Raw genomic sequence first — 72,089 nt, 5'->3', positions numbered from 1 at the left:
GCCAAGGTGGGAGAATCACTTAAGCACAGGAGTTCAAGGCTACAATCAGCTATGTTTGCACCACTTGCACTGCAGTCTGGGAGACAGAGTGAGATCTTATCCTAAAAAAATAAAATTAAAATAAAACCCTTAATAATTGTAATCAGAATTGTAGAAAACTCTACACACATATCAAATCCTCTGAGTTTATTTTTCTAACTACCTCAAGCCATCTTTAACACCTCTCCTTAGTGTCCCTGTGATATTTGCGCTTACCCATCTTTATTTTGTCATATTGTATTCTATATTTCTGCATACTTATCTTCCTTATAATATTGAAAATTTTTATTTGACAGAAATAATGTCTTTCCACGTATTTATTTGTTGTTCCACTGAATTAATAAAGAAAAAGAGGAAAGGGAAATGTAAGGAAATATAATTATTTTCTGGTAAATTGTTTCAATATAACTTGAAGACAACTGGTTTGAAATTACTTTGAATCAGTATGAATTTATTATAGTCTACACTAATCCCAAACACTGTATTGTATTAACAATTTTCTGATTATCATATTAAGTTTTGAGACATACTCAGGAATCAGTCTCCAACCAAATTTAATTGTCATCATTTTATTCCTAGTTTAACTACATAATGGAGAAAATGAGGGAATGAAGGAGAGGAAAGTCACATATGCTTTTGAGGAGGAATAATATAATGGATTATGATGTCTCTGGCTAAATCTTACATCCTGTATGCATCTCTTCACAAAAATAATGTAAAACAACATGAATTGCTACTAACCACTATGTTAGTTGCATTGTTGACATTATCCCTTAAGGAAAATTTTGGGTAGGTAATCATATTTATGACACGAATAAGAAAATAAACTAAGAATTTTCAATTAGTTTGCTCAAAGCTATTCTACCATGAATTTATGGAGCTGGAATTAGAACCCCAGTATAAGTACAAAGTTTGTGATCTTTACGTTGAACCTTAGAAGATGCATACCCCACAGTGTTTGTAAATATAAAATGACATAATGCGCTGCAGAGTGCTTTCAGCTGCAGGAGACATTGCCCTAATATAATGGATTTCTAAAGAATATCGGGCTGATACATCTACACTTCCATTATTTTTGTCATCAGCCTTCATTTGATGCACTTAACTAAGTAGAAAAGCCCTTACTCAAACATATCCTAAATGAAAGTTACAGTCTGGTCCCAACTCATAACAAAGTAGAGATACCACTGCTTGTGATATAGATGCACCCTCTTCCAAGTCCACAAGCCCAAATGGTAGCAGCTGACTCAAGGAATCTTACACAAGCCTGTTTTTCAGAGTCTGTCTGCTCTGAATAGAGCCCTGAAACCTTCCATCGGCCTATTGCAGGTCTAGTTGATGACATCAAAGTGGAAATGAGCACCGCTTTACCTCACTAGTGGTCCCGTACATATCAGGATGAAAACCCACCCTGCCAGAAGGAGCTGCCAGTTGTTTTATGACTTACAGCTCTTCCAAATCAGCTCAGGTATAGAGAGTTTCCAGGTGTCTAAGGCCCCAAGATCTTGGGGTGGTGATGGCCTCCCCATGGTGTCAGAGAAAGAAGCTTTTGTGGGTAACTCTTTAGAGCTAATACCTTAATAAGAGGACAGTTAAGAAGGAGGAAGCACTGGTTCCTCAACTGTCTCTGGGGACTGTCTCTCAGCAGGATTGCTTGAATATCAGAATTGTTGGTTCTTAAAATGATCATATGTATATATTGAGAAAAGAAAGATGATGTCTCAGTTCTTTGTTTTAAATAATCCTTTTTATTTTTAATATAGAAAAATATTAAAACACTAGCATCAATTATGTTACATTAACATTAGGTTTAGTTTTATTTCATAATTTTCATATTTATATTAAGTATTTAAAACATATTAGACTTTAGGAGTTTATTGCATAATCCAAGCTTTTTGTTGTGACATATACTTGATTTCTGTCATGATTCTTTAGAATAAATGTTATAGAAATTAATTATATGAAATACATCAAAATATAATTTTCAGCTGAGGTTGAACAAGGAAGCAATGATTTCTAGTTTCAGCTTTTATGCTATTAACAAGTGTCCTTTTTTATTTAGTGCAACCTTTTTCTCATGTTTGGCTTCTTATTGATGATCCCAATGTTTAAATGGCCCTAAAGTATAATGCTGAAGTGCTATCAAGGTTTTCTAAGTGCAAGGAGGTCATCTTGTGCCTTATGGAGAAAATAACTTTGCTAGATAAGCTTCACCCCAAAATGAGTTATAGTGCTCTTGGTTGTGAGTTCAAAGCTGATGAACAACAATACAGTTTCCTTTAAAAAAGAAGGAAGTAGGCCGGGAGCAGTGGCTCACGCCTGTAATCCCAGCACTTTGGGAGGCCGAGGCGGGCTGATCACAAGGTCAGGAGATCGAGACCATCCTGGCTAACTCGGTGAAACCCCGTCTCTACTAAAAATACAAAAAATTAGCCGGGCGCGGTGGCAGGTGCCTGTAGTCCCAGCTACTCGGGAGGCTGAGGCAGGAGAATGGCGTGAATCTGGGAGGCGGAGCTTGCAGTGAGCTGAGATGATGCCACTGCACTCCTGCCTGGGCTACAGAGCAAGACTCCGTCTCAAAAAAAAAAAAAAAAAAGAAGGAAGTTTATCTAGCTATATATGATATCACTTTGGAAAATGCTTCAATAGCATTTATGGTGTGTGATAAAGGTGCGGAAAAATACGTTTTAAATAAAATTTACGAGAAGTCATTGTTTTGAAGTGAGCTCCTGCACTAAGTCTCAACAGACCAACCCAAAATGGAGTCACTTGTGCTAGGTACCATGTAATCAAATGGAAACTCTAAAGAATCACAGAAATTCCCAAACAGACCAGTTTTTCCTAAAAAATAAGATAGTCACAGGAAACAATCAGAGAAAGGTCAATCTGTGCTGGTATGATTAAGAAATACCCTCTGCTTTTACTCTTAGGAAGAAAGTAAAAGTAACTTAATATTGACCAATTTTCATTTTGTGTTATTCTGTTTCCTTGTTCCAGCTCAGCCCTCAACCTGGTTTGCAAAAAGAACGGTTATGTCCTATCCAATGGAGCTCCTTTTACTTCTTTTCTTTTCTTTTTTTGAGTTGGAGTCTTGCTCTGTTGCCCAGGCTGGAGTGCAGTGGTGTGATCTTGGTTCACTGCAAACTCCACCTTTGGGTTTCAAGCGAGTCTCTGCCTCAGCATCCTGACTAGCTGGGACTACAGGTGTGCTAATTTTTTATTTTTTGTAGAGATGGGTTTTTGCCATGTTGGCCAGGCTGGACTCGAGCTCCTGGCCTCAAGTGATTTACCCACCTCAGCTTCCCAAAGTGCAGGGATTATAGGAACGAGCCACTTTGCCAGCCATCTTCCTGTTTTTAAATGGGATGCTCTATGCTTCACAGCTCATTAATAAAAGCCATTTTGCTCTTTAAATTTGTTGAAGTTTAGGTTCTTTAATGAAGGAAAAAGAGGCTAAACTTGTGGATTAATGAGATGTCAACTAATAAAAAAATAAGTATAGGCAACAGCATTCTTGTGAGGCTGAAAGCCAAAGAAATTTGTATTAAAGTTATCAAGGGTAAGAAAAATGTCAAAGTCTTCTTGGCTAGTGTTGGCTGGTTTATACATTTGAAAAGACAATAAGGCATGAAAAAGTTTAACCTTGCAACTGAGGTAGGTTCTGCGTATCAGGAAGCTACAGAATTTTTTAAATGCCTGCAAAGGCTTATACAGGAAAATAATTACGTGAAAGAGCAGGTTGTCAATGCTAATGAGATTTGCTTACTATACAAGGACACTACCAAGTAAACCTTTATAATGCAAATGGCCTCCAAATTCCCTGGGTTTAAATTATTAAAAAGCTGTGTAATTACCTACTTTTAAGAACCATATATTAAATAATATGTTTTTAAACATAACTACCCACAAAACAAGATTATGTGTTGATTGGTTGACAAAAATATTGTGAGCAGAGGCTTGTAGAAACCTCACCTCAGGAGGAATAATGAATGGTTCTGTATTTGTTAATTCAGTGTTCATGGCAATGGTTATGAAATAGTCTTGTTTTCTGAGGTATTATCCAAAGTTCTTTGTCTCATGACTGTGAAAAATAAGGAGCATGGACACCAAGGGTGAGGTTGGAGCAGAAGTTTAATAAGTGAAAGAGGAAAGCCCTCTACAGTGGAGAGGGTGTCCAAGAGGGTTGCTGTTTCATAGTTGAATACAAAAGTTTTTATAAGAAACTTCCCTTATTTGTGCAGCTGCAGTCACATCTTCTCTAAAAAAGAGAGAAATATGCTCATCAGAGCTCACCATGTACATGTCTGTAAAAAAGGGAGGAATGAAGTTTTTCTTCCCTGGAGCCCAAGGTATTACACAAAGGGAAGAGATGTTTCTATGTTGGGCCTTGCGCCCTTATCTGTGCCTGTAGCTTTATTTTTTTCCAGGCTGCTCTCTTCGTGCCAGCTTTATTTTTTCCCAGGCTGCTCTTGTTTGAAAGAATTTCACTGAGTACCTGCCCTAAGTATCTGCCTTTTTTTTCTCCTCTCTCAGTTATACAACATAGCTACTGAAAATAATGAGAATTGACTCTCTCTCTCTCTCTCTCTGTCTCTCTCTCTCTCTCTCTCTGTGTGTGTGTGTGTGTGTGTGTGTGTGTGTGTGTGTATGTGTAGCCAGGCTCATTCTCTGTTACTTGCTTTTAATGGACAAATAAAAATGATATATCTTCATGGTATACAACATGATGTACAAAATATATACAAGTATGTTGTGCAATAGATACATCACGCTACACTTCCTCATATATTAATCATTTTGGGATCTGGGAATACCTAAACTATACTCGCTTAGCAATTTTCAAATATATATTATATCATCAGCTGTAGTCATAATGATGTACAACAGATCTCTTGCACTTATACTTCCCACCTAAGAGAGATTGTGTCCTTGATGAGATCTCTCCAGTTCCCCAACTCCTAGCCTCTTGTAACCATCATTTTTACTCACTTTATTCTCTGTTTCTATGAATCTGACGTATTTACATTCCACATACATACGAATGAGATCTTGTATCATTTGCCCTTATGTGAACGAACTGTTTTACTAAAAAATGTTCTTCACAGTTATCCATGTTGTTATGAATGACAAATTTCTTTTTTAAGCCTAAGTAGTATCCCATTGTATAAATATCTGCCTCATTTTCTTTGCACCCTCTTTCACCTATGAAGAAACTCTTGAGCTGAGGGGATCTCTCTTGGCACTGCACTGTGCCAGGTAGGGAGGAGGGTAACCCGGATAAGGGAAGCTTTTCCTTTTACTGTCTTCAATGTGCCTTTTCTCATTCTCTGCTCCACCACAGTACTGTAATTTCTCTCTTGCATTAAAGATCTCTCACAAAGATATTTTTGTCCATGGACAGTTATTAAATTTGTGATTTTGTGAGGGAGGAGGACCAGGACCTTCTATATTTCCATGTTACTGACCTAAACCTAAATAATCTGTCGTCATCTCCTTAAAAGCCAAAGCTCCCTAATAGCTCTCTCTTCCAGTTTCAAGGTTAACATTTTTCATGCCTTATTGTTTTTTCAAACATGTGAGTCAGGCGACACCAGCTAAGAAGAGTTTGACATTTTTCTTACCCTTGGTAACTGAAATGTAAATTTCTTTGGCTTTCAGCCTCGCAATAATGTTATCCCCTATACTTATTTTTTTATTAGTTGACATCTCATCAATCCATACGTTTAGCCTTTTTTTTCTGTTAAAATTTTTTTCAACTAATTTAGTATAAAGATCTAAGTGATGTTTACTAATGATTAATGATTCATGAATCATGAGTCAGGGCCAGATTGTAAACTAGAATCCTTAGAGACTTTGTGTCCTTAACAAAACTGGCTCTGGGGGATTTTCTATTGAAAACTCTTTTCAGGCAAGGAGCAGTGCCCTCATAAAGCCTTTGCATATTGAAACAACACAAGCAACACAGATTTTATCCTGGTGCTAAGCCTGGTGAGTCTTCCCTGTCTCCCAGCTCCCAGGTGCATTTTTAGGACACAGTGGTAGACTAAGAGAAAGAGGAGAATAGAAGGGAGGAAGAGAAGACGAAAGTTTGAGGAAAGAAGACTAAGGATGAAGCTTAAAGAATGAGAAGAATCAAGGCTCAGAAGGGTCATATAATACTAGAAGAAATTTTGGATTTCAGCCTGAATTGATCTGGGTTACGTTTTAGAAAAAATAAGTCTTTTCATATCTAAAGAAATAATAGCATAGTATCTTTTGAATGTGCTCCAAGTATCTTAAAATAAGTATCTATTTAAAACCGATTACATATTTAGGATGATTTATCTTTATTATCTCTATTTTATGGATGTAGGAAATGAGATATAGAAATGCTAAATTATGTCTGCAAAGTCACACAGCTAACAAGTAATGTTCATTTGCTTTGACTACAGAATGAATTAATTATGAAGCTGGGTTTCAACACTCTTATTCTGACTGCAGAATTCATACTTCTAAGCACTGAGAAATACTGTGTCATTATCAACTGAAGACACAATAATGGTTTGAACTAGTCCCAACAAGATGGAGCCAAATTTATTGTTTTTAAAGATACTAGAGATGTAGACTCAATAGTATTTTTAATACTACAGAGAGGATATGCCTTGGATTTTTTATCTAGCCAATCCACTGGATGATAATGACATAAAAAGATTACACAATTTCATTGCTTTGTGTGTCTTCTGACTATTTCTATGTGGCATTCATGTCACTGTCTGTCTACTTAACAAACTATTCAGACCCTGTCTTACTATAGAAATAATTATCTGAGTTGACAGATATAATTTCCCAATTATTTTATTTGCAAACACCGAATACAATGTCCTCTCTCTCTTTTACAAAAAATACACAAATATGTAGCTTATTTATTTCCTTTAATGATCAGCTTTGCACTTACTAGGTAAATTTTTTTTTTTATTTACTGAGATTCTATTACATATGAGAAGGTTGAAAAGGAAAAATACTGTTTTTGTAGTTTTCTTGCCTATATTTCTGTTTTTCAGAGATGTTATTCAGGAATACAGAAAGTTTAATTGAATTAAAAAAAACCCGCTGGCATATACAGTGATAAATCACACACACACACACACAAAATGCCTTTTTTTTTTTTTTTGAGATGGAGTCTCGCTCTGTTGCCCAGGCTGGAGCGCAGTGGCGCGATCTCGGTTCACTGCAAGCTCCGCCTCCCGGGTTCAGGCCATTCTCCTGCCTCAGCCTCCCGAGTAGCTGGGACTACAGGTGCCCGCCACCACGCCCGGCTAATTTTTTGTGTTTTTAGTAGAGATGGGGTTTCACCGTGTTAGCCAGGATGGTCTCAATCTTCTGACCTCGTGATCCGCCCGCCTCGGCCTCCCAAAGTGCTGGGATTACAGGCGTGAGTCACCGCACCCGGCCAAAAAAGTGCTTTTATAATTGAATCCTACTCTCACACCTTTTGTTGTCCATGTCACACCTTCTTAAAGTATTCGCTGTTAGATTACAAGGTCAAAACATTATACAAGAAAGACTCTGTTCTATGAATATTCCACATTGTGTCTCATGCAGATAACATCTTTTCTTAGCCTTTCCTCTTTTCAAATGTTTACCATTTCCTTCTAGGAGTCCCTGTCTCTCCATCCATATTACAGTGCTCCCTCCCATATGACAGTGCTGTTTATCATGGGCCCTCCTCTTCTTGGCTTTGCTTCTCTCATGTTAATGTTTATCCCACATCCTGATTATCTTCTGGAAACTATAGTCATAATTAGTATTGCTGCTCTGGAATCAACCAATGATAAAAATGATCAAAAAACTTTTTACTATATAATAATTACACTTAATGAATAATTGAATGCCTTGAAAATAGTCCCCTAACAAATGCCATAAGTAAGGTACGTGAAAATATGTAAAAACAATTTGGGTAGTTTTAGAAATGATATATATTTTTTACTTCTAATAATTCAATGCTCAGATTATATTTTTCTCTCTCTAGTCTTTTCTTCCACATGTTTTTCATCTATCTTAAACACTCAAAATCTAAGCGTCTCAGATTTAAAATAAAGATAATGATATCTCTTATTCAGATGCATGTGTGTTTAAAAGAGATTACCTGTGTTACTGTGTGTGTCATTAGCAATATGAGTCAAATAAGATGCAAATCATCTCTTCCTTATTTATAGTTTCTTTCCATTTTAATTCATTGCTTTCCTCTCTATTTCCTTTTTCTGGTTCTATAATTACAAGTATTTCATGCATATAGTTTGATGAGTCATTAAACTAGTTAAGGCTCAGACACTTTGTAAAATATGGCTAAATATGCTCTCCCACATGTTTACAGAGATTATATCTGCTATTTACACAGATTCTAACATAGAATTTCAAGCAGGAAACAGTATATTAATAAATGGTAGTTGATGTGGCTGTTTTACTACATTTACTTCATTATTTTGTAATAATGATGAATAAATAATAACAAATGGGCCAAGTTTAAATCTTTAAAAACATGGATAGAACTAGAGGACATTATGTAAACTGAAGCTAAACACAGAAAGACATATGTCTTCTGTTCTCATTAATATGTTGTATCTAAAACAAAATTGATCTCATGCAAATACTGAGTAGAATGATGGTTACCAGAGGCTAGGAAGTGTGTAAGGATGAGGAGGGATAAGGGGAGGTTGGTTAATGGGTAAAAAATATAGTTAGATAAAATAAATAAGTTCTAGTGTTTAATAGCACAGTAGGGCAATTATAGTTAACAAGAATTTGTAGTATATTACAAAACAGCCAGAAGAGAAGACTTGGAATGTTTCTAACACAAAGAAATGACAAATGTTGGAGATTATGGATATCCCAATTACCCTGATTTGATAATTACACATTTTACATATTACATGTGTGTATCAATATATCACATTTACCCCATAATTATGTGCAACTATTATGTATTAATAAAATTAACCTGCACTAAAATAAATTTTCAATATTTTAGATTACATCTTAATGAATCTGTGTTTTCGTTAACAATTTCTTACCATTTTTTATGTAACACCTGTGTGTTGCCATCTAACCAAGTGGAACAAATAGAAATCACTATGGGGCCTGACAGCTCTATGTATGTCTGAATTGAAAGTAAATTCTGTGTGATGGTAAGAGAAGTTAATAAATGGGTATTAAGATAAAATTGTAGCATAATATCAGTGATGAGATCATTGCAAATTGATGAGAAGAAAAGCATTAAAACAGAGGAATATGTTATGTCAAACTTTTTATTACAATCCACTGCTTAAATTCATCCAGACCCTTCTCACTGAGAATTCACATTTTTGATTGTTCTCTATGTAGTACGTTTCTAATTGTGTGAATTTTTTGGTTTTCAATTCTGCAGAATTTTACCTGTTTTCCTGCTGATTGGCACACATACAGTCATAAAGATCACGGACTTCTGCATTCACAAGCAGGATGTTTCTTCCCAATGACACCCAGCTTCACCCCTCCTCCTTCCTGTTGCTGGGGATCCCAGGACTAGAAACACTTCACATCTGGATTGGCTTTCCCTTTTGTGCTGTGTACATAATCGCACTCATAGGGAACTTCACTATTCTACTGGTGATCACGACTGAGAGCAGCCTACATCAGCCCATGTTCTACTTCCTGGCCATGTTGGCCACCATTGACTTGGGCCTTTCAACAGCTACCATCCCTAAGATGCTTGGGATCTTCTGGTTTAGCCTCAGGGGGATTATCTTTGATGCCTGTCTCACCCAGATGTTTTTCATCCACAACTTTACTGGCATGGAGTCAGCAGTCCTCGTGGCAATGGCTTATGACCGCTATGTGGCCATCTGCAACCCACTACGATATAGCACCATCCTCACCAACAAGGCTGTTTCTGTGATTGGTCTTGGTGTGTTAGTGAGGTCATTTATCTTTGTTATTCCATTTGTTTTTCTTATTTTGCGGTTGCCCTTCTGTGGGAATCATGTCATTCCCCACACCTACTGTGAGCACATGAGTCTTGCTCATCTGTCTTGTTCCAGTATCAAGATCAATATCATCTATGGTTTGGGTGCTATTTCAATCCTAGTGTTCGACATCATAGCCATTGCCCTTTCTTACGTGCAGATACTTCGTGCTGTTTTCCATCTTCCTTCCCAGAAAGCCCGACTCAAGTCCCTCAGCACATGTGGTTCACATGTGTGCGTAATCCTTGCCTTCTATACACCAGCCTTCTTTTCCTTTATGACTCATCGCTTTGGCCAAAATGTGGCCCGCTATATCCATATACTCCTAGCCAATCTCTATGTTGTGGTGCCACCAACGCTCAATCCTGTCATATATGGAGTCAGAACCAAGCAGATCTGTGACTGTGTGAAGAAAATATTACTACAAAAACAAGGAATTGAAAAGGAAGAGCATCTAATACATGTAAGAAGGACTTTTTGAACACAAAAATACCTTCCTATAGTAAATTTAAGCTTATTTGACAGTTCTTTCCTGTATGTTATTGAATTCAGAAAGCTAAAGTCTGAGCTTTGCTATTCAATTTATATGATAAAGAGAGCCAATCAGAGTTTTTGTATGTAATTTTTATCGATTATGGCAGTAAATTTAAAATAGGATTTTAGAAAGCCTGCCGTGTTTTGTGTACTATCCACCTATGTCATTCATGCGAGTGTTTTCATGTTTCTTATTCCTTTATCTCCAAGCCTATCTGTATCTGTTTCTCTCTTCTTGCCTTATATGCCATCCTATCTTTCCTTTTGTTTTTTACTTCTTTTTATATCTAGAAATATCAGTCATTTTTATTCCATAATAAAGACTATATTATGACATATTATTATTTTATCATGAAGATTATTAACATCCAAAATTGGTTCTATGGACTTGATACTGATTATGGCCATAAAAAGACAGTGAGAAAGCAAATGGAGCCACAAACAGATTCATTATAAATTTTTGTAAAATTTGTTATAAATATATTTAGCTTTTTATGGACTAAATTGTGATTTAAACATAATTAAGGAACCACTTATAGCCTAGAGAGATCGCTTGTTTTCCCTCCATAGTTATATTTGTTTTCTAATTTATTTTTAGATTAATCCTGCAGTCACTATCTTCTTTTTCTTGTCTTTACTCATATGATTTTAATATTAAAAAATTTGGGTTTATTCCTAGTTCTCTCTTCAATATATGTTTAAATATGTTTAATATATGTTCTGTCTTTAATGTATGCTTAATGTTCAATGTTCCTTAATTTTTTGTGTCATAAATATGGCCTATTTCATAGATTAAGCATGAAGGGCTTAATTATATACTGTTCCTAAAATAATTAGAATATTGCTCTGCATGCTATTTATAGTAAACACAAAATAGTTGTTAGCCATTACTAGAGTCATGTTATTACTTGCATTACAGTGTTTTTTAAATGCTGATGCTTGACAACATCATTACAATAAGAGATGTTTATATTCATAACATTTCATTTTATATCATGTAATATTCCTGAAGTTGGGACTCAACTAAAGGACAATTAGTGTTAAATATGTACATATATGTTTATATGTATTCATCATAGAAAAATACACATGCAACTAACGTGAAATTAATTTAAAATTTTTTGAAAATTTGATTTCCTTGAAGTTCTTATCAGAAGGAATTTGAAAAATGCTAACTTTTCCCAAGTCCATCATAAATTAAACTTGTATTTTTCATATATATATATATATATATATATATATATATATCTTAACCTCTTAGTCTTTATTTATTTATTTATTTATTTTTTAAAATTTATTTATTATTATTATACTTTAAGTTGTAGGGTACATGTGCATAACGTGCAGGTTTGTTACATATGTATACTTGTGCCTTGTTGGTGTGCTGCACCCATCAACTCGTCATTTACATCAGGTATAACTCCCAATGCAATCCCTCCCCCCTCCCCCATCCCCTCTCCCCATTATAGGCCCCGGTGTGTGATGTTCCCCTTCCTGAGTCCAAGTGATCTCATTGTTCAGTTCCCACCTATGAGTGAGAACATGCGGTGTTTGGTTTTCTCTTCTTGTGATAGTTTGCTAAGAATGATGGTTTCCAGCTGCATCCATGTCCCTACAAAGGACAGAAACTCATCCTTTTTGATGGCTGCATAGTATTCCATGGTGTATATATGCCACATTTTCTTAATCCAATCTGTCACTGATGGACATTTGGGTTGATTCCAAGTCTTTGCTATTGTGAATAGTGCCGCAATAAACATACGTGTGCTTGTGTCTTTTTTTTTTTTTAATTTATTTATTATTATTATACTTTAAGTTGTAGGGTACATGTGCATAACGTGCAGGATTGTTACATATGTATACTTGTGCCATGTTGGTGTGCTGCACCCATCAACTCGTCATTTACATCAGGTATAACTCCCAATGCAATCCCTCCCCCCTCCCCCATCCCCATGATAGGCGCCGGTGTGTGATGTTCCCCTTCCTGAGTCCAAGTGATCTCATTGTTCAGTTCCCACCTATGAGTGAGAACATGCGGTGTTTGGTTTTCTATTCTTGTGATAGTTTGCTAAGAATGATGGTTTCCAGCTGCATCCATGTCCCTACAAAGGACAGAAACTCATCCTTTTTGATGGCTGCATAGTATTCCATGGTGTATATGTGCCACATTTTCTTAATCCAATCTGTCACTGATGGACATTTGGGTTGATTCCAAGTCTTTGCTATTGTGAATAGTGCTGCAATAAACATACGTGTGCATGTGTCTTTATAGCAGCATAATTTATAATCCTTTGGGTATATACCCAGTAATGGGATGGCTGGGTCATATGGTACGTCTAGTTCTAGATCCTTGAGGAATCGCCATACTGTTTTCCATAATGGTTGAACTAGTTTACAATCCCACCAACAGTGTAAAAGTGTTCCTATTTCTCCACATCCTCTCCAGCACCTGTTGTTTCCTGACTTTTTAATGATCGCCATTCTAACTGGTGGGAGATGGTATCTCATTGTGCTTTTGATTTGCATTTCTCTGATGGCCAGTGATGATGAGCATTTTTTCATATGTCTGTTGGCTGTATGAATGTCTTCTTTTGAGAAATGTCTGTTCATATCCTTTGCCCACTTTTGGATGGGGTTGTTTGTTTTTTTCTTGTAAATTTGTTTGAGTTCTTTGTAGGTTCTGGATACTAGCCCTTTGTTAGATGAGTAGATTGCAAACATTTTCTCCCATTCTGTAGGTTGCCTGTTCACTCTGATGGTAGTTTCTTTTGCTGTGCAGAAGCTCTTTAGTTTAATGAGATCCCATTTGTCAATTTTGGCTTTTGCTGCTGTTGCCTTTGGTGTTTTAGACATGAAGTCTTTGCCCATGCCTATGTCCTGAATGGTACTACCTAGGTTTTCCTCTAGGATTTTTATGGTATTAGGTCTAACATTTAAGTCTCTAATCCATCTTGAATTAATTTTCGTATAAGGAGTAAGGAAAGGATGCAGTTTCAGCTTTCTACTTATGGCTAGCCAATTTTCCCAGCACCATTTATTTAAATAGGGAATCCATTCCCCATTTCTTGTTTCTCTCAGGTTTGTCAAAGATCAGATGGCTGTAGATGTGGGGTATTATTTCTGAGGACTCTGTTGTGTTCCATTGGTCTATATCTCTGTTTTGGTACCAGTACCATGCTGTTTTGGTTACCGTAGCCTTGTAGTATAGTTTGAAGTCAGGTAGCGTGATGCCTCCAGCTTTGTTCTTTTGAGTTAGGATTGTCTTGGAGATGTGGGCTCTTTTTTGGTTCCATATGAACTTTAAAGCAGTTTTTTCCAATTCTGTGAAGAAACTCATTGGTAGCTTGATGGGGATGGCATTGTATCTATAAATTACCTTGGGCAGTATGGCCATTTTCACGATATTGATTCTTCCTATCCATGAGCATGGTATGTTCTTCCATTTGTTTGTGTCCTCTTTTATTTCACTGAGCAGTGGTTTGTAGTTCTCCTTGAAGAGGTCCTTTACATCCCTTGGAAGTTGGATTCCTAGGTATTTGATTCTCTTTGAAGCAATTGTGAATGGAAGTTCATTCCTGATTTGGCTCTCTGTTTGTCTGTTACTGGTGTATAAGAATGCTTGTGATTTTTGCACATTAATTTTGTATCCTGAGACTTTGCTGAAGTTGCTTATCAACTTAAGGAGATTTTGGGCTGAGACAATGGGGTTTTCTAAATATACAATCATGTCATCTGCAAACAGGGACAATTTGACTTCTTCTTTTCCTAACTGAATACCCTTGATTTCTTTCTCTTGCCTAATTGCCCTAGCCAGAACTTCCAACACTGTGTTGAATAGGAGTGGTGAGAGAGGGCATCCCTGTCTTGTGCCGGTTTTCAAAGGGAATTTTTCCAGTTTTTGCCCATTCAGTATGATATTGGCTGTGGGTTTGTCATAAATAGCTCTTATGATTTTGAGGTACGTTCCATCAATACCAAATTTATTGAGCGTTTTTAGCATGAAGGGCTGTTGAATTTTGTCCAAAGCCTTTTCTGCATCTATTGAGATAATCATGTGGTTCTTGTCTTTGGTTCTGTTTATATGCTGGATTATGTTTATTGATTTGCGAATGTTGAACCAGCCTTGCATCCCAGGGATGAAGCCCACTTGATCATGGTGGATAAGCTTTTTGATGTGTTGCTGAATCCGGTTTGCCAGTATTTTATTGAGGATTTTTGCATCGATGTTCATCAGGGATATTGGTCTAAAATTCTCTTTTTCTGTTGTGTCTCTGCCAGGCTTTGGTATCAGGATGATGTTGGCCTCATAAAATGAGTTAGGGAGGATTCCCTCTTTTTCTATTGATTGGAATAGTTTCAGAAGGAATGGTACCAACTCCTCCTTGTACCTCTGGTAGAATTCAGCTGTGAATCCATCTGGTCCTGGACTTTTTTTGGTTGGTAGGCTATTAATTATTGCCTCAATTTCAGAGCCTGCTATTGGTCTATTCAGGGATTCAACTTCTTCCTGGTTTAGTCTTGGAAGAGTGTAAGTGTCCAGGAAATTATCCATTTCTTCTAGATTTTCTAGTTTATTTGCGTAGAGGTGTTTATAGTATTCTCTGATGGTAGTTTGTATTTCTGTGGGGTCGGTGGTGATATCCCCTTTATCATTTTTAATTGCGTTGATTTGATTCTTCTCTCTTTTCTTTGTTATTAGTCTTGCTAGCGGTCTGTCAATTTTGTTGATCTTTTCAAAAAACCAACTCCTGAATTCATTGATTTTTTGGAGAGTTTTTTGTGTCTCTATCTCATTCAGTTCTGCTCTGATCTTAGTTATTTCTTGCCTTCTGCTAGCTTTTGAATGTGTTTGCTCTTGCTTCTCTAGTTCTTTTAATTGCGATGTTAGAGTGTCAATTTTAGATCTTTCCTGCTTTCTCTTGTGGGCATTTAGTGCTATAAATTTCCCTCTACACACTGCTTTAAATGTGTCCCAGAGATTCTAGTATGTTGTATCTTTGTTCTCATTGGTTTCAAAGAACATCTTTATTTCTGCCTTCATTTCGTTATGTACCCAGTAGTCATTCAGGAGCAGGTTGTTCAGTTTCCATGTAGTTGAGCGGTTTTGATTGAGTTTCTTAGTCCTGAGTTCTAGTTTGATTGCACTGTGGTCTGAGAGACAGTTTGTTATAATTTCTGTTCTTGTACATTTGCTGAGGAGTGCTTTACTTCCAATTACGTGGTCAATTTTGGAGTAAGTACGATGTGGTGCTGAGAAGAATGTATATTCTGTTGATTTGTGGTGGAGAGTTCTATAGATGTCTATTAGGTCTGCTTGCTGCAGAGATGAGTTCAATTCCTGGATATCCTTGTTAACTTTCTGTCTCACTGATCTGTCTAATGTTGACAGTGGAGTGTTGAAGTCTCCCATTATTATTGTATGGGAGTCTAAGTCTCTTTGTAAGTCTCTAAGGACTTGCTTGATGAATCTGGGTGCTCCTGTATTGGGTGCATATATATTTAAGATAGTTAGCTCTTCCTGTTGAATTGATCCCTTTACCATTATGTCATGGCCTTCTTTGTCTCTTTTGATCTTTGATGGTTTAAAGTCTGTTTTATCAGAGACTAGCATTGCAACCCCCGCTTTTTTTTGTTCTCCATTTGCTTGGTAAATCTTCCTCCATCCCTTTATTTTGAGCCTATGTATGTCTCTGCGTGTGAGATGGGTCTCCTGAATACAGCAGACTGATGGGTCTTGACTCTTTATCCAGTTTGCCAGTCTGTGTCTTTTAATTGGAGCATTTAGTCCATTTACATTTAAGGTTAAGATTGTTATGTGTGAACTTGATCCTGCCATTATGATATTCACTGGTTATTTTGCTCGTTAGTTGATGCAGTTTCTTCCTAGCCTCGATGGTCTTTACATTTTGGCATGTTTTTGCAATGGCTGGTACCGGTTGTTCCTTTCCATGTTGAGTGCTTCCTTCAGGGTCTCTTGTAAGGCAGGCCTAGTGGTGACAAAATCTCTAAGCATTTGCTTATCTGTAAAGGATTTTATTTCTCCTTCACTTATGAAACTTAGTTTGGCTGGATATGAAATTCTGGGTTGAAAATTCTTTTCTTTAAGAATGTTGAATATTGGCCCCCACTCTCTTCTGGCTTGGAGAGTTTCTGCCGAGAGATCTGCTGTTAGTCTGATGGGCTTCCCTTTGTGGGTAACCCGACCTTTCTCTCTGGCTGCCCTTAAGATTTTTTCCTTCATTTCAACTTTGGTGAATCTGTCAATTATGTGTCTTGGAGTTGCTCTTCTCGAGGAGTATCTTTGTGGCATTCTCTGTATTTCCTGGATTTGAATGTTGGCCTGCCCTACTAGGTTGAGGAAGTTCTCCTGGATGATATCCTGAAGAGTGTTTTCCAACTTGGTTCCATTTTCCCCCTCACTTTCAGGCACCCCAATCAGACGTAGATTTGGTCTTTTTACATAATCCCATACTTCTTGCAGGCTTTGTTCATTTCTTTTTCTTCTTTTTTCTTTTGGTTTCTCTTCTCGCTTCATTTCATTCATTTGATCCTCAATTGCAGATACTCTTTCTTCCAGTTGATCGAGTTGGTTACTGAAGCTTGTGCATTTGTCACGTATTTCTCGTGTCATGGTTTTCATCTCTTTCATTTCATTTATGACCTTCTCTGCATTAATTACTCTAGCCATCAATTCTTCCCCTTTTTTTTTAAAGATTTTTAGTTTCTTTGCCCTGGGTACATAATTCCTCCTTTAGCTCTGAGAAATTTGATGGACTGAAGGCTTCTTCTCTCATCTCGTCAAAGTCATTCTCCGTCAAGCTTTGATCCGTTGCTGGCGATGAGCTGCGCTCCTTTGCCGGGGGAGATGCGCTCTTATTTTTTGAATTTCCAGCTTTTCTGCCCTGCTTTTTCCCCATCTTTGTGGTTTTATCTGCCTCTGGTCTTTGTTGATGGTGATGTACTGATGGGGTTTTGGTGTAGGTGTCCTTCCTGTTTGATAGTTTTCCTTCTAACAGTCAGGACCCTCAGCTGGAGGTCTGTTGGAGATTGCTTGACGTCCACTCCAGATCCTGTTTGCCTGGGTATCAGCAGCAGAGGCTGCAGAAGATAGAATATTTGTGAACAGCGAGTGTAGCTGTCTGATTCTTGCTTTGGAAGCTTCCTCTCAGGGGTGTACTCCACCCTGTGAGGTGTGGGGTGTCAGACTGCCCCTAGTGGGGGATGTCTCCCAATTAGGCTACTCAGGGGTCAGGGACCCACTTGAGCAGGGAGTCTGTCCCTTCTCAGATCTCAACCTCCGTGTTGGGAGATCCACTGCTCTCTTCAAAGCTGTCAGACAGAGTCGTTTGTGTCTGCAGAGGTTTCGGCTGCATTTGTTATTGCCCTGTCCCCAGAGGTGGAGTCTACAGAGACAGGCAGGCCTCCTTGAGCTGCTGTGAGCTCCACCCAGTTCGAGCTTCCCAGCAGCTTTGCTTACCTACTTAAGCCTCAGCAATGGCGGGTGCCCCTCCCCCAGCCTCGCTGCTGCCTTGCCGGTAGATCACAGACTGCTGTGCTAGCAATGAGGGAGGCTCCGTGGGTGTGGGACCCTCCCGGCCAGGTGTGGGATATGATCTCCTGGTGTGCCTGTTTGCTTAAAGCACAGTATTGGGGTGGGAGTTACCCGATTTTCCAGGTGTTGTGTGTCTCAGTTCCCCTGGCTGGAAAAGGGATTCCCTTCCCCCTTGCGCTTCCCAGGTGAGGCAATGCCTCGCCCTGCTTCAGCTCTCGCTGGTCGGGCTGCAGCAGCTGACCAGCACGATCTTCCGGCACTCCCCAGTGAGATGAACCCAGTACCTCAGTTGAAAATGCAGAAATCACCGGTCTTCTGTGTCGGGTCAGGTCTATTTTTAAGGGGCCACTGATAGAAAAAAATTGCATGTGTCTTTAAACCTACAGAATGGGAGAAAATTTTTGCAATCTACTCATGTGACAAATGGCTAATATCCAGAACCTACAAAGAACTCAAACAAATTTACAAGAAAAAAACAAACAACCCCATCCAAAAGTGGGCAAAGGATATGAACAGACATTTTTCAAAAGAAGACATTCATACAGCCAAAAGACACATGAAAAAATGCTCATCATCACTGGCCATCAGAGAAATGCAAATCAAAACCACAATGAGATACCATCTCACACCAGTTAGAATGGCGATCATTAAAAAGTCAGGAAAGAACAGGTGCTGGAGAGGATGTGGAGAAATAGGAACACTTTTACACTGTTTGTGGGACTGTAAACTAGTTCAACCATTATGGAAAACAGTTTGGCGATTCCTCAAGGATCTAGAACTAGATGTACCATATGACCCAGCCATCCCATTACTGGGTATATACTCAAAGGATTATAAATTAGTCTTTAAAAAGAAATATACATTAGGAAATAATTATTTATATTATTTATTCTTATCTTCCTCCTTCTGTAGGATGAGGAAAGCTGTTTTCACAATATTTTGTGATCTCAGTTCGGATTCTTTTTTGTTTGTTTGTTTGTTTTGGCTTTTGAGACAGAGTCTTGCTGAGTCACCCAGGCTGGAGTGCAATTGCACGATCTCGGCTCACTGCAACCTCCGCCTCCCAGGTTCAAGCGATTCTCCTGCCTCAGCTTCCCTAGTAGCTGGGATTACAGGTGCCCAACACCATGTCCGGCTAATTTTTGTAATTTTTAGTAGAGACAGGGTTTCACTATGTTGGTCAGGCTGGTCTTGAACTTGTGACCTCAGGCAATCAACCCACCTCGGCCTCCCAAAGTGCTGGGATCATAGGCATGAGCCACCGGGCCCAGCCTGCTCATATTCTTATAACCTCACTTCTGTGTTCTTCTTCTAAATCGTCTATTCCTCCTTTCTTGTTTTTAGGTGATGACTCTATTTTTAAAGTCCTTTATTCACCAGCCACTTTCAGTCATCTTTTCAGCCAATTTTATTCTCTTAGATATTTTCCTTTCTGTCTCTGCTGCTATTGTCTAAATAGTGTTAATAGTAACTGGCATACAATATTTTGAAATTGACTACATTCTCCATGCCAAATATCTCTCCCAACTTAACACCCTCCTTGATCCTTATTCTGTGGAGATATGCCAATTTTTTTTGATAAACTCTACAATACAAATATACATAAAGCTTAATATAACAACTTTCAATTGTTGGCCATCATCCCCTCTCTCCTGGATGGTAGGAAACTTGTAATTTATGTATTTGTTCAGTGACTCACAATGTAAATGTAACTCGCATATCTACTCAATAAATGTCAGCTGAACGAGTTGATCTAGTTTAAAATAAAAAATTCGTGTGTTCACAATTACTCATAGTGTACTACAAGAAAGTTGATATTAAATGTATCAATTGGTGTAAGTTACAATTGGAAAATGAAGTTTTATAAACAAACAGTCTATAAAGAAAATGCACTGAGAAGTAAAGGACTTAATTCTAAAAATAGTGATTGAGGGAGTGAAGGCACATATTCAATTAATTTATTCATGCAAAATGAAATGTAAATTTGTAGATTATCTTTGGCAAGTGTTTTTAATGCTGTAGAATAATTGTCTTAAAAATGCTTATAATCATTCTCCTGGTTAGTATGCTTTGTGTTGCAAATTTTTTTTAAAAATGTGTAAGCTTACTTTAACTGTAATGAAATATATTATTTCACGTAACAGTAAGCCCAGTGTAGGGCAGGATTCAATATTGGTTGTTTTAGCAGCCTACGATAAAATTAAGGATTTGCCTTCTCTCCAGCCTTTTAGAAGTTAAAACACTTCTATCAACAAAGATATAGACATCTTCTTTTTATGACTGATTGTCCAGAATTAGGTTGTATGACAATTTCTAAACTTGCCCCTGATAAGGAGGTTGAATTTACCATTACTGTTTTATACTAATCATCTTAGGTAGGATAGGTTTTTGGTAATCAACATAATATGCCATGCATCAAATGATTTAACTTCTCAGAATTTCTTCATGGTTAATACAATTTCTTCATTCAATATGTAATTATAAAGAGTATACTCAGTGAGAAATATCTTTTCTGAAGATACAAATGTTAAAAGATAAGTATGGAAACACTTACGAAAATAAAAAACTTTCAGAGATTTGGCCAGGTGTGGTGGCTCATGCCTGTAATCCCAGCACTTTGAGAGGCCAAGGCTGATGGATCACCTGAGGTCAGGACTTCCAGACCAGCCTGACCAACATGGAGAAAACCTGTCTCTACTAAAAATACAAAATTAGCCAGATGTAGGGGCACCTGCCTGTAATCCCACCTACTCAGGAGGCTGAGGCAGGAGAATCGCTTGAACACACAAGGAGGAGGTTGTTGTGAGCCGAGATCATGCCATTGCACACCAGCCTGGGCAACAAGAGCAAAACTACATCTCAAACAAAACAAAACACAACAAAAATAACAAACTTCCAGAGATTTACCTATAATTACATCTATGCAATCTTATGCATCATATACATATTACAACTTGCAATTTTAGAATGTTGAGAAAATGTACACTACTGTGGAGTAATTAAATGAGCATATATTACATATTAAGATGATACACTGATAAAATCTGAGAGAAGAAGTTTCACTATTTTATATTGAGTGAAAATAAGAGAAATTTTAAAAATTGACATTCTTTTAAAGGCATAAATGTGTACAAAGATAAAGGGAAAAATATTTTTAGTGTTAGTGGTTAGTGACTTTTATAAATATATTCGTGTGCATTTTATTTTTGTTATATATATTTATTTTTCAAATTGACTAAAATAATAGGTATTATTATATAATAAAATTATATAAATAAGAAAAAAATATAAGTATAAAAGTGAAGTTGGTTGCCTAAAGCAGGGGTCCCCAACACCTGTGCTGTAGACTTGTACCATTAATGGGCTGTTAGGAACCATCTGCACAACTGGAGATACTGTGGTATGCAGTAGTCTAAAATGTAACTAATCTTTGTCCTCCATAATAGCCCCCCTTTCTTTGAAGGGACTTAGTCAACTTGAGTCAATAATTCATCATTTTGTCAACAAATTTTTTACGAGGCAACATTGCACACATCACTATATTAGGTACCATGGTACTTATCTATGTTCTATGTAATGTTACACAATGATTGACGTAATGATTTCAGGATTTTGCTCTGTAGTAGATGAGATATTTCAGCATTACCCTGCATGATGTTCCAAATAAAAATAATGTGTGTCATAAATGTGTAAGAAAGAGGGGAAGAAGAAGAAAATGGTGTTGGGAGGCATGAATAAGGTGTTCAGGAAGGAATGGATAATCAAGCTTTATAGAAGAATAAGTTAATTTCTCTAGGCAAATAAGAGGTGAGTACATTCTAGGACAAGAACAAGAAAATATTAGAAACACATGTCTTTGATTTAGCTTACTTCAGTGCATTTACAATGTGCATTCATTCTAATGAGACTCATTACAGCATGGTAGAAGCAAAGCAAAATTTTTCTTCTGATAGTTCTGTTACCCCTTGTGCCATTCTGATTATTTTATATTTCCAACCCTCACCCATTTATTGAGTTGATATTCAATTCATCTCTCTCTATGGTTATGTTATGATTCAAATAGGTATAGTTTTGTTTTGTCTTCTTTGTCCTAAAAATTCCACATGAAATCAACCAAATAAAAAATCGAACAGTACAATATGGTAAAAAATCTTTTGTAGCGGGGTTGCTCAAACTTACATTTTTATTTTAGGCTTGATGATTGGACAAGTCATTTTATATGTACCAATTTTATATATTTTTAAAAAATCAGCTTTTATTTCTTTTTACACAAATACGGGATGGTTGTGAATCAGAAACAGTGCCTTGAGATTGAATGCCTATCTGAACTTTTATTTTTTGTAAACTTTTTCTGAGGAACTGCACACTTTTGATTACCAGAGTCAGGGAAGTAGGTTTAGGTTATAACCAGATTCTTTTAAAAACAGGCACCTCCCTTGGCCGGGCGCGGTGGCTCAAGCCTGTAATCCCAGCACTTTGGGAGGCCGAGACGGGCGGATCAGGAGGTCAGGAGATCGAGACCATCCTGGCTAACACGATGAAACCCCGTCTCTACTAAAAAATACAAAAAACTAGCCGGGCGAGGTGGCGGGTGCCTGTAGTTCCAGCTACTCGGGAGGCTGAGGCAGGAGAATGGCGTGAACCCGGGAGGCGGAGCTTGCAGTGAGCTGAGATCCGGCCACAGCACTCCAGCCTGGGCGACAGAGCAAGACTCCGTCTCAATAAAAATAAAAAAATAAAAATAAAAATAAAATAAAATAAAATAAAAACAGGCACCTCCCAAAGTAAGGGAAACACAAATTAATTCACCTTATTTCCTCTCTAAAGAAATTCCTTCAGTTTCCCTTTTATGATGAATATAAAGGTGAACAATAAAAAAAAAAAAAAACTTTATCAAATGACCCAAGCAAAGTGCTTCCTTGTTTCTTTTACTGTAAGTCCTAACTCTAACACTGAAGATTAAAAATCTTAAGAGCACAATTTGATATGTGTCTGCTTAATCTTTGCTAAACAATATTTCTGTTAAATGAGTCTGTTTTGTATGTAATGACAATTCAATTGCGTTTGTTCTATTTTGTTTATTTGTTGCTTGTTATTGTTAAATTATTTTGTTTCATCACTTCACAGATAGTATTTAATGAATGTATTTCTTTAAAGAATACACACTACTTAATTTATATATTTTACCGCTATCAGATATTTGACTTTTAAATTTTTCCTTATTATGATAAAATCAGTACCAACATTTTTATATATGTATTTGGGTGAACATAATTATGTATTTTTTTGAGTATTTATCTAGGAGTAATCGCTGGTTTATAGGTAATATAGTTTGAATGTGTCCCTGCCCAAAATCTCATCTTCAATTGTAATGCCCATAATCTGCACATGTCAAGGGCGGGACCAGGTGGAGGTAATTGAATCATGGAGACAGCCTCCCCTAGGCTGTTCTCATGATATTAAGTTCTCACTAGATCTGAGGGTTTTATAAGTAATGCCTGGCATTTCCCTGGCTTGTACTCACTCTATCCTGCTGCCTTGTAAAGAAGGTGCCTGTTTTTCCTTTACCTTCTGCCATGATTGTAAGTTTCCTGAGGCCTCCCCAGCAATGCAGAACTATGAGTCAATTAAAACTCTTTCCCTTATAAATTACCAGTGTCAGGAAGTTCTTTATAGCAGCATGAAAACTGGCTAATACAATAGGGAATATTTAGGCTTAATAGGCTCTTCCAGTTGTCAAACTGTTTAATAGTTATTCTGTATCTTTATGAACAGTCAGGATTAGAGGTCTTAATTTTAGCCATACTGAATGGGTTGTAGGGTTGTTACATTGTGGTTTGCATTAGCATTTTTCCTGATGAGTAGTGGTGTAAATTTTTTTCTTCTACTTATTAACTATGTTCTTCCTTTAAGGTTCCAGCTTAAGTTTTGGCAATATTTTATATTGAGTTGTCATTTTTAAATAAATGTATAATTATTCATTGTAATATTTTACCGGATTATAAGCACTATAACTGATATATAATATATATCCATTATTTATATATTGTATAATAAAAATATCGTATTGCAAGCAATGACTTCCCTATTCAATGTCTTAATGAAAACTTTGGTAAGCAGCATACTTATATTTAATATGAGTTATCATTGTTTTCATTTTCCATGATTTGTTTTATGACCAGTTAAAATATTTTTCTAATCAAAGGTAAGGTGTATTATACATTAAAGGACCTTCTGTGAATATTTTAAATAATCACAGAATTTTAATGAGTAAGAAGCAGAGTGAGATGGCATTTTAATTTTGTATCACTTTACTTTTCTCATTCTATTCAAGCATTCTGCATTTTGTACCTCATGAAAGGAATAAAAATAGAAGAAAGAGAACAAATATATAGAAGCTCTTGGTTTTTGAAACCCTAGCACAGGAAACCAGATTTAAGTATTTCTCCAATATTAGATACATTTTCTTTACAAATTTGATGCTACCCAATGATACCTAGGGATAGGTTGGCTAGGTGGGGAAGGATACTTGGAGGAGATGAAGAAAACAAAAATAGTAATGCAATCTGCTTGAGAAAAAAATGTATTTTATGTCCTGTCTTTTAGGGTAGGCCCAGTGATGGCAGGAAGTTTTGAGTCCTATTTTGTTTTAAGTTTTTAGGAAGAAAGGCGATCAGGTCTCTATTCCTATTAAGTTTAGGAAAAGGGCAAAATCCCCATGTTGGTATGGTGGCAACTGTGTGCACAGAGCATCAAAATAGCTTTACAGAATTATTTCTGGGACCTATCATTGAATAACCACAATAAAGTTTCCTCGGTAACACATTATCACAAGACAGCATGGAATCTGTGAATTTCTGAAACATTTTAACAACTGCTTATGTTTCTGCCTTGCCAGTGGATTGGAAACATAAAGTTTTACTTAGGAAACAAATTTTAAAAACTTACATTTGCTTCAATATTGCTTGTTCCAGGTGTGCCTATTGCTTAAACGTCTGAGAAAGCACATACATTTTTTCAAATTTAATAGTAACAGTGTCACATACATGTTAAGTTAAAATATCAGGGGTACAGTTAATGTCAACCTTCCTTAATCCCAACCAACCTAATCTTCAGTTCTACTCCCTGAATACATTCACTATGAAATCTTCTAGATATATATTCTGGTATTTAATTATACATTAATTTACGATGGGTTTATTTAAAAATCTGGTGATTCATTCTGTTCAAACAGGATTTATTAATTACCTGCTATATACATGATAATTTAGATTAATTATATTAATATTCACTCAGACTCCCCAACTCCCCTTTTTCCTTTCTCTCTCACTCTCACTCTCTCATATATATATATGTGTGTATATGTGTATATATATGTGTGTGTATATGTATATATACACACATATATACACATTTCATATATTTTCCTACAATTAAGCAATAAGTATTATTTTTATTGCTTTACTACTTTTGTTATTGTATTAACATAGTGTTACTTTGTACAATTAATATAGTGTTAATTTTTACTTATTATGTTAAAGAGATATTTCAACTTACACTGTAAATTATGAATACTGTCAATAATTTTTTTTTCCTTTGGCTTTTGTATATTTCACAACTCTAAATATAGTACTTCATGTTATTTTATTTTTACGTATTTTAAAATTCATTTTTTTTAACTTAAGGCCAGTAAGATGAGTCCTGCTAGAAAAGAGATAAGAGGCTTTATCTTATCTGATAACCATGATATCTTAATAAATTATTGGTGAGTGCTAAAGCATTGATGTGGGAAAGGGGAATACATCCATTGGTCATTGAGGACCTAAATCTGCAATATTATAACATCTCATAAATTCAGACATAACATTTACTCAAGAGATTCAGTTTGCTTCATGTGAATATGTTTTGGGAGCATTATTTTTGTGTCTCTGACTTCCTATTTACAATGTATGTGTCAGAAGAGAGGATGGGAAGGGATGTCTACTTCTGCTCTTGTCCCTGTATCCCTGGTGTAGAAAATGGGATCTTTCCAAGGAGACTCTGAGAAGTTATTCCTGGTTGATAGAAGAAATTTGAGTTGGCTGTAATTCTAGACATGACCCATAGGGCCCTAAATACTTACAGAGTAAAACTCTCTTCCCTTTAGTAGATATGCTAGAGCTCCCTGTTGGAGGTGAGTTTCTCATTAAATATGTCATAGATATGTACAGTGATCAGAGTCTCTTGTCTAACAGCTAAGGAACAGGCTACAGCTGAACATATTAAGCTGATATTCGATATCTCACTATTATAGAAAGATTTCCTGACAGAAAGAGGTCTTAATGGATCAGGCTGAAACACTTAAATTTTTAAAGTAACCATTTGCAAAGGGAACTTTAAGTTGTGGTATAAATGAAAATTTCCACTTCCAGGGATAATCGTGTATTAAGGCATAATTTTTAATAAAAGCAACCATAATGATAATAGTAAACAATGTTATCAGAGGACCAGAGATACATGCAGATTTATACATTTGATTGCAAAGAGGGTGGTAAAAAAAATAAGAATACAGGATATGAACTTTATATAATCTCACACAATTTACTGGCTAGGAAAACTATATTTTTAATGGTTTTTAAAAACTATATTTTTAAAATACTTTTCAAAATTTGGACTTTCCCTTGTTATTTTTCTCTGGACTCAAAAACTGTATTTTCAATAGTTTTCAAAAACTGTATTTTTAAAGTATTTTTCAAAATTCGAACTTTCCCCTCTTATTTTTCTCTGGACTCAATTAGATTCAAGACAGACCTTCCTCCCTTCCTTTTTTCTCTTTTTTTATTTCTTTCTTCTACTTTTCTTTTTAAAATAGTTTTCTTCTTTCTTGCCATTTCTTTCTATACCCCTCCATTTTTTCCTTCTTTTTGCAATAGTCCTATGTTATCTTTTCCTTCTGGAAGGAAGAAGGAAGGAAGGAAAGAAGGGAGGGAGGGAGGGAGAGAAAGGGAAGATCAGAGCTGCAGTGTGGGAAATCAGTAACATGGATCTTTTTAGCCTGGTGCCAACCACTGTCATTGCCTTTTTAAAATTTCTCTCAAGTTTCCTTATTTCAACAAACCCCTTTATTTCCCCACTCCCAACAGTATTAGATACAATTAATATTCCTGGGAATTTATCAGCGAGTAGAAAAGTTGGTCTTATTTATAAATTATGTTCTCACCAGAAGACTACTGGCAAAAACACACATTTCTCTTCTGGGGGTGATTTCCAGCTGCAGTGTTTTTCACCTTTGTGCAACTATTTTCACATCTAAAGTATGACATAATACAGTGTGTCTATGGGGTATAGGAATAAACATATAAAGAGCAAATTAATAAAGCATAAGTTTTTATTTTGGGTATGGTTTTCTAAATATGCACCATGGAAATTACTGATACCAAATAAGCCGGTTTAAGAGTTCTGCTAGATTTTCTGTCACTCTTCATGGCTAGTTACCCTTAGGTTTTTGTATATATTGTCATGTTTGGTGGGCAGGTATCAGTGTCTGTCTTTCTGTGATTTTGTACGTTGACCTGTATAATTAAGGTCTGTTTTGTCTTCAAAAAAGACTGACATCTCACTATAACATAACCTTCATTTTTGAAATTCATTCCAGGTTTTGTATGGGGTTTGAACAAATAAGTAAATTATTGTCCAGAACCTCAGAGGAAGACTCAGGTCTCCCTCCGAGTCATAAAGCTAATTTGTCTTCCAGTCGAAGAATGCTCAGTCCGTGTCTAGATCTGACTTTGTACTCCAGCTTTGGCATTAGCTTTCTAATAATAAAACTAGACATAAAATTAAGCTTATTGGAGAGGTTTTGAGCTAAACATTTATAAATTTAAATTTTCCTTCTACGGGTGGTCAGCTACTGCTTTTGTCATTAATGGCAAGATGTTCCACACCAACACCACCATTTTCTACCCAGATACCTTTTTTCTGACAGGCATCCCAGGACTTGAGGCTTTCCATGGCTGGATTTCCCTGCCCTTTTGCTCTGTTTACTTAATGGCTCTGCTGGGCAATGCTACAAATCTACTGACAATCTGGTCTGAGCATACTCTTTGGGACCCTATGTTCTACTTTCTAGCCATCTTATCAGCCATAGACCTAGCTCTCTCAACATCCTCAGTGCCTCGTATGTTAGGTATCTTCTGGTTTGATGCACATAAAATTGGCTTTGGAGCCTGTGTAGTCCAGATGTTTCTGATACATACCTTCACAGGAATGGAGTCCACTGTGCTACTGGCAACGGTCTTTGACGGCTATGTAGCCATCTGTACACCACTCCACTATACCTCTATTCTGACACCCCGAGTGTTGGCAGGCATTGGTGTGGGCATTATATTGCACCCAGTCCTGCTCATGTTGCCCACTGTCTACCTAAACCATCATCTGCCCTTCTGTGAGGCTCGGATTATTGCCCACACCTGCTGTGAGCACACGGGCATTGCAAGTTGGCCTGTGCTAGCATTCACCTCAATGTGATTTATGGGCTTTTTGTGGCTTCTTTTCTTATTTTGGATGTGACACTTGTTGGAATCTCCTATACCTGCATTCTCCAAGCTGTTTTCCACCTCCCATCTCAAGAAGCTTGTCATAAAGCACTGAGCACGTGTGGCTCACATGTTGGGGTGATGTGTGTTTTCTATACACCCTCTCTCTTCTCCTTCTTCACCCATCGATTTGGCAAAAAAATTCCCCATTATGTCCACATTACTGTTGCCAACCTCTATGTGGTCATTCCACCTGCCCTCAATCCTATTATCTATGGTGTGAGAACCAAGCAGATTCATGAGCATGTGGTCCATACTTTCACCTCAAGGTAAGGTCTCTTATTTCTTTACTTCTTGAGGGTGTGGATATGGCTGACAAAAGTCAATTTTGAGATTTCACTAGATAATTGTTTTGTAAATGAATTTCATATCAAGAGATTCTGCAAATCGTAAAGGAATAAAATTTGCACTTATCCTGTGTAAACTAAAATAATTCAAAGATTCTTAAAGTACAACTCTGCATGACAAGAATTACTAGGTATATTATTAGGAACAGTGAATGATGGGTTGGATTGCCTGTAAATCAACCTTTGTGAGTGAACATTTTGATAGCTCCCTCTCGGATCTGTTTGGTCTTCACTCCATAGACAATAGGGTTAAGCAGGGGTGGAACAAGCAGGTAAAAGTTGGACAGAAGAATGTGTACATAAGGAGCAACACTGAAGCCAAACCTGTGTATAAAAGATATTAAAAATGTGAGAATATAGAACTGGAGAAAGACAAAGATGTGAGTTGTGCACGTGTTGAATGCCTTGAATCATGCCTCCTTCTGTGGCAATTTGAAGACAGCCTGGAAGATAAAGGCATAGGACAAGAAAATGAAGATCACATCAAATCCAAGGACTGAGAAACCCACAAGCCGTCCATAAGCTTTATCGGCTCTGACATTTTCTGCAGCCAGCTTTACCACAGCCACGTGCTCACAGTAGGAATGAGAGATGGCTGCGGCATGGAAATGCTTCAGGCACAACTTAATTAGAAGTGGACACATGATGATGATAACAGATGCTGGAATGGTCACCACCATAATGATGCTGATGAGCACCTTCATAGTGAGGATAGCAGAGTGTCTCAGGGGTACACAGATAGCCACATATCAGTCAAAAGCCATGGCCAGGAGAATGCCAGACTCCATGCACTGGAAAGTGTGAGTAAAATACATTTGAATTAGACAGGGGTCAAAGTAAATCTCCCTTGATTGCAGCCAAAAGATCATGAGCATTTTCGGAGTAATGCATAAGGTCAGGCGTAGGTCAGTAGCTGCCAACACAGCTAAAAAGATATACATGGGCTCATGGATACCACACTCAGTGTGGATGATAGTGATGAGTAGGACATTTCCAACAGCAGACAAGATAAAAGACATGAAGAATGGAATTCCAGTCCAGGCTGCACTGATTCAAGGCCCGGAATTCCAATCAGTATGAAAATAGATGACTTGAAGAAGGTGCCATTGGTTAGTGAACATTACCACACACCTATTAAGTAACCAAACAATGTTAATAATTTCGAAGAAATGTTTTTAAATATTTTTAAACACTTTCATACGTAACCAATTATAATATTTGTAAAAATTACTCATGATACATATTTTTAGTTGCTGTGTTTATAAAAATGAAGGGAGCATTATTTATTTACCCAATCCAACATGCCTGAACCATACTGTTACCTCTCTTTATACACTCAGAGGGATACAGCACAGGGAAGACTCCAAATCAAAGTAAAACATTTATTGTGAACATTTTTTCTCTCTTGGGCTCCCACTTTTTCATTATCCTAGTAAAGAATAGATATAAATCTTCAGGTGGTTTTCCCTTTCATCTAGATTAGAATCATTCTGAGATAAACATCTACTTTTTTTCTTCTTATCCAGCATCCAAAGGATAGTCCACTTCTAATCTTATTTTATTTGTTTCATTATTTTTAATTAGACTTGAAGATTGGAGGGATTTGCTACTCAGGAGGTTGAGGCAGGAGAATCGCTTGAATCTGGGAGGCAGAAGTTGCAGTGAGCTGAGATGGCGCCTCTGTACTCCAGCCTGGGCAACAACAGCTAGACTCTGTTTCAAAAATATTAAATCAATTAATCAATCAATCAATAAAAAATAATGGCAACCCAAAATGCCCATGATACTCACATAATATTCATAATATTCATTACATAGCAGGTGTCACCAGAATGGAATAATCAAGTGGCTTTTAAAAGATACCTGGTAATCTCAACACTTGCCCACTGGTTCAAGCCAGAATGAAACTGTACCTCTATAGCATTATATTTAAAATATCAACAATGACAACAGCTGGTATTACTACGTCAATAGTAGTATTAAGGGCTTTGAATGAATTACATGCATTTCTCATGCAATTATAAAGAGCAACTGAACTGAAAGTGTTGTTATCACCGTAACATTTTCTCTCTGTTAAATTAAATAGCTTGGTCATGGATCTAGAAATTTAAAACAAGTTATGTCTGACACTGTTGTCTATGCAGTTAAGAGATACTATATATTTTCTGCTCACTACTGGCTTCAATTCAACAGATTTCAGTTAGGTGAGGAGGAACAAAAACTAGGACAGATATCCCTCATTGCATCAGCAGTTATTTATATGCTCTTTCCTCATCACGTTCCTTACTATTACACAGTATTACTCGTATATTTCATGTCTTTCATAAAAATCCTTCCTCTTTTTCATTATCTCCTCTGTCAGAGTAAGGAACAGACCACTGTCTCTCTAATCATAGCATGTTGAATATCTGAGTGCCTCTTCTACTTAATGCGAAAACAACAATGTTAATCTTAGTTTCAGAAAAGAAAAGTATAAGTATTTGTGTTGGGATATCCTGCAAGTGTAGTTCAGGTCGGCAAGTACCTTGATTGCAATAGGGTTTATAATAGTCAAGACACTTCCCTTAGGAGTCTGGCAGTACCCTAGAGACAGAATATTTCTGTCTTTCCAAAGTTATACATCTCATACGAGACCTCAATTTTCTCTTTACTTACTGAGCTGCTAATAAAACCAAAATCAAAACAAAGCAATAACACCGACAAAATTTAGGAAATGAGAAAATGGGCAAAGGAGAAGCAATTAAAAAAAATTAAAAATTGAAATAATAAATAGCTTATCCTCAGTATTAATAACAGAAGAAGGTCTACCCCACATCCATGAGGAATTTTTCCATGAATCTACAAAAGGGCACAGCATAAATATTTTACACATATTCAAACTTGAAATTACCTTACTTAAATATCTTAATGACCGTAGGCGCCTTCCAATGCAGTAGAAATCTTAAGCCTGGTGTTAATTAAACTCCATTAATAATTAATTCATTTATTCACTATATAATTATTTGACAATAGATGAGTGCCAGGCACTCCTCTAGGCATGGTTTAAATGCCAGTGAAGCAGAAAGCTAAGACCTCTGCCTCTATGCCACTCAAATTCTCAAATATATCTCTAGTATTAATTCCAAGTTATATTTTAATGCTCAATGAAGCAATATTTTGCTTTTATTCATTATATTTTTAATCATAAACACCCTCCCTTAATTCATTGTATTATTTAATTCCAATTAATAATTGAACATCTTTCAAAACTCATTCCAAACCTTCTTCCGCAAAGCATATCATGTCTCTTTATAACCTTTTTTTATTTTATTTTATTTTATTTTATTTTATTTTATTTTATTATTTTATTTATTTATTTTTTTAAGTGATACTCTTCCTTGTCCACGTACTCAAATTTTAATGTAGGGAATTTTCTTAGATATGCATTCGTTTATGGTCCACTTTGCTCACCATAGCCCTCCCTTTCCCTTCACCCAAGATAAGTGTCATGAGTATAGGAAATTTGCTTCATCCCTTGCTGTATTCTTTTTTTTTTATTATTGTTTTTAATATAATTTGTTTTTAGTTTGACCCAAGTCTTTTTTTTAGTTTTGTATTTGAAATGCTTTTTCCTATTTCTTTTATTATTATTATTATTATTATACTTTAAGTTCTAGGGTACATGTGCATAACGTGCAGGTTTGTTACATATGTATACTAGTGCCATGTTGGTGTGCTGCACCCATCAACTCGTCAGCACCCATCGACTCGTCATTTACATCAGGTATAACTCCCAATGTAATCCCTCCCCCCTAGCCCTCCCCATGATAGGCCCCGGTGTGTGATGTTCCCCTTCCCGAATCCAGGAGATCTCATTGTTCAGTCCTCACCTATGAGTGAGAACATGCAGTGTTTGGTTTTCTGTTCCTGTGATAGTTTGCTAAGAATGATGGTTTCCAGCTGCATCCATGTCCCTACAAAGGACACAAACTCATCCTTTTTGATGGCTGCATAGTATTCCATGGTGTACATGTGCCACATTTTCTTAATCCAGTCTGTCACTGATGGACATTTGGGTTGATTCCAAGTCTTTGCTATTGTGAGTAGTGCTGCAATAAACATACGTGTGCATGTGTCTTTATAGCAGCATGATTTATAATCCTTTGGGTATATACCCAGTAATGGGATGGCTGGGTCATATGGTACATCTAGTTCTAGATCCTTGAAGAATCGCCATACTGTTTTCCATAATGGTTGAACTAGTTTGCAGTCCCACCAATAGTGTAAAAGTGTTCCTATTTCTCCACATCCTCTCCAACACCTGTTGTTTCCTGACTTTTTAATGATTGCCATTCTAACTGGTGTGAGATGGTATCTCATTGTGGTTTTGATTTGCATTTCTCTGATGGACAGTGATGATGAGCATTTTTTCATATGTCTGTTGGCTGTATGAATGTCTTCTTTCGAGAAATGTCTGTTCATATCCTTTGCCCACTTTTGGATGGGGTTGTTTGTTTTTTTCTTGTAAATTTGTTTGAGTTCTTTGTAGGCTCTGGATATTAGCCCTTTGTCAGATGAGTAGATTGCAAAAATTTTCTCCCATTCTGTAGGTTGCCTGTTCGCTCTGATGGTAGTTTCTTTTGCTGTGCAGAAGCTCTTTAGTTTAATGAGATCCCATTTGTCAATTTTGGCTTTTGTTGCTGTTGCTTTTGGTGTTTTAGACATGAAGTCTTTACTCATGCCTATGTCCTGAATGGTACTACCTAGGTTTTCTTCTAGGGTTTTTATGGTATTAGGTCTAACATTGAATTAATCCATCTTGAATTAATCCATCTTGAATTAATTTTTGTATAAGGAGTAAGGAAAGGATCCAGTTTCAGCTTTCTTCTTATGGCTAGCCAATTTTCCCAGCACCATTTATTAAATAGGGAATCCTTTCCCCATTTCTTGTTTTTCTCAGATTTGTCAAAGATCAGTTGGCTGTAGATGTGTGGTATTATTTCTGAGGACTCTGTTGTGTTCCATTGGTCTATATCTCTGTTTTGGTACCAGTACCATGCTGTTTTGGTTACTGTAGCCTTGTAGTATAGTTTGAAGTCAGGTAGCGTGATGCCTCCAGCTTTGTTCTTTTGACTTAGGATTGTCTTGGCAATGCGGGCTCTTTTTTGGTTCCATATGAACTTTAAAGCAGTTTTTTCCAATTCTGTGAAGAAACTCATTGGTAGCTTGATGAGGATGGCATTGTATCTATAAATTACCTTGGGCAGTATGGCCATTTTCACGATATTGATTCTTCCTATCCATGAGCATGGTATGTTCTTCCATTTGTTTGTGTCCTCTTTTATTTCACTGAGCAGTGGTTTGTAGTTCTCCTTGAAGAGGTCCTTTACATCCCTTGTAAGTTGGATTCCTAGGTATTTTATTCTCTTTGAAGCAATTGTGAATGGAAGTTCATTCCTGATTTGGCTCACTGTTTGTCTGTTACTGGTGTATAAGAATGCTTGTGATTTTTGCACATTAATTTTGTATCCTGAGACTTTGCTGAAGTTGCTTATCAACTTCAAGCTTAAGGAGATTTTAGGCTGAGACAATGGGGTTTTCTAAATATACAATCATGTCATCTGCAAACAGGGACAATTTGACTTCTTCTTTTCCTAACTGAATACCCTTGATTTCTTTCTCTTGCCTGATTGCCCTAGCCAGAACTTCCAGCACTATGTTGAATAGGAGTGGTGAGAGAGGGCATCCCTGTCTTGTGCCAGTTTTCAAGGGGAATGCTTCCAGTTTTTGCCCATTATTGGCTGTGGGTTTCTCATAAATAACTCTTGTTATTTTGAGATACGTTCCATCAATACCAAATTTGTTGAGAATTTTTAGCATGAAGGGCTGTTGAATTTTGTCAAAGGCCTTTTCTGCATCTATTGAGATAATCATGTGGTTTTTGTCTTTGGTTCTGTTTATATGCTGGATTACATTTATTGATTTTCGTATGTTGAACCAGACTTGCATCGCAGGGATGAAGCCCACTTGATCATGGTGGATAAGCTTTTTGATGTGCTGCTGGATTCGGTTTGCCAGTATTTTATTGAGGATTTTTGCATTAGTGTTCATCAGGGATATTGGTCTAAAATTCTCTTTTTTGTGTGTCTCTGTTAGGCTTTGGTATCAGGATGATGTTGGCCTCGTAAAATGAGTTAGGGAGGATTCCCTCTTTTTCTATTGATTGGAATAGTTTCAGAAGGAAGGGTACCAACTCCTCCTGTACCTCTGGTAGAATTCGGCTGTGAATCCATCTGGTCCTGGACTTTTTTTGGTTGGTAGGCTATTAAATATTGCCTCAATTTCAGAGTCTGCTATTGGTCTATTCAGGGATTCAACTTCTTCCTGGTTTAGTCTTGGGAGAGTGTAAGTGTCCAGGAAATTATCCATTTCTTCTAGGTTTTCTAGTTTATTTGCATAGTGGTGTTTATAGTATTCTCTGATGGTAGTTTGTATTTCTGTGGAGTCGGCGGTGATATCCCCTTTATCATTTTTTATTGCATCTATTTGATTCTTCTCTCTTTTCTTCTTTATTAGTCTTGCTAGTGGTCTATCAATTTTGTTGATCTTTTCAAAAGACCAGCTCCTGAATTCATTGATTTTTTGGAGGGTTTTTTGTGTCTCTATCTCCTTCAGTTCTGCTCTGATCTTAGTTATTTCTTGCCTTCTGCTAGCTTTTGAGGGCGTTTGCTCTTGCTTCTCTAGTTATTTTAATTGTGATGTTAGAGTGTCAATTTTAGATCTTTCCAGCTTTCTCTTGTGGGCATTTAGTGCTATAAATTTCCCTCTACACACTGCTTTAAATGTGTCCCAGAGATTCTGGTATGTTGTATCTTTGTTCTCATTGGTTTCAAAGAACATCTTTATTTCTGCCTTCATTTTGTTATGTACCCAGTAGTCATTCAGGAGCAGGTTGTTCAGTTTTCATGTAGTTGAGTGTTTTTGATTGAGTTTCTTTGTCCTGAGTTCTAGTTTGATTGCACTGTGGTCTGAGAGACAGTTTGTTATAATTTCTGTTCTTTTACATTTGCTGAGGAGTGCTTTACTTCCAACTATGTGGTCAGTTTTAGAATGTGGTGCTGAGAGGAATGTATATTCTGTTGATTTGGGGTGGAGAATTCTGTAGATGTCTATTAGGTCCACTCGGTGCAGAGTTGAGTTCAATTCCTGGATATCCTTATTGACTTTCTGTCTCGTTGATCTGTCTAATGTTGACCATGGGGTGTTAAAGTCTCCCATTATTATTGGAGTCTAAGTCTCTTTGTAAGTCTCCAAGGACTTGCTTTATGAAGCTGAGTGCTCCTGTATTGGGCGCATATATATTTAGGATAGTTAGCTCTTCCTGTTGAATTGATCCCTTTACCATTATGTAATGGCCTTCTTTGTCTCTTTTGATCTTTGATGGTTTAAAGTCTGTTTTATCAGAGACTAGTATTGCAACCCCTGCTTTTTTTTGTTCTCCATTTGCTTGATAGATCTTCCTCCATCCCTTTATTTTGAGCCTATGTATGTCTCTGCATGTGAGATGGGTCTCCTGAATACAGCAGACTGATGGGTCTTGACTCTTTATCCAGTTTGCCAGTCTGTGTCTTTTAATTGGAGCATTTAGTCCATTTACATTTAAGGTTAAGATTGTCATGTGTGAACTTGATCCTGCCATTATGATATTCACTGGTTATTTTGCTTGTTAGTTGATGCAGTTTCTTCCTAGCCTCGATGGTCTTTACATTTTGGCATGTTTTTGCAATGGCTGGTACCGGTTGTTCCTTTCCATGTTGAGTGCTTCCTTCAGGGTCTCTTGTAAGGCAGGCCTAGTGGTGACAAAATCTCTAAGCATTTGCTTATCTGTAAAGGATTTTATTTCTCCTTCACTTATGAAACTTAGTTTGGCTGGATATGAAATTCTGGGTTGAAAATTCTTTTCTTTAAGAATGTTGAATATTGGCCCCCACTCTCTTCTGGCTTGGAGAGTTTCTGCTGAGAGATCTGCTGTTAGTCTGATGGGCTTCCCTTTGTGGGTAACCCGAGCTTTCTCTCTGTCTGCCCTTAAGATTTTTTCCTTCATTTCAACTTTGGTGAATCTGGCAATTATGTGTCTTGGAGTTGCTCTTCTCAAGGAGTATCTTTGTGGCGTTCTCTGTATTTCCTGGATTTGAATGTTGGCCTGCCCTACTAGGTTGGGGAAGTTCTTCTGGAACTAAAATGAGAACTGTCATATGATCCAGCAGTCCCACTGTTGGGAAATGGTAGAAGACGAGCAGCCATGAACAGATGTTTAAGCCAATCAGAAATATAAAGTCTGATCTTTTTGGCATAGAATGTAAAATAGAATTAACACTGATTCTACAAATATACTAGATTTTACTTCAATAAAGCTTGTAACTCTTTTGTTATTTTTGTTTTGAATATTTCTACCGATGCATTAAAATACTCTACCACACATTCATAATGAAAACTTAACTCCACCTAAAATGATTAAATCCAATTAATTCATTAAGAAACAGAGTTAGCCTGGAAAAGCTACTGCTAATGTTGCCATGAACCAAATTCTTATAATTTCATATTTTTCCCCTCTGCAATTTTCAACTATGAATTGTAAAATGTAATGGTAAGGTCATCTCAACTATATCAATTAAATTCATCATGCATTTGTATTTCCCAGCTTTGAAACTGTCTCCTGTAACAGCAATGATGTCATCTCTGGTACAAGGTATAACTCTTATTTTAATGGTTTTCTGCACTTCGTTTGGAACTTTTAAAATTATTTTATTACCTCCACAGGCTACAGCAATTCATTACAGGATGGACGTTACTTGGGATAGGAAGAAAAATACACATTTGAAATCCCAAAGAAACCATATATTGTATTTTGATTATTTAAATTTCTAAGCTCTATAAAACTTCTTTAAGAAAAGTAACAATGAATAATGCCTGTCTATACACCAAATATCTTACCATTTACCTGATATTCTATTTGTCCTTGATAGTTACAAATTTATTTAACTATGTTGTCTATTTGAATGAAAATAAGTGTAAGATATAAGATTAGCTTTATTGAAATTAAACAATAAAGATGTAGTTAAGTTTTCATAAAATTCATGTAGTTATGTCTTGATGGGCTTGGTTATTAGAAAAAAGGAAAACATATTTTTGTATTATTTGGTAAGAAATCAGTGACATTGTATTCTAAGATCTGAAGCCTCTTAATAAGTGAGGATTCTGCTCTATGAGATGTGCAGCTGTAAAAGGGCCTCAGAAGCACGGTCACTCTTAATGACACATAGTTTCATCCCCACTTTTTTTTCCTTTTGGAAATTCCAGGACACATGTGGATTGGCTTTCCATTTTGTGTTGTATGTTTAACTTCACTATTAGAAAATACTGCACTTATTTTTATGATTTAGAATGAAAACAATTTGCATGAACCCATGTTCTACTTCTTGGCTATTCTGTCATCTATTGCCCTGGGCCTGTCCATATCCACCATCTCCAAGATGCCTGTCATCTTCTAGTTCAAGCTGAGAGAAACCACTTTTGAGGCCTGTCTAATCCAGATGTTCTTTATCCACCTGTGAACTGATGTGGAGTCAGCTGTGCTTGTTGTCATGGCCTATAATCGCTATGTGGCCATCTGTAACCTTCTTTGCTACACATTGGTGCTGACAAACAAGGCAGTGTCAGTTATAGCACTGGTCATTCTTCTGAGACCCTTAGCCATTGCCATACCCTTTGTTCTACTCATCCTAAGACTGCCCTTCTGTAGACACCAAATCAACCCCCTCATCTACTATGAGAATATGAGCATCAAGCTCCTGCCCTGTACCAGTATCAAGGTCAACATTATCTATGGTTTGTGTGTCTTCTCTATCCTAGTGTTTGACATCATAGCCATTGTCCTTTCCCATGTCCAGATACTCTGTGCTGTCTTTCACCCACCCTCCAGGGATGCCCGACTCAAGGCACTCAGTACCTGTGGCTCCCATGTCTGTGTCATGCTGGTCTATGCACCAGCGTTTTTCTCCATCATGACTCACTGGTTTGGCCAAAATTTCCCTCAATTCATCTATATTTTTCTTGCCAATTTTTATGTTGTAATCCCACCTGCTCTCAATGGGGTCAGACCTAAGAAGATCAGAGAGGGGACAAATAGAGCTTTCAGAAATAAATTATGAAATTTAGACTACAGTGATTAAGAGTATTGAGTAGGAAAGTGTGAAATTTATTCTATACTCTCAAAGTCACAACACTATTACAATATCTGGGGAAGATGGTGTTCAATGTATAGATTTATAGAGTCATTTACTTATATTAGTGAGGAAAATAAACCAATATTTTATATCAGCATAGTTTCTACAATGTACCATAAATGTCAACAATTATGTGATAAATAAAGTAGCATTTACATGAAAATTCATGTGAAGTTGATAAAAAGTGACTACTAATAATAATAACAAACATTTATACAATACACATTATAAACCAGGTACGGTTTTTGTAACTTGGTAAGTATTAACTCACTAAAACCTTATAACATCAGTAAAAAGTAATTTAAAGTCTTAACACCTCCTTTTTATAGATGAGTATATTGAGGCAATGATGATATGGTATGAAGCACAGTGTCTACAGAGGGAAATGGGCAGATGAACAGACACACTAAATTCCTTCCTTCTGAACACACAGAAGTTCTACACATGGCCAAGTGGCTACATAAACAGGACCTGAACTTCTTCTTTCACCAGAGAGCAATATTAACACAAGGTAGCAAGATTAGGGTTTGAGCAAATACTACAAAGTGCATGCACTGGTTTATGCTTTTTCTGATCCACTTATAATAACATCTTACCAACATTGATTACCTTGAAGTGACTAATCTGAAAGTGAGAACGAACAATGAGAGAGAAGTGTAATAATATCATGAAAGTAATTTCTATAAGCTAACAAAATATAGCCCCAAATAGAAAGGACACTGTTATATAAAATACTTTTAGATTCATCAAACAAAAAGCACATGTGCCCTCAGATTTTTCTTTACCACTATTTTCATCAAAATATTCAATGGACCTGAAAATGGAAAAGTAAGCATACCATATGAAGTTTCCATACACTGGTAGAATTGGTCTCTGGATAAATATTTTGACAAATATTGGGGAAAGGACATATATAACATTAATATTATGTACTAATATTATATTGGGAGAGGTGGCATTTTTAAAGTTACAAAAGAATGTGTAGGGAGCTGGGCACTGTGGCTCATGCCTCTAATCCCAACATTTTGAGAGGCCAAGGCTGGTGGATCACCTGAGGTCAGGAATTTGAGATCAGCTTGGCCATCATGGCTAAACCCCATCTCTGCCAAAATACAAAATTTAGCTGAGCGTGGTGGCCCAGCTACTTGAAAGACTGATGCAGGAGAACCACTGGAACCCGGAAGGCAGAGGCTGCAGTGAGCTGAGATAGTACCACTGCACTCCAGCCTGGGTGACAGAGTGAGACAGAGAAGAAAGGAAAGGAAAAGAAAAGAAAAGAAAAGAAAAGAAAAGAAAAGAAAAGAAAAGAAAAGAAAATACCAAGACAAGACAAGAAAAGAGAAGAAAAGAAAAGAGAGGAGGGGAGAGGGAGAGGGAGAAGAAGAGGGAGAGGAGAGATAAATGTAGGAATAGGAAGAAGAACCTCACAATTCCATATGATTTAAGAAGCATATAATCACAATGAAACAAGAAGTAACATTACAACCAACAATAATTTCTGACATTTCTTGACCACTTGTGACATTCTAGAAATTACATTTGATTCTGTAGATAGTTCAGATTTCATAATAAGTAAGTTGAGATTCAGAAGTTAAATAAATTACACAAAACCACATAACTACCACATAACATGGAAATTCAAATGAATTAGTCCCAGGCCAAATTTCTTAATATCTCTGCTATTATTTAATGTACAAACAGACTATAAAAGAGACAGCCAAATATCATTTAGGATTCATTATGATATTAAGTGATTTTAAAAAAGAAGTGTGTACAGAAATGGCCATAGCTACTAATTCAGATGTATGAATGGAAAATAAGGAGCACATAATTGAAAACTATGTGTTTCAAATTGAAGTGACCTTGACCAAAATAATTAGAAAAAGTTAATGGATAGAAAATCTGGAAATGAAGTTGAAACACATAAAACAATGATGTGTCAATGAAACAAAATATAAAAGGCATTTCCAACTCTCTAGATGCAAGTTTGAACTAAGAGATTTCAGAATGCTTGACTTGAACGCTGAGACACTCCCAGTCTCTAAAGAGACTGAGACAGGATGTTCTTCTCAGGGGAGCCAACTCCTTTTCATAATGTGTTCCTCTTGAGGGATACTTGGCAGGAAGCCCAGCTGGGCACTGCAAGAAGAGGCAGTGTCCTTGAGAAGCGATTCCAAGACATATTTTATATTTGTGGGCTTCCCTAAAAAAGAGGCTAAGAGGAGTGGGGCAGCCCAACACAGTGGACATTGAGGAGAGTTCCTGGAAGACACATCAGGTATTGTCACTTACATATACATGACAGATGAGAGTGCCAGGCTCCCTTTATGTCAGCTACCACCAGAGAAAGGGAGCACCAAGTCATGAACAAGTAGAGCCATATAAGGGTGATGCTCTGAATATCTCAACCTCTACAGAAAAATAAAATAAGGCTCAGGGAATGACTTGTCTAAAATCTTAAGGAAGTGAGATAATTAAGCCATCAACCCATGCATTCCTGATTCAAAGGGAATGGCCTTGAATATCTAACTGATTCTTAGTCAGTCACAGTGGACAGATGGGTTCTGATATGGAGAGAAAGAGTCCATGGGTGAATCTGACACAGAGTGTGCACCTGTCAGCAACTGTGTAGTAAGTGGACCTATCTGCTAGTCAGATCTGAAGCCCTGTAAATTGTAGACTTCAAATAAATCCACACTCTGACAACTTTTGAGAAAAGGGATAAAAAACAGGTTCATTTGCAAGGCTAACATCTATCAATGGATGGTGAATAGCCGGAGTATTGAGAAGGTATGGCTCTGAATCTCCTGATGCTCAATTAATATAATAGAATAATTTATTATTAGTATCTGTTTTAAATAGTAGATATAGGATGTTATTGCTGCTATATATGCCAAAACTTTGTAATCTCAGAATTAGAGTCATTATCATGGAAATATTAAAACAGGTAATTGTCCCCTAATGATGGCAGAACCACAAATATAAAGGAGAGGAATGACTTGTCCTCTGGATGTTAAGAGAGAAGCTTTGGTCAAGTTTTGGCCTCAAAATTCTAAAAGATTCAACATTTGTATCATTTATGTCACCTTTAAAAAAACTTTAAGTCACTGAAATTTCTTTTTCTCTTTCTTTCTCTTCCCCTTCCTTCTTCCTTCCTTCCTTCCTTCCTTCCTTCCTTCCTTCCTTCCTTCCTTCCTTCCTTCCTTCCTTCCTTCCTTCCTTCCACTTTCTTTCTTCTTGAGACAGAACCTCACTCTTCAACCCAGGTTGGAGTGCAGTGGCATGACCTCAGCCCACTGCAACCTCTGCCTCTGATCTCAGCCTCCAGAGTAGCTGGGACCACAGGCACGCACCAGCACGCCTGGCTATTTTTTGTCTTGTTTATTTAATTTTATTTTTTTGAGATGGAGTGTCACTCTGTCGCCCAGGCTAGAGTTCAGTGGCTTGAATGGGGTTTTGTCATGTGCCCAGGCTGGTCTGCAACTTCTGAGCTCAGGCAATCTGCCCGCCTTAGCTTCCCAAAGTGCTGAAATTGAGGCATGCGTGACTGTGTCCAGTCTTGCACATGGTGAAACCCCGTATATATGAAAAATACAAAAATTAGTCGGGCATGGTGGAGGGTGCCTGTAATCCTACCTACTCAGGAGGCTGAGGCAGGAGATCATTTGATCTGGGAGGTGGAGGTTGTAGTGAGCCGAGATCATGCTATTGCACTCCAGCTTGGGTGACTAGAGTGAACTCCGTCACAAAAAAAAAAAAAAAAAAAAAAGAAAGAAAGAAAGAAAAAGAAAGAGAATGAAGTTTAGAAATGGTCTTAGATTATGTCAAATTGTACTTCCCACATTTTAATTCTAAGAGCTTTTTCTAGCCAAAAATACCTCCCTGAAATGTACTTGCCTTTCTTTTGTGTGCTTCCTAAAAAGTCAACATATTTTCTGAAGGGGTGGCCTGCCCCTCCACACCTGTGGGTGTTTCTCATTAGGTGGAACGAGAGACTTGAGAAAAGAAGTAAGACACAGAGACAAAGTATAGAGAAAGAAAAGCGGGGGCCCAGGGGACCGGCGCTCAGCTTACAGAGGACCCACGCCGGCACCGGTCTCTGAGTTCCCTTAGTATTTATAGATAATTATCTTTACCATCTTAAAGATAAGGGAGTGGCAGGACAATAGGATCATTTTTAGGGAGGAAATCAGCAGTAAGACATAAGAACAAGGATCTCTGTGACATGAATAAGTTTAAAGGAAAATCCTGTGCCTTGAGATAAACCTTTTAGCGGCATTGTTTCATCCTATCACATGGGGATAAACCTTGGACAATACCTAGCTTTTCTAGGAACAAAGACACACCCTGCACACCCAAAATCCATTAAACCTTGAGTTACCACAGCACATGTCTCTTGCAAGGACAAGGTTGGGGGTAGGGTCACAGATTAACAGCATCTCAAATACAGAACAAAATGGAGTCTCTTATGTCTACTTCTTTCTATATAGACACAGTAACAGGCTGATCTCTTTCTTTTCCCCACATTTTCATTGCTGTAATTGCCAAGATTCACTTGAATTCTCAAGGTTTTTTCTACATCATCCAATATCACCTTTTTTCTGGCCTTGGGTGCATCCCCAAATTTCCAGCAATTCTAGCCCACGAGATTTATGAGCTATACTGTCTACTCTTTCCATTTTATTCTTGTAGTGCATACACACAAACATATATTTTTAAATTCTGACTGTTGAACATTACATAAATTATGAAAATGTATTTTTCTTATTGTCCTCCACCTAGTGACTTTAAAGAGCTGTGCAATTTTGAACAAAACACTTTTCTTTCTTAACTTGTAATTGTTACTTACTTCCATACCTACCTTCGTGAGAGCATTACTGCCCAAAAGAAATTTGTAATGGTGAGGCAGATATTCTAATTTTAACTGTACAATTTATGTTTATGAATTACCTTACACTATTAGACTCTCTTAACCTTAACTTTGTTTCCCTATAAAATTAGTATGATAATTGCATCTACTCATAGCGGGTATAAAATTTCAATAAGAATATTTATATAAAGTATTTAGCACAGTGCTCAAAATATATTTTCTTTAATGGACCTTTTGCTAGCATACAGGTTCAGTCAAATAAAGCAAATAAAGCAGAAAAATAGGTGTATGCATGCCTGAATTGGAGAAAAACATACATTGTTAAGGCCATCTCAACTGGTACAGTCCCAATTAATTAGGCCTCTGGCTTCCAGAAATTGGTTTAAATTTTAATAATAAAGTAATATGAAATTCAGTTGAAAGTGCAGAAGAATATGTTTGAAATATTTTAGTAAGGCATAAAAATACTATGATAGTTAAAAGTAAATGATAAATTTGAAAAATCTTGGGTGAAGTAATATGGTACATCCTAGGATACAATCCTAGCATGGTGTGTGTCTGTGTACCCCTCACTGAATTCATCATTATTTGAAATAATTTCAATGATCAATAAACTCACTACAAACTATCATAAAAATACATCATGGTTAGCATTTTACTTAAAAGCTGATGATCTTAAATAAGAAAATAACAAGACCATGTTCTCTATTTTATTTTAAGCTCTCTGAGTGTAGCAGTGAAATATAGCAGTCAAATGTTAAGATTTTTGGCTTTCTTTATTATTTGTTTGAAATAAATTAATGTTCTATTCAAATAGAATATTCTATCTCCAATAATAAACATTTTATGAAAGTAAGTGATAGGATTTTAGTTTACTAAATACAAATGATGACACATATTTTGACTAGATTTATATTTCATACCATTTTATTATGGAGCATCTGAAACATACGCAAACTAAATATAGAAGCATAATACTGTCATCCCCTAATTTCAACAAACACAAAGACTGAATTGCTTTCTCCAAGTTTGAATTTTATGTTTAAGGTAAAATGTACATATGTTTAAATGCACAAATAAAGATTCTGAATTTGAGCTTGGAGTATACAGAAGAATCTTTACTTATGTATCCTATAGCACTGTAAATATACAGAATCTTTCCATAATGTTACAGCATCCTCTTGTGTTCCTTCTCAGTCAATTCCTGACCCTTTCAACACCTATCAACAATTGACCTGATATTTTCAGCACATACTCTGTGTGTGTGTGTGTGTATGTATGTTCTTAGGATTTCATATAAATCGTTTTGGTAACTAAGCAATTATTGGCTCAGCATAATATCTATGCTGTTGCATGTATAAGTAATCAATTTGCCTGAATCAGCAAATAACATTTCATTATGTAAACATTCTAAGATTAATTTTTCTATTCATTTATTGATGGATCTTTGTGTTATTTCCACTTTGGGACAATTATGGATAAAGTTGCTATGAATATTCTTGTACATGTCTCATGTGAACATATGCTTTCATTTCATTTAGGAATAAGCTTCGTGGAGTTCAATTATTACATGTAATGATTGGTATGTGCATTAACACATTTATAAAAAATGATGATTTATTTCCAATGTTTCGATCTTTTCAATGGATTCAATGTAGCAGAATCCATCGTTCTACATCCTTGTCAAAATTTGGATTTGATGTTGTTATGCTTTTTAATTTCAGCAAGTCTTTCGAATGTGTGATATTATGTCATTATACATGTTAGGCACAATTAATGAAACACCATGATTTTGATAATTTTAATGTCATTTGTGTATTTTTCTTTACCAAGTATTATTTTAGGTTTCTTTTCTTCTTTTTGCATAGATTGTTCTTTTTTTTACATTTTAGTTGTAAGCATACTTACATATTCTTGGGAAAAATTGTTTTTCAAAAATAGAGATGATGAATATTTCCTCCCAGTCTGTGAATTGTATATTCACTTTATTAATTACACATCTTTCAAATTGGTAACATATAACAAGATATTTTTATGGTTCTTGTTTTTATATCCCGACTAGGAATCCATTACTTTCCACTGTGTTGTATAGATACTCTCCTTTGTTTACTCTTTAAATGCTGGAATTTGGACTGTGCACAGTGGCTTACACCTGTAATCTGAGCAATTTGGGAGGCCAAGGCATGTGGATTGCTGAATTCAGGAATTCTGGACCAGCCTGGGCAACATGGCAAAATCTCATCTCTACAAAAAAGTACAAAAATTAGCCAGGTGTGGTGGCAGGACCCTGTAATCCCAGCTATTGGGGAAAGGGAGGTGGGAGAATCACTTGAGCTTGGAGGCGTTAGGCTGAAGTCATGTGTGATCGTGCCACTGGACTCCAGCCTGGGCAACAGAGCTGTCTCAAAAAACAGAACAAAAAATTTTAATTTGAAGTATTTAAAAATGTAGATATAACTCAAAAATGTAATTACTATTTTGCACGTATTGCGATGTTGGAATGAAGGTTTTTTTTTTTTTTTTTTTTTTTTTTTTTTTTTTAGTAGAAGTATATTCAGTTTCACTAGTACCATTGCTGGAATTGAATCTATCTTCACTGAAATACTATATAGGTTTCTTTATAAATATTAAGTTGAACATATAAAGTGTTTCCATTTCTGCTGTTTCTATACTATTCTATTTATTTTTCCATCATTATGAAAATACCACATAACCTTGATTACTCTAGTTTTTTAATAAGTTTAAAGTCTTTAAATACAAGACCCCCTTTTTGTTTCACTTTTTATGGGGAATTTAGCATATTCCCATAATTATTTTAGAATTAGCCTAAATTTATTGTTATATATTGAACTTGTTTTAGATTTATTGACCAATTTTTAGAAAATTGACAACATATTTCAGTCTTCCAAACCATGAATATGTAATTTTGGGATCTTTTCAGTTCCTCTGTCCTGTTTTATAATATTAGGGCTTATTGCTAAGTATTTCATGTTTTGATACTGTTGTAAGTGATTTTGTGAAGTTTTGAAAAACTTTAATTCAAAATTATAATTGTTTGCTGATAGTAAATAAAAAGAATTGATTCTTATATTTGCATAATTGATCAGCTAAATGCTTGGTTCTAAATGATTTCATTACTACCTAAAAATTCATGTTAATAATGAATAGCAAAGTTTACCTTCCATTCCAATCTTGATATCTTTTTTTTCTTAACACATTGACCTTGTTAGAATCTCCAGTAAACTATTAAATATAATTGATGCTAGTTGATATTCTTGTCTAATTTCCAATTCTATGAAAAACTTTGCGTTTCACCATTCAGTATTATATCAACTATAGGTTTTTCAGATTATTTTCATCAAATTGAAAAACTTATTTTTTCCTAGTTTATTTAAGGTTTTTTTTCCTCTAAATATCACACATGGATGCTAAATTAAATACTCCTACCTGTATTAAATACTTCTACCTCTAAACATAAATTAAGTACTTCTACCTGTATTAAAAGGGATCACATATTTTTGCATTATTTGTTTATGCATTGATCACGACTTTTCAACTGTAAAAGTAGAAAAATACTGATAATCAAGTCATCAACCAAATCAAAATAATCTCATTAAAAACTATGTGTAAACATAGTCTTAGTAAAGAAACTACAGAGAGATGTCATACCGACTGAGCAGAGACTATGAAAGGCGGATGGGCCTTTTGAGTGGATATCTTCTTGACCATTATAATTTCTTCTCATTGCAATCTTTCATTTTTTTTTTTTTAACATTTGGGGGAGTGTTAAATATCTGCTCAACTCAGTACCTAAGGTGATTTAGAGATATCATAAAAGTTCTTGTTACTGTACATGTCTTTGATTGAAACTAATTTAAATAAATAAGCATTTTACAGAAAAATAAGCTACGGATGATCATGAATCACTACATCATATGACCACTAGAAGAAAACTGCTTCTGACTTCCACAAACTCCATGAAATACTAAATGGGATAGTCAGTAATTTCAACGTCGCTGATAGTTGCATTTCACCCTAATTCCCTTCTATTATGTTTTCAAGAGTTTAATTAGCATGTTGTTATAAATAGTATTATAAATTATAATTTATAGTATATAAATAGTATATAAATAGTATTATAAATTATAATTATAAATAGTCATATTTAACCACTATCTATTCCCTTATGTCTCCCCAGAAATATTGAAGAAGACAGTAAAGTATCTTCTGAGAGTCCTCAGCAGGATGTCCTTTGTGAACGGCACTGCCTCTCATCTCACTGCCTTCCTTCTCCTGGGTGTCCCAGGTCTGGAAGCTTTCCATATTTGGATTGCCTTCCCTTTCTTTGTTGTTTATCTGATCACACTTGTGGGGAATTTCACAATCCTGTGTGTGATCAAGACTGAACAGAGTCTTCATCAATCCATGTTCTACTTTCTTGCTCTTCTCTCTTTTTTTGACCTGGGTCTTTTAACTTCCATCATCCCCAAGATGCTTGCCATCTTCTGGCTCAACCTTAGGGAAATAAGCTTTGAAGGCTGCCTCATCCAAATGTTCTTTATTCACACCCACACTGGTATGGAATCTGGTGTACTCCTGGCCATGGCAATTGACCGCTTTGTTGCCATCTGTTACCCACTGAGATATACCACTATCCTCACCAACAAAGTGGTAGCCATCATGGCCTCTTTTGTAGTGGGAAAGCCAGTGCTTCTTGCTATTCCCTTCTGTTCTTTTCTTGAACGATTGCCCTTTTGTGGACACTACGTTATCCCTCATACGAACTGTGAACATATGGGAATCGCTCGTCCTGCCTGTGCCAGCATAAGGGTCAATATGATCTATGGTTTATTTACCATTGCTACCCTGATCTTTGACTTAATCCTCATTGCCCTCTCATATGTTCAGATCCTAAAAGTTGTTTTCTGCCTTCCTTCCAGGGATGCCAGGCTCACAGCACTTAGCACATGTGGTTCACACATCTGTGTCATCTTAGCCTTTTATACACCAGCATTTTTCTCCTTTATGACTCGCCGGTTTGGTAGAAATGTTCCTCAGTACATTCACATCCTCGTGGCTAATCTGTATGTGGTAGTTCCTCCTTGTTTAAATCCAGTCATTTATGGAGTTAGGACAAAACAAATTCGGGACTGAGTTGTGAGAATGTTTGTAAGGAGTGACTGAAATGTATTCTAAAGTTCATAAAGTATTTCAGGCTATCCTTCAGCTTGTATGTCACTCAGGGAATCCAAAATTGACACTGGGTAAAGGGTCACTCGGACCTGACTTCAGCCATGATTAGGGCCTCTGAAACTTATGCTCAGTGGTTCCTTTACCTAATTTCCATATTGACTTTCAATAGTTTTTTTCTTATTGAGAGTAAGACAAGATTGTGGGCCGAAGTAAAATAATGAAATGAGATTCTTGAATTTGTAGGGACAAAGATGTTCTTCATGTCACCAGTGAAATTATGTAGAAATTTGATAAAAAAGGAAAATTTTGGTGGAATACAATTCTTGAATCTTTCACCTATAAATCAACACCTTATAATTCTGTCCTTCAATTACCTATTTTTCTGTCAATATTGATTGATCTAGGTAATACTCCTTAGTTTACTGCAGTGGGTTGTTGCCATCTGCTTGTTATTTATCTTTCAATTCTGTCTCTGAAAGAGTCAGACTCATTCTCTGTTGCCAACTCTACAATGATAGCAAAACCAGAGAAGGAAATTATATAAAAATGAAATAAAATATCAAAATTTCTTCATAAACTAAGTTGTAAAAATTATTAACGAAAGGTATGCAAATTGATCCAATGACTGCATAACATGATGATGTATCATAACCAGGTAGTGTTTATCTTATAACTACAGAGGCAATTTATGCATTTGAAATCCAGCCAGTGTATGTGAACATATTATCAAGCAAAATAAAAATATATGATCTTCTTAATAAATGCATAAAAAGCATTTGACACAATCCATTATCAATCACTGATAACATTTCAGAAGACTAAAAAAAGAGGGGAACTTCCTCAACTGGATAAGAGACATTTATCAAAACTGACAGCTTTCATCACACTGAATGATTAATGACTAAATGTTTATCTCTAATGTCAGGAAAAAATGCAAGGTTGTCACATCTATTCAAAATTCTACTGACAGTTTTAAAAAATGCATTAAGGCAAGTGAAAGGCAATAAAAATCTCTGGTATTGAAAAGAGACAAACTTTATAGATAGCATGATGTTTCTATGTAGAAAATCTTATGTTATCTACTAAAAGTCACTAGAACTAATAAGACATGAGTTTCAGAAGTTCACAGGATACAAGTTCACTACACAAACACTTGTATTTCTTTTATACTATTGGCATACTACTATAAATAAAACAGAAATACCATTTAAGACAGCTGAAAATATAAAATATTTAGAAATACAATTATGTGTATATATATGTATACATATATATATACACACATATATATATATATAAAACCTCCACAAAAATGTAAAAATACAGAGAGAAATTATTGCGGGCACACATAAATAAAGAGATAAGCAATTGTCATATGTGATTTTCAGCAAGCTACTATGGCAACTCGTTATAGAACAAATAGTTTTGAAACAATTAGGTAACCATATTAAAAAATATATACTTTATAGCTTACATCCTATAAAAATGAAATTAAGATACATCAGAAGCCTAAATGCATGACCTAAAATTATAAAACTTTTAGGAAATGCTATGTAGAAGATCAAATACCAGACATATTTTTTAAATTAATGAACCAGATTTCACAAAAATTAATAGCTTCTGCTCTTTTAAACTACCATTGAGAGAATGGAAATGCAAATCTCAGACTCCAAGAAAATATTTGTAAATATCTGAAAATGGATTTGTGTTTCACATACAAAAAGTGTTTTATAATTAGGTAATTAATTATATACAGGAATCTAATATAGAGTTAATCTCATATGGAGTTTTTTTTTTAATATTTCTCTCTCCCATCCCCCACTTTCACCAAAGACAGCAGGACCAACCTACCTGCAAAATAAGCTTCAGTCCCTTGTAGTTGGCCTGATTACCCACACAAAGTGCAGCAAGAATCATTGTCCACATAGGTGCTCCTAAATTGGCTTTGCTGGAACCTCTCACAAGGCCATTTCAGTCAAAGCCCTGAGAAAATAACCAGTTGTTCCAACTGTGTCCCATTATAAGAGAAAACACATTGTTTTCAACTGTATGCAAACAAAATACATTTCCATGATTTAAGGATATTAACAATAGTTTACAAATTCTGGGGAAATTAGGCAGAGATAGAAATATGCCTCAAATTCTGTTTATGAAAGTATACTCAATATACTTACAGTATACTTAAAGGCTATAAATAGCTCCAAAGGAAAAAAAAAAAAAAAATCCAGATTCAGAAACTCTAAACAGAAAGAATCAGCAATATCTCAAACAACAAAAACAAAGAAACAGGAAAATAATTTCAGTCCTCCATTAGTTCAGTCCATGCAATCAACTCTTGCTCTGCTTCATAGTTTCATATTGGGTTAGCAATCTTTTGAAAACATCAGCCTTTCAATTACTGCCCTGAAAGTTTTCTTTCTAATCCAATAGCAACATTTCCACTTACCAGAAACCTGCATTCAAGAGGCATTTTCATGAACTCCCCGATAGAAGCAAGTTCTGGCCTTTAGCTGATTATAAGTCACTTCTTGAGAAGGATCAAAGCAAAAAAAAAATGTGGATGACAAACATATTAAGATAACCATAGTTAAAGACATAATTGACCAGGAAATTTGGTTATTTCTGTGGCATACAACAATAATCATATCTATTACTGACAACATGTATGAAGACATCAGAATTTTAGGAATCTCATACAATCCTGGAACACATATTGACACCACATTTATATAAATATAACCCAAAGGAAGCTAAACGCTACCTCAGATTTGGTGATCCTTTCTGCATCATTTTAACATATCTAATAAGTCTAGAAAGCTTAATATGTCTCTCTTTGACTTCAGGAAGCCTAATCTCCAAAAAGGTTAGTTTGAGGTCAAAAAGATTGAATTATAACTTGAAATTTTTCTCTTGGAAAACTTGCCAAATATCAATGTTTTAAGACACTTGATATCACAAAATGGGATCATACATCACTATGAGATAATCGTGCATTAAGCAAAAGTTATAAAACAAAAGTGTTTACCTTTTGATAGAAAGGAGACTCAGTTTCCCAAAGAATAAGACCTAACAAAGACAGCATGAGCCCAACTAAATCTGTCTACCCCCAACTCCATTTTATCCCTGCAGTCTCCTCAGGGAGTAAACAAAAATCTTTTATCTCATTAATATTACACAAATGTCTTATTCGAAATAGAACACCAAAGTTTACCTCTGTATAGTGTATTATTAAAGCTAAGGCTAATAACACCTTAGAAATAAATCTATCTAATTTTAATCAGTTTTACCATAAGGTAAGATTTCCACAAACTTTTAATAAGCATTTCCAATTTTCTATTAAAGAACAACTCAAGGCTCAAGAAAACCCTGTTATTCCAACACAGGGACCTGGATTACTGGCCTTGCATTAGTGTGCTTTTGATATTAAGATTTAACTTACAGAAAAACTCTGAACTAATCTTATGACTGAAAATTGGCCCTTACAATCTCACTTGCCTGCCTCTTCCACGACAGTCCTTGGACCTAGAAGGGTTGGATAGTTTCAATTTCTCACCTTGTGTCTTATGAAAGTACTTCATTTTGATTGTCACCTCTTCATGAGAATGAAGATGAGGCTTCAACTGGGGTCAATGTTCAAAATTTAGCAGGGTTGGTTCCTTCTTCAGACCCAAGAGTTAAAGCCTTGTAATTTAACACAAGCATTAGTTAATAGGGTATTTATGTTACAGAAAATCCTAGCGTTCTCGCTAACATATTACAAGTTTAAACACTACAGTTTAGCATCTAGGAGCTACTGCCTGCAGCACTTGAAACCACTGTATTTAAGTAGGTTGGTTACTCACTGCATACGTCTATTTGCTATCCTGAAGTTAAAGAGAGATATATTAAGCTTTCTAGACTTATTAGATATGTTAAAATGATGCAGAAAGCATTGCCAAATCTGAGGTAGCGTTTAGCTCCCTTTGGGTTATATTTATATAAATATAAACAGAACTGTGTCCTAAAGCATAAAAAAAAGTGATAGGCCCTATGCTACACTTATCAAAGTAAGACAACTAACTTTTCTGTCCATCACTAAAAAATGGTAAATGCAAATATCAGTTTTGGGATTTAAATATGAGGATAAATAATCTTTCACTTAAATATTATACAACAAAACAAGGATAAAGTAAGAACAAGCACAGAATACTTTTTTTAATGCTATTTAAAAAAACATTATCACACAGTACCAAGATTTGTTTCTAGATACAGAATTGACAACGGATTAGGTAACTTTCACCACCAAAATCTTCAAACCAGTGCAACTCTTGTGCATATTTTGTTTTCAAGAACACACATGCAGGCCCCTCAGTGACATATGGCTTGTGATCAAAAATCACTAGAAAGTCTCACATTTTTTGAGAAAATTATTACTACTTAATCCAAGTGAATATCACTTAATGTTAATAATGGTAAACACAACTAAAGTAGTTTGAGAGCAATCCCGATCAATATAATTTCCTTAAGGACAAGGCTAATGTTTCCTGAACATTAAAACTTTGTACCCATATCATAGTTTTTCCTCATTAAAGGAAAAGATCTGAAACCAACTCAAATTATTGACTGCATGGAATTACCTTGTAAATAAAGACCATTTAAACATTTTTACTCTCATCTACATTTTCAAATATTAAATAGTGTACTGTTTATGCTCAGAACTTATTTAAAAAGTCTTTTATGTAATTATGTGCCTGGAAACTTATAGCTCTCATCGTGCTCCAGATCAAGCAAAACCAACCAAATTCTACATGGATGGTGTTCTCCTTCAATTCCTGCAGCCTTAACAAATGTGGCCTAGGAATTCCAGATAAATAGAATAAATGATGACTTGTTAGAAATGCACAGGAAACAAACTCACTATTCACAGAACCAAATAAAAGTCTTCCAAACTAAAAAACATAGAGGTTTTCATATATATATGCATACATAAGCAAAACTCAAAGGAGAAAAAACAGAAAACAAATGAAAATTAGAAGCAAAAACAAATAATCAGAAAACCAATCCCCAACTTTTTCTCCTACTCAATTAAACTTGGAGACTAAAGTGTCATCCAGACCCTTAAAAAAGCACATGATGAACATTTTATTTCTGATACACAATGAAGTATCTTTCAGTTCACCAACATTACTATATATCTTGTGCAATTAAAAAATTTTCTGTAGGCACATGACCTGTAAGTACTTCAGTGCTAGGACTATCTATGCAGAAGAGCAAATAAAGTGTGAAACAAAGCAATGCAAACTTTTATGTGAAATTTGACTCCACACTAAATCTGGCTGTATTCTTAACACATTTAAAATAAAATACCAAACTGCCAATATATTCTTTACAATATTTTTTATTTTACCCATGAAGGTGTTAATTAGCCAAATTTCTCCACTTCTCTATCATATTTCAAAGAATATTTTATTATCTAACCTTTTTCAACTTTCTATTTTTTTCTGTATGTACACGAAGATAGACATACGGAGGAAAAAAACAGCATATGACTTACACAGACCATCCACAACATGCCTACGCTTTGCATTCAATCCCAGATTTTCTTCTTTTTCTTTAAATAGGCACTAATTTTATTCTAGGTTAAAAAAAATACCATACCAGCTCCTTTCTCATATCAACTTATTATCTTTCCTTTATACCTTCCGTACCAAAAATACAACTTCAACTTCATATTCATACTTTCTCCACTTCTCTCCCCCCTACTCACTGATTCCCTATTACCTTATTTCATAAATAACCTTTTAGAAGTCCATAATTTGAATTAACTTTTAGACAACTTTTGAATTTGAAAAATTATTTTTTCTCACTAATAACACATCTTTTGGCACATTTATATACAGCATTATACATTAACTAAAATTCTTTTTCTTTATAACCTTAAATTTTTGTGAAACCATAGGAGGCAAGAAATCTTGAACTATTAGATATTACCATTTTATAGATGAGTACAATTTCACAATTTTAGAAACATATTTCCCCATATCATAACCCTTTCTTAATTGGAAATGACCTAGATATACCATGCACATCAAAAATAATTTTAAGATTTTAAGTTAAACAAAAAACTACCTAAAACTTTTATCTCATTTACATGTACACAATTATTTTATTTTTAAGTTTTCTAGATTACTTTTCAAAACTAAGATATTAGGCACCATCATTTAAACTTAGTTATTTTCTTGTTAACCATTTAATAGCCAGTGCAAATTAAGTGCTCACCTAAGTCAGAGCCTCAAAGTTAAATACATAGGTATTTTTTCCAATAACTCAGAAGATTCAGCTGTTTTCATTAAACCAGCAAATTAAATTAGTCTTCCTCATCAAAAAAATTCACACAAAGATCATTTTGTTTGGGCTGGTTTATAGTTTTATAACCTTTTTTGCCAAATCCTGACACTTCAAGATGCATATAAAACCCAGATAAAAATGTATGCTGACAATTCTAGACACATTTCTATTTTTTTAATTATGATTATTTTATCTTTTATTGTAATTTTTACTGTAACTTATTAATAGCCAAGTGTCTCTATGTTTCCTTTGAGGATTATTGTTTCCTACTTATTTTTTTTAATTTTTAGTTTGTATTAATACATAAGAGTTGGACATGTTGATGGAGGACATGTGGTATTTGATAAAAGCATGCAATGTGTAATGATTAAATCAAGAAAACTGAGATATTCATTACCTTAAACATTTATCATTTCCTTGTGTTAGCAACATTCCAATTCTGTCTAGCTTGATTAGTAGATGGATATATTCATATATATATATATATGTATACACATACACACACACATATATAAATAAAACATGCAAGCACTGTATAGAGAATGGGATAAATCATGTGAGAATTAAATTCCACATTCTAGAATATACAGTGTTATGAAGAATAAAATAATTATTATTTTTTTACATTTAAGTTTACAGTCCAGTCTAGCAAGAGCATATTTCTCATATGCGCTTTGAAGTATTCTTTTAGATACAGAACCAAATTTATTGGTAACATCAATTTGAAAAACTAGCTTTACTACAATACATTGAAATATCACCTTTGTCACATACAAAATTATTATGTGTATTGGGACTTTTTAAGGGTTTGATGCTTTGTTTCAGGCTAGGTGCAATGGCTCATTCCTATTACCCTAGCACTTTGGGAGACTGAGAAGGGAGGATTACTTGAGGCCAGGAGTTCTAGAACAGCCTGAGAACATAGTGAGACCTCATTTCTACAAAAAATATAAACAATACCTAGGTATGGTGGCACATACCCATAGTCTTAGTTACTCAGGAGACTGAGACAGGAGAATCATTAAACAGCATGAATTCAAGGTTGCAGTGAGCTGTGATTGCACCACTGCTCTCCAGCCTCCCAAGAGAACCAGATCTGTCTCAAAAATAAAAATAAAAATAAATTTCTTTCTTTTTTTTTAAAATTTATTTATTATTATTATACTTTAAGTTGTAGGGTACATGTGCATAACGTGCAGGTTTGTTACATATGTATACTTGTGCCATGTTGGTGTGCTGCACCCATCAACTCATCATTTACATCAGGTATAACTCCCAATGCAATCCCTCCCCCCTCCCCCTTCCCCATGATAGGCCCCGGTGTGTGATGTTCCCCTTCCCGAGTCCAAGTGATCTCATTGTTCAGTTCCCACCTATGAGTGAGAACATGCGGTGTTTGGTTTTCTGTTCCTGTGATAGTTTGCTAAGAATGATGGTTTCCAGCTGCATCCATGTCCCTACAAAGAACACAAACTCATCCTTTTTGATGGCTGCATAGTATTCCATGGTGGATATGTGCCACATTTTCTTAATCCAGTCTGTCACTGATGGACATTAGGGTTGATTCCAAGTCTTTGCTATTGTGAATAGTGCTGCAATAAACATACGTGTGCATGTGTCTTTATAGCAGCATAATTTATAATCCTTTGGGTATATACCCAGTAATGGGATGGCTGGGTCATATGGTACATCTAGTTCTAGATCCTTGAGGAATCGCCATACTGTTTTCCATAATGGTTGAACTAGTTTACAATCCCACCAACAGTGTAAAAGTGTTCCTATTTCTCCACATCCTGTCCAGCACCTGTTGTTTCCTGACTTTTTAATGATTGCCATTCTAACTGGTGTGAGATGGTATCTCATTGTGGTTTTGATTTGCATTTCTCTGATGGCCAGTGATGATGAGCATTTTTTCATGTGTCTGTTGGCTGTATGAATGTCTTCTTTTGAGAAATGTCTGTTCATATCCTTTGTCCACTTTTTGATGGGGTTGTTTGTTTTTTTCTTGTCAATTTGTTTGAGTTCTTTGTAGGTTCTGGATATTAGCCCTTTGTCAGATGAGTAGATTGCAAAAATTTTCTCCCATTCTGTAGGTTGCTTGTTCACTCTGATGGTAGTTTCTTTTGCTGTGCAGAAGCTCTTCAGTTTAATTAGATCCCATTTGTCAATTTTGGCTTTTGCTGCTGTTGCTTTTGGTGTTTTAGACATGAAGTCTTTGCCCATGCCTATGTCCTGAATGGTACTACCTAGGTTTTCCTCTAGGATTTTTATGGTATTAGGTCTAACATTTAAGTCTCTAATCCATCTTGAATTAATTTTCGTATACGGAGTAAGGAAAGGATCCAGTTTCAGCTTTCTACTTATGGCTAGCCAATTTTCCCAGCACCATTTATTAAATAGGGAATCCTTTCCCCATTTCTTGTTTTTCTCAGGTTTATCAAAGATCAGATGGCTGTAGATGTGTGGTATTATTTCTGAGGACTCTGTTCTGTTCCATTGGTCTAGATCTCTGTTTTGGTACCAGTACCATGCTGTTTTGGTTACTGTAGCCTTGTAGTATAGTTTGAAGTCAGGTAGCGTGATGCCTCCAGCTTTGTTCTTTTGACTTAGGATTGTCTTGGAGATGCGGGCTCTTTTTTGGTTCCATATGAACTTTAAAGCAGTTTCTTCCAATTCTGTGAAGAAACTCATTGGTAGCTTGATGGGGATGGCATTGAATCTATAAATTACCTTGGGCAGTATGGCCATTTTCACGATATTGATTCTTCCTATCCATGAGCATGGTATGTTCTTCCATTTGTTTGTGTCCTCTTTTATTTCACTGAGCAGTGGTTTGTAGTTCTCCTTGAAGAGGTCCTTTACATCCCTTGGAAGTTGGATTCCTAGGTATTTGATTCTCTTTGAAGCAATTGTGAATGGAAGTTCATTCCTGATTTGGCTCTCTGTTTGTCTGTTACTGGTGTATAAGAATGCTTGTGATTTTTGCACATTAATTTTGTATCCTGAGACTTTGCTGAAGTTGCTTATCAGCTTAAGGAGATTTTGGGCTGAGACAATGGGGTTTTCTAAATACACAATCATGTCATCTGCAAAGAGGGACAATTTGACTTCTTCTTTTCCTAACTGAATACCCTTGATTTCTTTCTCTTGCCTGATTGCCCTAGCCAGAACTTCCAACACTATGTTGAATAGGAGTGGTGAGAGAGGGCATCCCTGTCTTGTGCCAGTTTTCAAAGGGAATTTTTTCAGTTTTTGCCCATTAAGTATGATATTGGCTGTGGGTTTGTCATAAATAGCTCTTATTATTTTGAGGTACGTTCCATCAATACCGAATTTATTGAGCGTTTTTAGCATGAAGGGCTGTTGAATTTTGTCAAAAGCCTTTTCTGCATCTATTGAGATAATCATGTGGTTCTTGTCTTTGGTTCTGTTTATATGCTGGATTATGTTTATTGATTTGCGAATGTTGAACCAGCCTTGCATCCCAGGGATGAAGCCCACTTGATCATGGTGGATAAGCTTTTTGATGTGTTGCTGAATCTGGTTTGCCAGTATTTTATTGAGGATTTTTGCATCGATGTTCATCAGGGATATTGGTCTAAAATTCTCTTTTTTTGTTGTGTCTCTCCAAGGCTTTGGTATCAGGATGATGTTGGCCTCATAAAATGATTTAGGGAGGATTCCCTCTTTTTCTATTGATTGGAATAGTTTCAGAAGGAATGGTACCAACTCCTCCTTGTACCTCTGGTAGAATTCAGCTGTGAATCCATCTGGTCCTGGACTTTTTTTGGTTGGTAGGCTATTAATTATTGCCTTAATTTCAGAGCCTGCTATTGGTCTATTCAGGGATTCAACTTCTTCCTGGTTTGGTCTTGGAAGAGTGTAAGTGTCCAGGAAATTATCCATTTCTTCTAGATTTTCCAGTTTATTTGCATAGAGGTGTTTATAGTATTCTCTGATGGTAGTTTGTATTTCTGTGGGGTCGGTGGTGATATTCCCTTTATCATTTTTTATTGTGTCAATTTGATTCTTCTCTCTTTTCTTCTTTATTAGTCTTGCTAGTGGTCTGTCAATTTTGTTGATCTTTTCAAAAAACCAACTTCTGGATTCATTGATTTTTTGGAGGGTTTTTTGTGTCTCTATCTCCTTCAGTTCTGTTCTGATCTTAGTTATTTCTTGCCTTCTGTTAGCTTTTGAATGTGTTTGCTCTTGCTTCTCTAGTTCTTTTAATTGTGATGTTAGAGTGTCAATTTTAGATCTTTCCTGCTTTCTGTTGTGGGCATTTAGTGCTATAAATTTCCCTCTACACACTGCTTTAAATGTGTCCCAGAGATTCTGGTATGTTGTATCTTTGTTCTCATTGGTTTCAAAGAACATCTTTATTTCTGCCTTCATTTCGTTATGTACCCAGTAGTCATTCAGGAGCAGGTTGTTCAGTTTCCATGTAGTTGAGCGGTTTTGATTCAGTTTCTTAGTCCTGAGTTCTAGTTTGATTGCACTGTGGTCTGAGAGACAGTTTGTTATAATTTCTGTTCTTGTACATTTGCTGAGGAGTGCTTTACTTCTAATTATGTGGTCAATTTTGGAATAAGTGCGATGTGGTGCTGAGAAGAATGTATGTTCTGTTGATTTGGGGTGGAGAGTTCTGTAGATGTCTATTAGGTCTGCTTGCTGCAGAGATGAGTTCAATTCCTGGATATCCTTGTTAACTTTCTGTCTCGTTGATCTGTCTAATGTTGACAGTGGAGTGTTGAAGTCTCTCATTATTATTGTATGGGAGTCTAAGTCTCTTTGTAAGTCTCTAAGGACTTGCTTTATGAATCTGGGTGCTCCTGTATTGGGTGCACATATATTTAGGATAGTTAGCTCTTCCTGTTGAATTGATCCCTTTACCATTATGTAATGGCCTTCTTTGTCTCTTTTGATCTTTGATGGTCTAAAGTCTGTTTTATCAGAGACTAGTATTGCAACCCCCGCTTTTTTTTGTTCTCCATTTGCTTGGTAAATCTTCCTCCATTGCTTTATTTTGAGCCTATGTATGTCTCTGCGTGTGAGATGGGTCTCCTGAATACAGCAGACTGATGGGTCTTGACTCTTGATCCAGTTTGCCAGTCTGTGTCTTTTAATTGGAGCATTTAGTCCATTCACATTTAAGGTTAATATTGTTATGTGTGAACTTGATCCTGCCATTATGATATTCACTGGTTATTTTGCTCATTAGTTGATGCAGTTTCTTCCTAGCCTCGATGGTCTTTACATTTTGGCATGTTTTTGCAATGGCTGGTACTGGTTGTTCCTTTCCATGTTGAGTGCTTCCTTCAGGGTCTCTTGTAAGGCAGGCCTAGTGGTGACAAAATCTCTAAGCATTTGCTTATCTGTAAAGGATTTTATTTCTCCTTCACTTATGAAACTTAGTTTGGCTGGATATGAAATTCTGGGTTGAAAATTCTTTTCTGGCCGGGTGCGGTGGCTCAAGCCTGTAATCCCAGCACTTTGGGAGGCTGAGAATGGCGGATCACTAGGTCAGGAGATCGAGACCATCCTGGCGAACACGGTGAAACCCCGTCTCTACTAAAAAATACAAAAAACTAGCCAGGCGAGGTGGCGGGCGCCTGTAGTCCCAGCTACTCGGGAGGCTGAGGCAGGAGAATGGCGTAAACCCGGGGGGCGGAGCTTGCAGTGAGCTGAGATCCGGCCACTGCACTCCAGCCCGGGCGAGAGAGCCAGACTCCGTCCCAAAAAAAAAAAAAAAAAAAAGAAAATTCTTTTATTTAAGAATGTTGAATATTGGCCCCCACTCTCTTCTGGCTTGGAGAGTTTCTGCCGAGAGATCTGCTGTTAGTCTGATGGGCTTCCCTTTGTGGGTAACCCGACCTTTCTCTCTGGCTGCCCTTAAGATTTTTTCCTTCATTTCAACTTTGGTGAATCTGGCAATTATGTGTCTTGGAGTTGCTCTTCTCAAGGAGTATCTTTGTGGTGTTCTCTGTATTTCATGGATTTGAATGTTGGCCTGCCCTACTAGGTTGAGGAAGTTCTCCTGGATGATATCCTGAAGAGTGTTTTCCAACTTGGTTCCACTTTCCCCCTCACTTTCAGGCACCCCAATCAGACATAGATTTGGTCTTTTTACATAATCCCATACTTCTTGCAGGCTTTGTTCATTTCTTTTTCTTCTTTTTTCTTTTGGTTTCTCTTCTCGCTTCATTTCATTCATTTGATCCTCAATCGCTGATACTCTTCCTTCCAGTTGATCGAGTCAGTTACTGAAGCTTGTGTATTTGTCACGTATTTCTCGTGTCATGGTTTTCATCTCTTTCATTTCATTTATGACCTTCTCTGCATTAATTACTCTAGCCATCAATTCTTCCCCTTTTTTTTCAAGATTTTTAGTTACTTTGCGCTGGGTACCTAATTCCTCCTTTAGCTCTGAGAAATTTGATGGACTGAAGCCTTCTTCTCTCATCTCGTCAAAGTCATTCTCCGTCCAGCTTTGATCCGTTGCTGGCGATGAGCTGCGCTCCTTTGCCGGGGGAGATGCGCTCTTATTTTTTGAATTTCCAGCTTTTCTGCCCTGCTTTTTCCCCATCTTTGTGGTTTTATCTGCCTCTGGTCTTTGATGATGGTGATGTACTGATGGGGTTTTGGTGTAGGTGTCCTTCCTGTTTGATAGTTTTCCTTCTAACAGTCAGGACCCTCAGCTGTAGGTCTGTTGGAGATTGCTTGGGGTCCACTCCAGACCCTGTTTGCCTGGGTATCAGCAGCAGAGGCTGCAGAAGATAGAATATTTCTGAACAGCGAGTGTACCTGTCTGATTCTTGCTTTGGAAGCTTCCTCTCAGGGGTGTATTCCACCCTGTGAGGTGTGGGGTGTCAGACTGCCCCTAGTGGGAGATGTCTCCCAGTTAGGCTACTCAGGGGTCAGGGACCCACTTGAGCAGGGAGTCTGTCCCTTCTCAGATCTCAACCTCCGTGTTGGGAGATCCACTAACTGCTCTCTTCAAATCTGTCAGACAGAGTCGTTTGCGTCTGCAGAGGTTTCTGTTGCATTTGTTATTGTTTACTGTGCCCTGTCCCCATAGGTGGAGTCTACAGAGACAGGCAGGTTTCCTTGAGCTGCTGTGAGCTCCACCCAGTTCGAGCTTCCCAGCAGCTTTGCTTACCTACTTAAGCCTCAGCAATGGCGGGCGCCCCTCCCCCAGCCTCTCTGCTGCCTTGCCGCGAGATCGCAGACTGCTATGCTAGCCTTGAGGGAGGCTCCGTGGGTGTGGGACCCTCCTGGCCAGGTGTGGGATATGATCTCCTGGTGTGCCTGTTTGCTTAAAGCGCAGTATTGGGGTGGGAGTTACCCGATTTTCCAGGTGTTGTGTGTCTCAGTTCCCCTGGCTAGGAAAAGGGATTCCCTTCCCCCTTGTGCTTCCCAGGTGAGGCAATGCCTCGCCCTGCTTCAGCTCTCGCTGGTCGGGCTGCAGCAGCTGACCAGCACCGATCCTCCGGCACTCCCCAGTGAGACGAACCCAGTACCTCAGTTGAAAATGCAGAAATCACCGGTCTTCTGTGTCGCTCGCGCTGGGAGTTGGAGACGAGCTATTCCTATTCGGCCATCTTGCTCTGCCCCCATACATTTCTTACATAAATCAATTTGTCCAGTCTTATTTATTTACATGCTATCTTGATTCCATGATTTTGTGGTATTTTTTTTGTGCCTGAAAATACATCAGTTTTGGGGTGAAGTGGAAAGGCACGCCTTGCTGCAGCACTACTGAATTATGAATGTGCATTGTAAGACAGATCGGCAGATGATTTACAAGCACGTCTATGCTGAGTGTACATCATTCTCAGAGGCTTAGTCTTCTATATGAAAATAAATCACAAAAGTAAAAGATTATTTATGATAAATAAGACTAATGCAGAGGAAGAATACAGAAGCCCTCCTAAGCAGCTGCCTGCCCAGTTTTGGCTGGAGGTGAATTTGACTCTCTCTGGCCCCGCCACAGTGGGTGCCAATTGTGTTCCTGATTACCTTAAAAGAACTGCCTTTGAAATTTGACATGTATATCCAGATAGACGAGTATCATTTTGTGGGCCCTGACAGTAGGGGCTCCTCTCAATTTGGGAAGCTTTAAAAGAATTTCCATCTGTAGGCCGAACAAGCCCCACTGAGAGAGGAAAGCACCCTGACTGTTGCAGTATAGACACCCTCGGGGGTGCTTGGCGGAGCTTGTTTGTAATTCTGTGTAGTGTCCGGGCAAGTGAGTGTTTTTTTCTGGGTACCAGAGAGCAGGATCAGCTCCTCTCAATTTGGGAAACGACTGCGGAAACTCCATTTGCAGGTTGATCAAGCTCAACCAGTGAAGAGAGGAAGCACCTCAACTATTTCAGTTTGGAAACTTGGGGCTGGTTTGTTGCTGCCGCAGTTGGGTTGTGTTCTGGAGATTGTTTGTGTGTGTTTGGTATAGTTATGGGAAATTAGAATTTGGTAAACAAACATTCTCTTGCAATACTGTTTGGCCTCACTATTTTTTGGAATTCTGGAGTTAGCTGTTGAATGGGAGAGTGGGATGGAGTTTCACGTATCCAGGCTTTTGTGCTGCTGTTCTAAGCAGGGTTAAGCCTGGTTAGTATGTGATATGCTTTTGTGATGCTGTTTGGTCCCAGTGTTCTTGGGAGTCTGGGGAGGTTTGGCCTTTAAAAATCACACTGCCATGAGAACTGCTTTACTCAAAATTTTGGTTTACAGCCTTCACTGGACTACCGACGGGGCAAACAATGTCCAGTAGTGTAAACTAGTGAGTTTATATTGCTATCTCATAGGTAGGGTTCTAAGGTAAAAGCTATTGTATCTTCATTTGTGTGTGTGTATACATGTCTAGATGTGTTTATTTGTATGTACATTTCTTATTACATGCTGTGCCTATCAAATTGGCTTACAAATAAAAGGGCACTCATAAATTAAGTCTAAGAAATTTCAAGTTCATATGACTTAGGTATATCTTTAATAAACAAGCTGGCTTTAAAATTTTAAAAATGAGGTTGGAGAAGGGCAAACATCTTGCAGAGGAATTGGTAGCTAGAAGAGTAAACACTACAATGCACAAAGCATTGTGAGTCACTGAGGAGAAAACAAGTCAAACTCTTAAACAGGAAATTTGGTAAAAGTATCTAAAAGTAACTCAAAAATGAGGAATTCTAAATGGACTACACAAAACAAAAATAATATTTCATGTTATTACTTTTCAAGAAATTGTAAATAAAAAAAGATGTTATATCTTATATGTAATGGAGAAAAACTCTAAAGAAGATAGTAGGTAACATTGGGATACACTTGTCTTTGATATTGTTTTTGGAAAACATTCTTATTTAACATTTTAAAAGAGCACTCTGCTTTGGTAGTACCTTTAAAAAAATCAATATACATGAACTTTTGAAGAGAATGACCTTACAATTCAGAATTTGTCCACGTAAATAGAAGCAAAAAATAATGCAATATAGTGGTTAATACAGTAACATTTAATGGTGTGAACTAAAATAGAAATCAAATCCCTGAAAAAATTTATTCTAGACACAAACATACAACCTTCACAAAAGTTAACTTCAAATTGCATCACAGACCTGAGTATAAAATGCAAAACTACAAAATGCTTAAAATATAATGTAGGACAAAATTTAGATGACTTTGATTTGGTGATTACTTTAAATACAACATCAAAAGCATGATCCATGAAATAAATAATTGATATATCAGATTTTATTAAAAATAAACCTTTTATTCTCAAAAGACATTGTCAAGAGAATAAGATGACTACCCAAAAACTGGTAGAAAATATTTGCAAAAGATACATCTAATAAAGGACTGTTACCCAACATATACAAATAACTCTTAAAACTCAACAATAAGAAAATGAACAACCAGCTGGGTGTGGTGGCTGACACCTGTAATCCCAGCACTTTGGGAGGCTGAGGCAGTAGGATCCTTTGACCCCAGGAATTTGAGACCAGCCTGGGCAACATGGTGAAACCCTGTCTCTACTAAAATTACAAAAACAGCCAAGCATGGTGGCACACACTTGTAATACTAACTACTCAGGAGGTTGAGGCAGAAGAATCACTTGAACCCAAAAGGCAAAGGTTATAGTAAGCCAAGACTGCACCACTGAACTCCAACTTGGGTGCCCAGAGTGAAATAAACAAAAAGGAAAAGAAAAGAAAAGAAAAGAAAAGAAAATAAAAATCTAATTTAAAAATGGGCAAAACATCAGAGCAAGCAGTTTACCGGAGAAAATAGGCAGATGTCAAATTATCATAACAAAAGATGTTCAACACTATAACTGACTAGGGGATTACAAATTAAAATTACAAGATACTAGGACTTATCTTTTAGAATGGCAAAACTCCAAAACATTGACCACTCCAAATGCTAGTGAGCATGTGGAGCACAGGAACTCTCATTCCTTGCTGGTGAGAATGCAAATTAGTACTGCCACTCTGGAAAAGTTTGTCAGTATCTTACAAAACTCAATGTTCTTGTATTATGCAATCCAGCAATTGAACTTGCTGTGCTCCACTGAATTAAACACTTATGCCTATACAATATCTTGCATACAAATGTTTACAGCAACTTTATTCATAATTTGCAAACTTAGAAGCAACCAAATATCTTTCCATAGGTGAATGATAAACTTTGGTTCATCCATACAACAGAATATTATTGATCACTAAAAAAAAGAAGTTACCAAACTATGAAAAGATGTGGAGGAAACTTAAATGCATCTTGCTAAATGATAGAAACAATGACACCAAGTATATGACATTCTGAAATAGGCAAAACTATAGAGACAATAAAAAGTGGTTTCCAAAGGCTATAGAGGAAGTAGGTATAAACAGAAAGAAGGAGCACCGAAAATGTTTAGGTCAATGAAAATATATTATATGATAGTATAACGGTGGACACATACCATTGTACATTTGTCAAAATCCATAGAATGCACAACATCAAGACTGAACCATCATATAAACTACGGACTTTGATGGTAACCATGTGCCAATGTAGGAACATTGATTGTAACAAATATACCACCCTGATGTGGGATGTTGGTAGTGGGAGGACTGTTTATGTGAGGTCAGGGAGTACGGGACATTTCTTTACTTTCTGTTCAGTTTTGCTGTCAATCTAAAACTATAGTAAAAATTTGTTAAAATTTAAAAAAAACACAATAAATATTTTAAAATAAATTCAATTCTTAGAAGTACAGAATGAGTGAAATAAGTTCCAGTACACCCGTACCATGGAATATTTTGTGGCAATCAAAAAGGATTATATACTGATACAAAAGTTATCCATAAGTTATTCATAGTTATAAAGTTTGAGTAAGTGCAGAATATGTAATCCTTTTTAAAATATATGCTTAATTTAAGCAAATTGTAAAACCTCCTATACTCTCTTTTTCTAATATTTTCTTTCAAGTACAAAGTAATAGAATGGTGAAAGGTATGAAAGGATAGACAAGCTGGTCATAGAGGCTAACTTGAGAGAGGCATTTAAGAATATATAAGGAATGGAGGATACTAAAAACTAAATGCCTAATGTAATTTAAAAAACAATATAGACTGTTCACATTTATTGAGTTATGTAATTCATATATAAAATAATTCATAGTTTCATGAAAGTAAGACTCACAAAATGCTTATTGCATTTATTTTCTGTCAGTACAGGGGTGTAACTGCCCAATGGGTTCATTTTGCCTGCTGCTCAGATAGAGCTGATTTATCAAGACAAAGGAACCGAAATAGACAAAGGTTAATTCATGCAGAGCCAGCTAGAGTATGGATAATTTGGTGGGTAAAGGCCCAGGTAGTGGGGAGTGCCTGTTGGTTGGGACAGAAATTAAATCATTGGGAGTCAACACTGTCTTCTGATGCTGAGTTGATCCCTGGGTGGAGCCCAGAAGACCAGATGACCCAGTTTGTCAATCTGAATGGTGCCAGCCGATTTGACTGTATGGTTTGAAAAATATCTCAATCACCAATCTTAGGTTTTACAATAGTGATGTTATCTCTAGGAGTAATTAAGGAGGTTTAGAATCTTGTGTACTCTCGCTGCATGAATCCTAAACCAAAATTTCTAATTTTGTGACAAATTTGTTAGTTCTACAAAGGCAAACTGTTTCCAGGGCAAGAAGGGGATATGTTCCAGGAAAGGGCTGTTATCATCTTTGTTTCCAAGTTAAACTATAAACTAAATTTCCTCTAAAGTTAGTTTGGCCTACACCCAGAAATGAACAAGGACAGCTTGGAGATTAGAAGCAAGGAGTTGGTTAGGCCAGATCTCTTTCCCTGTCATATTTTGCAAAGACAGTTTTAGTAGATTTACAAGTTATTTTTTTTTCCTTCTTCATTTGACCTTTTCAGTGTTCAAATTTTTAAAACAAGTATTTCTATGGCACAATCACAATAAAATAGTCATTGTGGAGGGATTAAGATGATCCATATCATATTAAGCAACATAACATGTTCTGCATTGTTTATTAAAATTATGTTAATAGTTACAGAGAAGAAGAACACTCTTATTTAGCAGAAAAGCTGTGCTTAGATTTTCAGGTGACAATTATACTTTTCTTTTTCTGTTCTTTCTCCTTTTTAAGTTTTTTTCTAATTAAAATGTTTCAAATATATATCATTCTCAAGGCAAAACATCTAAATTCCTGCTATGGCACATAGTGAATTATATAAAACTCCAACAGTTGTACCACAATCTTCATTTTCTTTAAAATAAAGTCTATATAATAAGCTAAACCTCAATCTTGGTCCCAGTTTATTTCAAATGGAAGAATATCTAAGATTTTCAGATACACACTTTGTCCTTAATTACTTTTCTATTTTTAGTTACTAGAATAGTAACTGTTTACAAGCAAGAGAAAAAAATGTTGCCTCTCTATAAACTTGTATTGACATTTGCATATCAGTCACTCCCGGCCAACATGTCTGTGTCTACCAAGAAATAACGGAATGAGTGAACATCTGTTTTTGTTTTTTTTTTAATTTTATATTGAATATTTTTATTAATTTGAATAAAAATATAAATTATTTGAAATGGTTACCTGCGCTAGTTTTCCCTTATTGTAGCAAATACAGTGGAAACAATACAAAACAATTCAATGAAAGTCTTAGACTCCCTATAGCTTTCCCATCCTCCTGTCTCCTTTCTGCCAATCATTTACACTACTTTTTCCAAATTTGTCTTTTAGCATTTGTGCTGACAGTTTGCTCCATGTCCAGTTTTATGCACTTTTCTAAATTTTATAATTAAGTTGCATATAAATTTCTAATTTAACCTTTTGGAGCACAAAGCAGACCATTTCGATGAGTATTTATTGAAGGAATAGACACTTGTCAGATATTCAGTGAATGAGAGATTAACCAAATGCTGACAGTGAGGAGAACATGACCACAAAACTTCAATTTTATGGGTGCATAAAGTTGAACTCCTAACCCTCAGCACATGCAAAAGAAAAACATGAATATCATCTAAATTTATAAGTGCACATTAGCCTATACATTTCAGATTTTTAAATTACATGGTAAGATAAGGGTATACGGGGCTCTCCCCAACTTGCAGGTGGGAACCACAGGCAGAATACAACAGTGATTTGACTGAGCTTTTTCCACTGAATTTCATTGCCTCTTAAAAATGGCTAAAACATCCACGGAACAACTTTATGCTGATTCACTCAAAAACTTGAGGGCACGATTCTCATTGTGATTTCTCATTTCTGTTTTGTGATCAAGTATTTTTGTGTCTGTAAGTAAAGTAGAAGTGTAAAATCGATTAAGAATGAGACTTGCAGTTGTCTCCATCCTTCTTAATCGAACATCTGTTTTATAAAAGGAATTACTATGTGGTCGATGTGTTTTGAACCCAAATGTAGGTGCTGGGCAAACACAAATGAAGAAATCACCTTGTAATGAAAAAAGCACTACCTCTCACAAAATACTGTATGTCTTCCATTTGCGAGGACCAACTCTATCCCACATATTAACTATGTGTTTGTTATTTTTGTTTTTTAGAGTTAATATGAACTCCATGTTTACCTGGAAAGTTTCTGTCTTCTTAGGTAATGTTGATTTATTTGAATATAAACAAAGCCATAGTTCCATGATTATTACCTGCCTTGCTGAATAGGCTGGTTAATTAAAAAACAAACAAGCAAACAAACATACAGGCTCAAACATTTATAAAGTATAGATGTTTAGCATCCTCTCTTCAATATTTTTGGTTTTTACATCATAGGTGGTAGGGTACAACATAAGAAGGATAACAAAGTAATGTTGTCTATAATGATGTGGATATGTGGAACAATTTTATAACCAAATCTGTAAGTGATAAAGGAGAAAAGGTCAAATATGTATTACAGTGAGATGATTCAAGCATAAGAGCCCCATGTGCTCAAGGTATTGAGTCTAGCTTTCTGTTGTGGGAGCTATAACATAGAATAAAGAGTGAAAACACAAAAGTTGATTATCGATACAAAGACTGAAACTCACTAACAAAGCAGATTAGTTAGTAGGAGAAAAAGCATACAAATTTATTTAACATATAAAGGAGCCTTCAGAATGAACATCCAAGCCTCCCAATGAGGTACAGAAGCTTAAACACCCCCTTGAGGCTGCACCAAGAATGAGCATGCAGATATGGCGCAAAACAGGTTACCTTAGTAACTTATTTTAATAGCAAGACAGGTTACAGGACAGGGGGAGGAGGAGGCTTATCTAGCACAGGTTGTTATGTAGATGAAACCTCACAGGTAGAAGCCCCCAGGGAGATGAGAAGACAAATGTTTCTTTCCAGAACTTTAAAGGTATCAGACTCTCCGTTAACCAAAAAGGGAAGGGCCAGGCGCACTAATGCAGATTCTCCATAGATCTACAGATACAAACGTTCCCCACAAAAGACAGCTTTGCAGGGCCACTTTAGAATATGTTAAATAAATATATTTTGGACTAAAATATTTTTATTTCCTTCATAGCTGTTATGTTGGTTTTCAAAAATGTGTATATGATTCAGGAAAATAGAGTAGACATTAAAACATTTAGCTATGAAACAGGGAAATTAGATTCAATTATGTTCAGAATTATTAAGGTGCATCATCTCACTTAAGACACAAATTCACAATCATGAATTTCCAGTTATTCTTATACCATAGATAAACCTGAACCAAAACCTTACACCTTATCTAACATAAAAGTTTTAGAAGAAATTTTTGGAGAAAATCTTCATTACCCAAATTTATGCAATACATTTCTTAGATATAACACAAAAATTATTCATAAAAGAAAATAAGATGAATTAGACATTATCAAACTCAAAATTATTTAAATATAAATTTAGTTATATCTTAACAAGCTGTAAAATCTACACAGAAAATCAGGTTTAGAAACATAAATAAAGATTTAGAATTCTGGTCTAAAATATTTCAACCTTCTGTGCATCTTCCATACTCATTACTGCTCACTGAAGTCAATATGCTTAACATGATTTAACAGTCTATATGAAGCAGAACTTTCACTGAAAAGTTAAAGTTTAAGGGAATGCTGATTTATTTTAAATGTTTTCTGTAAACCCTTATCTTTGTTGATGACCCAGGAGAATCAAATATCCTTGCAAAATCAAAAACCTTTTATTGTTAAGAACTTAAAGAACCTCTCCCTGATCGTTTTAGTTTTAACACCATAAATAATAGGATTCATCATGGGTGGAATAAGAAGGTATATATTGGCTACAAAAATGTGGATATGTGGAGCAATGTGGTGGCCAAACCTATGGGTAAGAAAAGAGAAAAAGGCTGGTGTGTAAAACACCAAGATGACCCACACATGGGAGACACAGGTACTTAAGGTCTTGTGGTGGGCAGCTTTGGATGGGAGGTTGAAGACAGTTAGAAGAATAAGAGTATAAGAACAGATGATCAATACGAAGTCCAGTCCTCCTGTCAGGAATGCTATGACTAGGCTGTAAGCTCTACGAATCTTGGTTTCAGTACAAACTAGCTTTATCAGGGCCATAAACTCATAGTCGGTATGTGAGATGACATTCGTTCTGCAGTAGGAAAGCCACCTCAGGAAGAAGGGATGTGGACTGAGTAGTACAGCTCCTTTGAAGACAATAACCAGACCTAAGTTTCCAATCATTGTAGGTGTTAAGATAGTAGAATGTCTCATTGGGTGACAAATGACCACGTACCGGTCAAAAGCCATGGCCAAGATAAATCCAGATTCCATGGTAGACAGAGAATGGATAAGATACATTTGAGTGAGGCAAGCTTCAAAGTAGATCTCTCTGTCATTGAACCAGAAGAGGCTCAGTATTTTAGGAAGAGTAGTAGAAGTAAGCATCAAATCAGCCACAGAGAGCATAC

At 36.3% G+C, this 72,089-nt stretch overlaps 3 protein-coding genes and 2 pseudogenes across 3 annotated transcripts in view; 4 read left to right on the top strand and 1 right to left on the bottom strand.

Annotated features, from left to right (window-relative positions):
- The first annotated feature begins 9,516 nt into the window (after nt 1–9,516).
- Nucleotides 9,517–10,500, top strand: LOC135967270 (olfactory receptor 52E2). The gene has a single exon (XM_065529734.1). It carries the CDS (start codon nt 9,517–9,519, stop codon nt 10,498–10,500), a length of 984 nt encoding a protein of 327 aa, XP_065385806.1.
- A 17,517-nt stretch (nt 10,501–28,017) lies between these two features.
- On the top strand, nt 28,018–28,952 carry LOC102122345 (olfactory receptor 52J3-like; annotated as a pseudogene).
- A 959-nt stretch (nt 28,953–29,911) lies between these two features.
- LOC123568843 (olfactory receptor 52E1-like) lies at nt 29,912–39,216 on the top strand (annotated as a pseudogene).
- A 9,190-nt stretch (nt 39,217–48,406) lies between these two features.
- LOC102121545 (olfactory receptor 52E4-like) lies at nt 48,407–49,315 on the top strand. Its single transcript, XM_015436035.2, has one exon. It carries the CDS (start codon nt 48,407–48,409, stop codon nt 49,313–49,315), a length of 909 nt encoding a protein of 302 aa, XP_015291521.2.
- Nucleotides 49,316–71,340: 22,025 nt separating this feature from the next.
- Nucleotides 71,341–72,089, bottom strand: part of LOC141408556 (olfactory receptor 52D1-like) — a 3,461-nt gene continuing 2,712 nt past the window's right edge. The window contains exon 2 of the mRNA XM_074015741.1: nt 71,341–72,089. This exon is cut by the window's right edge and continues 197 nt beyond it. Within this exon, the coding sequence (XP_073871842.1) occupies nt 71,341–72,089 (749 nt within the window).

This window comes from Macaca fascicularis, chromosome 14 (assembly GCF_037993035.2).
Source record: "Macaca fascicularis isolate 582-1 chromosome 14, T2T-MFA8v1.1".
Classification (NCBI taxonomy): domain Eukaryota; kingdom Metazoa; phylum Chordata; class Mammalia; order Primates; family Cercopithecidae; genus Macaca; species Macaca fascicularis.
Note: the sequence above shows the minus strand (reverse complement) of the source record. Positions and strands in the feature narration are given on the sequence as shown.

Excerpts from the sequence above, each read along its gene's own strand:
- LOC135967270 (XM_065529734.1), top strand. The coding sequence starts at position 9,517 with ATGTTTCTTCCCAATGACACCCAGCTTCACCCCTCCTCCTTCCTGTTG.
- LOC102121545 (XM_015436035.2), top strand. The coding sequence starts at position 48,407 with ATGTCCTTTGTGAACGGCACTGCCTCTCATCTCACTGCCTTCCTTCTC.